A 72,089-nucleotide genomic window follows, 5' to 3' on the forward strand; every position below is an offset into this window, starting at 1 on the left:
CAAGTCCGACGAAATGCGATGCCCCAATTGTCGACAGAGTCACGAAGCTGCCCATGACTCCTGTCCAGTCCTCCGCCAAGAGAGGACCATCTACAAGTATAAAAGTTTGAACAAGGTTGAATACCAGGCAGCACGAGAATTTGTCATTAGTAGTGAAAGCTCCAAGCACCATTGCACCAAGATGGCCCAAAGATAGAAACGGGATGAACAACCGAAGGTGGCTGCAGTCGATGATTTCGCGGACTTCCCGCCTTTTCCGTCTCAGAGATCGGACAATAGTGGAGCCTCAATCGCCTCATCTGCTTCATGCGTGGATTTTGCTCCGCAGACTTCAACACCACTACGGTTGGCATGCAACGTTCCTCGCCGAACCCCAACAAACCTGCAGCACGAGCAGCCCCCTTATACCTCAACCTCCTGGCGGCAAGTGATTTTGAATGCTGTACAGTCTTTCATGGCTCCATTCCCGTCTCCAGTTGTGTGTGCTATCTAAAAATTATTTTATGTCGTTGCTCCTTTAATGCAGCAATGACATTGATCACTGGCACAACAGTGCGGCTACAAAATATCCAGAATCAGGCTACCATATCCTAATGCAACGCCTGTCGACTGAATTCACTACTATCTGATCTCTGGCAATTTGTCAACAAGCACCGTTTACCAATAGTTGCAATATCTGAATCTAACCAGTGCGCTCAGGTTCGGATTTCTGGCTGTTCGCTCCTTAAATCCGCGACTGGCAGGGGCCGAAGCAGAGTCCTGTTGGCGATTCGAAATGACCTGGCATTTTTTGTTCACAGTGTGCCCTGGTATTCTTCTAATGAGTATGTCGCGGCCACGGTGAAACACAATGACGTGAAATATACAGTGATTACAGGCTACATACTACCACGAAAGAACTTTGGCGCCAAGCGTGTGCACTTAATATTGCTTTACACCCCATCAGCGCATGTCCTTACGGGTGACTTCAATGCACATCACCCAGCTTGGGGCAGCAGGAGAACAACAACTTGGGGAAACAACCTTATAAACATCGCTAGCGATGCCGGATTACACATCCTGAACACGGGCAGCACCACATTAGTCCGTGGGAAAACATCGAGTGCTTTGGGTGTGACAATGGTATCTGTCTCCCTGGTGACATCCGCGTCATGGTTTGCTGATGTGGAAAACTTCGCCAGTGACCATCTTCCAACTTATAAAGTAATCGAGGGAAACGATGGTGGTCCGCAAAACTCATAGCGTGCAGCACGAATTGGGAGAAGTTTAGAGACATGCTGGAGGATGGCAGTGCCACTTTTGCCACGCATGAAAAGTTTGCTGACGCTGTTTCTAATGCGAGGGCTGCGTCCGAGTGACGCTGTTTGCTCCCCAACCTTTTGTTTGCGTTAACTTTTGTACATCTGTTGTTTTGTTTCACTTTTGTTTACCTTTTGTTTGTTAAGTTTTGTTGACCTTTTGTTTACTTTTATTTAAGGTTTGTTTAACCTTTGTTTTGCTTACCTTTTGTTTTGTTTACTTTGGTTTAACTCTAATTGCTGCTTTCCCAATCTCTCACATTCACTTCACTGCATTATAATCACACCCACTGTCCGTAGCCAGCACTGCCGCTAGCAGAGCAGACCTCTCCAGCCCACATTAAAGAGTTCTCACTCTCTCTCTCTCTTCTAATGTCGATAATATACGTTTTTCAAATGATGTGCGGTGAAAGTATTTAATGTTGCCTGCGGAATTGATGGAGGATGTCCTAAAACTTTTCCCGACGCTCGAAAGCTGTTTTTTTTTAATCACTGTGCCCAAAAGGCAAGAGATATAAGAAAAAAATGAAGAGATCGTAAAGACCGCGCGGAAAGAGCTGCCTCTGCAACGCAGCTGGCGCCACTCGCCGGCTGTCTCTCCCTCGATGTGTTTGTGACTCATGCCACCATTTGTTCTCCTGGTGCAATTGAGTTTGCAACCACTGCAGGTGGCAACGGCAAGAAGAAATTGGAAGACCATTTCTGCCTTCTCGGTTTCATAGTTAAAATCGGATTGAGTTTGAAGTACACGCTATGGCGTGTGGCTCCTTAAGGGCGCACGAATCACATAATACCAACGACCTGGCACCGCTTTTGCACACGCGTAAACCCTTGTCTCTGCTGCGGGAACTTCCATAAAACCAGGCACTTGCTGTTTTATTATCACCCGCTAGTGATAGCCGACGTTCAATACCATGTTTTATCCAAATTAGTAGTAATTACGAATGGTAACCTTCCAGTATAGTTACGAACTCTCTCGTGTGTCTTCCCATTACGCGAAGGGCATTTAAATGTGCTTATCGCAGCAACAAATGCTCGAACTTTGTGTTCTTTTATTCCAAAGTTCTTTTGGAAATTCACGCAAATGATCGACTTACAGCCCATGATACCTATGATGGAATATTAGGTTCAGACCCTAAGTATTATCTTTACAATAGCGATGCCTGCGAAACTCAACAAGTATTAAGCAGCTGTTGACGGACAGCACATTATTCAAAGTTGCTGCACTGAAAAAAGAAAACTTACTTAATATAAGTTTTGCATTGTTTGGCTTTGTTAAAGCAAAGCAACAAAAAAGAATTGCGCTTTACATATAATCCATGAAAAGTTAAAGTAAAAGTTAAAATAGCAAAGTTAGTTAGTTAGAAATTTTTTTCATTTGTTGTTTAGCAAACTAGTTTGAAAAAAAGAAACAAAAGGTCACAGATATACATTTGCAAGAAAAAACGCCGAAATTAAAACTGTCAAAATTTGACAATTTTTTTTTTATCTTAAGGGCTGATTATGGTAGTCGCGTTCTGCAGTCTCGTTTGTTCTAACGAGAGGGATTCACACTAAGGAAACAACATTTGTTGCACCAAACACAAACCTTGACTGCGCCAACAACTGAAAGAGCAAAGCTCTTTTTGGTGTTGGCTTCCACGGGCGAAATGTGGTCACGTGATAGCAGCGATGTTGAAAGGCCATAGCCTAGCGATGAGGATTGATTGATTGATTGTGGGGTTTAACGCGCCGACGCAACGCAGGCGATTAGGCGCGCCGTAGTGGAGGGCTCCGGATTAATTTTGACCACCTGAGGATCTTTAACGTGCGCCGAAATCTCGTACACACGGGCGTTTTTGCTTTTCGCCTCCATCAGAAAAGCGGCCGCCGCGGCCGGGAATCGAACCCGCGACCTCGTGCTCAGCAGCGCAACGCCTTAGCCACTGAGCCACTGCGGCGGGTCCTAGCGATGAGGAGAGCAAGCGACAAGCACAAGTGCAGCAAGTTGAAAGAATGCTTGAAAAAAACACTTGCACAGGAAAAGCTTTAAAATAAGGCGGCAATGATTTTACTTGTGAACATTGTTGATCAAAAAGAAAACACTCACAATATCTGCGCAAAGACATAAATATATGAGTGATATACACATTACTGCATTAATGTAAAAAAACATTGCTGCTGGATTTTTGCGGTAGCAACTAAAGAAATGCCGTAAGAAACCACATGCGCTTACGGCGCCGCCCTGTGGCTGTGTTCCAAGTTAAGAAGTAACAAAGCTTCTAGTAGGTGGCGCGACAAGTCGAACACAGTAAACATCAATTGGCGTGAATGCATATCGATCTGCTGGCGGTTGTTGTTGTTTCACGTCTTTATTTCACTTAAGTTGCCCCTGGGGGGCTGCTGTGAAATGGATGAGAAGTTCTAGGAATCTTAGCCCTGGGAATGGGGAACGCCAGGCAGCTTCGCTGTTCACTTCAGCTTTTGCGACGTTAATTCAGCGAAGATGGAATAACTATTTGCAATGTGCCATTGGTGGGGCGTTATTAGCGCAAATATATTTCCAGTGAAAACATAGAATCTCGGATTGGAACATTACAGAAAACCATATCGAGATCAACTAGGCAATCACACGGAATGGGCTGACAGTGCGGGGTTTATAGAAAGGCATGACTGCCCGCCCTTTTATAAAACTTTCAAAATACCACTTCACATCAGCAACACTATTTGGCTGAACCCATGGCAAATTACACAAAAGCTACAAGTAGGAAAAATGAAGCAATTTGAAGGGTAAAGTTGCGTCATTGAATGGCTATTTTAAGTTTCGTTTCGCTAAAGTAGTTCGCGTGGCTAACAGCCCTCAATTAGTGAGTGAATGTTCAGATATGAATGAAGTATGTTTTAATGCCTAAACGAGGGATACCAGCTCTACTACAAAATATCGCGGTTAACGGGACCTCTAGTAAAGATTTTCTTTCTAACTACTCTTTGAAAAACTTTGGTGCGTCACTTGTGACGTTTCTAGTAGCACAGATTAAAAAATGACGACAAATGAAATGGTGCAAGCATCGCTCGCACTAGTAAAGCTGGAGACAAAACACGAAACCAAAATTACGGACCTATCTCGTTTACCTGCGCAATATGTTTATCATTGTAACGCATTGCCTTCGCCAATTTAATCTCCTATCTCCCAGACAAAATCTTTTTGCCCAACTCAACACAACACAACTCCTTGGTGGTGCCAGCGACTTACCTCTCTTGCCCCAAGCTTACGACCACGCATTTCAGACAATGCATCATCTACTCACCTCGCCACCCGTACTTCGACACTTCTATCTTACAGCGCCTATTGAAGTTCACATTGACGCCAGTGGAGTTGGCCTTGGGGCTGTGCTTTGCCAACGAAGACCTGCTGTTGACGAATATGTCGTTGCTTATGCGAGCCGCACTTGGACAAAAGCTGAAGAGAAGTATTCGGTAACCGAAAAGAGTGTGGGGCTATTATCTGGGCGCTTGCTAAGTTTCGACCATATCTGTACGGCCGCCCATTTGATGTGGTCACTGACCACCACGCCCTTTGCTGGTTGGCGTCGTTAAAGGATTCGGCAGGTCGTCTTGGGCGATGGGTGCTTCGCCTACAAGAACACGACATACGCGCCATATACAGGTCCGGTCAGAAGCAGTCTGATGCCGACGCTCTCTCCCGTTCGCCAGTTCCTTCTGACCTTTCGAAGCAGTCGGCTGACCTGCGGTCCCTTTTGGTGACCGATATGGAAGCCGAGCAACGGAAGTATCCCCGGATCGCTTCCCTTATCAGCTGCCTATCCCATCCTTCCAGGGCCGCTACGACTCGGGCTCTGCGTAGGCAAGCATCACACTTTGCGGTACGCGATGGGCTGCTTTATACCCGCAACTACTACTCAGACGGCCGCAGATAGGTAACTTGTTGTCCCTCAACATTTGAGCTCCGATGTGGGCGCCTCTTTCCACTCTGATCCCACGTGCGGCCATTCCGGCTCAAAACCTATCAGCGTTTGCGCCTTCGTTAATTTTGGCGTGGGATTTACAGCTTTGTGCTTAAATACGTGCGGTCCTACCAAGACTGCTAATGACGAAAGTCGCCGGTGCCTCATCAGAGCGGTCGTTTGCAACCGCTGCCTTGCCCGGCCAAGCCATTTGAGCGTGTTGGCATTGACTTGTACGGCCCATTACCTTGCACGGCCGCAGGGAACCGTTGGGCTATAGTGGCCATTGACCACTTAACGCGGTATGCAGAGACCGCTGCTCTGGCGACTAGAACGGCACGTGACGTCACCTCGTTTCCCTTGCATCGATTTAGACTTCATTACGGTGCACCTAAAGAAAATTCTCAATGACCCCGGCCTCGTCTTCCTGTCTGATATCATTTCGGCGCTTCTTAACGAATGCCATGTCACCCATCGCATGGCCCGGCTGCTTACCACCCGCGCGCTGCCGGTCTAACAGAGCGCTTTAACCGTACCCTTCGAGGTGTCTTTTCTAAGTACGTGGGGTGCGATCATAGATAGTGAGACCAGGTACGTCCCTACGTGACATATGCCTATAACACCGCCATTATAACTACGACTGGGTTCTCTCCATTTTTCCTTTTATACGGGCCTGAGCCATCGTGTATGTTGGCCGCCATTCTCCTCTCCCGTATCGTCCCGATCCATCTGAGTGTGCTCCAGTCTCTGAGGCCACCACGCACGCAGAAGAATGCCAGCAACTTGCTCGTTCTTTTACCCCTGAAGAACAGTACCGCCAAAAATTTCACATTGATGGCAAGCCCGTGCCGAGCTGCGTTCCTGATTCTCATGTATGGCTTTGCGTACCCACTCGGACCCGTGGTCTCTCCTCGAAATTCCTTCAAACTATCATGGCCCTTACCGCACAATTGAACGGACTTCCCCAGTCAATTACGTTGTCGAGCCCTTAAAACCTTCTCAGGATCTCCGACGCGGTGGTCACGAAACAGTGCATGTTGCACGTCTCAAGCCCTATTACGATCCACTTGTTTTGGCAGAGCCTTGAGTCGCCAGGATGGCTACCCTTTTCGCCAGGGGATGATTGTAAAGCAGAAGATTGGCAACTTTCCTCAGAAGAGTCTGGACCATCTCGAATCCCTTGCGGGGGATGTGCTCCACCTTAACATCATCGGTAGCAGAAGCCGAATGTGGAAGCCGCACCGTCAACCGTCATCACCTAGAGCGACGGGCTTCGTTCGCATTGCCTTCTACTCCAAGCCTTGACAGTATGCTCGGACTGCGCCCTCCTGATCTTTCGCCTGCACAGCCTGCACAGCAACCTTTGCCAGTAAACCTCACCACAATATATATATATATATATATATATATATATATATATATATATATATATATATATATATATATATATATATAGCGAATCAGAACAGGAAATGAGGGGCTCGTAGAAATAACACAGAAATAAGGGTTGGCAGTCAAGAAAACCTCGGAAAGCAAAGCGGAGGTTGTGGTAGGTCATTGAAACAGATAAATAATTTGGTAAGAAAGAAAGAAAACACAGAAAAAATGCTCATCAGGTGGGATCCGAACCCACGACCTCCAGAATACCGGTCTGGTGCGATAAACACTACGCTACCGGCGGGGCGAGTTTCCCCCCCGCTTTCTGGGGTATTTATGTCAATATAATTTTTTCCTGTGCTTGGGGGTGGTCGCTAGCGCCACTCTGACTTCTCGGGTGAAGGGGACCTTCTTTATGATGATGATGGTTGGATGTTTATGGTGCAAGGCCAACTGGGGCAAAGAGCGCCGAAACAATAGTCATATATGAGGGGTGAAACGTTAAACACTAAGTAAAGTCAGTAAAAACAAAAGTGAAATCACAAAACGACAATGAGCATGGCTGGTGTATAGGGCCAGATTTCATGATGCGTGATAGGAAATGAGGTTTAAAAACTTGACGTCTGACAAATACTCAAACACACGTTTCGCAGAAACAATGGCATCGTCACCTAGAAAAAACAATGGATGTAGGAGAATATGTTGTCTGTAGAGTTCTCTTAAGTGTTTGTGTCGTGTTGTGTGAAGTGCCTTGCATGTGATTAGTATGTGCACTACGGATAGGGCCTATCCGCACCTGCTTCACTGGGGTCTACAAGATCCCGTCAGCAGATACGAGTGCGTCGCATGGGTGTGCCCTATCCGCAGCCTACCCGAGGCGACTTCCGTGTGTCTGTTGCGTGAGTCAGCTGTGTACCGTCCCAAGTGTGGCTTTATTACATGTAGTTTGTTGTCTGTCTGTTCGTCCCAGTGTGTTTGCCATGTTCTGCGCAGGTGTTGTCTTATGTGTGGCTTGAGGTCTGTGTAGGGTACGGCTGTTATGTCTACAGTGTTCCTGAGTGTAGCAGCAGCAGCCCTCTCGTCTGCCAACTCATTCCCAGCGACCCCAGCGTGTCCTGGAACCCAGCAGAGGAGCAGGTGATGCTTCTTTGCATACACAGACATGATATTGTTAAATACAAGATTAACTATGTGGATTTTGGGGGGTGTATGCGATGACAGTGCGCGAACAACACTCAAGGAATCTGTGTAGATGATAGACTTCGGAGGTTGATTTTCAAGTATGTGTCGTACAATCAGCAAAATACCATACGCTTCTGCGGAAAAAATTGTCGTGTGGACGCTCATGGTTCTGGCTGCACTGAAAGTCGGACCATGAGCAGCGCAGGAGACCATAATGGAGGTTTTAGACGCGTCACTGTAAAATTCTGCAAGTGGGTATTTGAACTGCAGAGACAGAAAGTTCTGCAGTATTGCAGCTCGCGGTACCCGATTTTTGTCAAGTTTCATAAAAGAAAGTTCGGAGGACACAGGACGAACTTTCCAAGGAGGTAAAATGTCTGAAAAGGTTGATCTGTACACATCTAAAAACGAAGCGCTCAGATCCGAGGCTCGCTCTCTCACTCTAAGTGAAAAGGGCAGAGGAACGGATGGGCGATTTACAAAAAGAACAGATGTGGATGTGTCGTTAAAAACAGGATAAAAAGGATGGTTATTCAGCGATGAAATTTTAAACGCATAAAGTAAGCCCATGTACGTCCGTTGGTTCTCAAGGCTCCACTTATTACACTCGACATACAGACTCTCGACAGGGCCAGTGCGAAAAGCACCCGACGCAAGCCGTAGCCCCAAGTGTAGCACTGGGTCAAGCTTTCGCAACGCTGTTTTAGACGCCGACCCATATACCACACTGCCATAGTCTAAACGAGACCCAACCAAAGCAGTATAGAGCCGTAGTAGGAGTTCTTTGTCGGAACCATACGATTGATGGGAGAGAACCTTAAGGATATTCATTGTTTTCAGACATTTATGTTTAAGTTCCTTGATGTGTGGAATGAATGTGAGTTTCTGGTCAAACACAACACCTAAGAACTTGTGCTCCTTGTTCACAGGAAGCGACACGCCATTAAGAGTAATGTCTGGATCCGGATGGACCCCGCGCTTCCTGGAGAACACAACGCAGGAGCTTTTTGCAGGATTCAATTTAAACCCATTCTTGTCTGCCCAGCCGGCAAGCTTCTTGACACTAAGCTGGACTTGACGTTCGCATATTGACATATTACATGATTTGAAAGATATTTGCACGTCGTCTACATACATAGAATAAGAGATTGTTGGTGGCAGTGCCTTTGCAAGAGAGTTCATCTTTACTATGAAGAGAGTGCAACTCAACACTCCACCTTGCGGCACGCCATTTTCTTGGACGTGAACCTTTGAAAGTGCACAACCAACTATTACTCTGAACGTTCTCTCTGACAAATAACTAACAAGGGTGTTCAACATAGTACCCGAAACGCCGAATGACCTGAGGTCACTAAGGATCCCATAACGCCAAGCGGTGTCGTAGGCCTTCTCGAGGTCGAAAAAGACAGTTAAACAGTACTGCTTGTGTACGAAGGCATCCTTGATGTATGAGTAAAGTGCAACCAGTTGATCGTTCGTGGATAGCCCCACCCTGAAGCCTGCCTGGCAGCTCTCGAGAAGACCGTTATACTCGAGGAAGTACACGAGCCTGCGATTGATCATCTTCTCGAAGAGCTTGCACAGGCAGCTCGTGAAGGCAATAGGATGGTAACTTGAGGGGGATGACGGGTCCTTTTCCTCCTTCAGGAAAGCTACAACTATAGCCTCCTTCCAAGAGTTTGGAATGTGCCCCGAAAGCCATATCTTGTTATATAGGTGTAAGAGTGTTAAGAGAGTGTCTGCGTGCAGGTGTTGTATCATTGTGTATGTGATGTTGTCTGGGCCTGGAGCTGAGGGTTTACACTTGCTCAAAGCAGCCCTCAGCTCATGCAGTGAATATTCTGAGTTATAAGAAGATGTTGACCTATTATTATCTAGTATAGGCTTCTTTTCGGCCATTTGTTTGTGTTTCATGAAAGTGTTTGTGTAGTCTGCTGAACTAGAAACGTGTTGGAAGTGTTGTGCGAGTGTGTGAGCCTGGTCGTCGAGTGTGTCCCCTGATGTGCTGACCAGAGGCAGGCTGTGTGTTTGTTGTCCTTTGAGTTTGCGTATTCTCGTCCATACTTTCCGTGTGTCTGTGTAGGAGTTTATGGATGTTATGAAGGAACCCCAACTCTCTCGTTTTGCCTCACGGCGCGCGCGTTTTCGTAACGCCTTGGGCCGTTTGAACAAAATGAGGTTCCCCGACGTGGGGTAGCGACGAAGGACACCCCACGCCTTGTTCTGGGCCTCTCGCGTCCGCCTACAGTCCTCATTCCACCACGGCCTCCGCTGGTTGCGCGGGGCACCAGAGGCATGGGGAATGGACTTTTCGGCGGCGGCGAGGATGTGCGCCGTGAGCAGTTGGGTAGCTTCTTCAACGTATAGGTGTCCTATGGATGTGTGGTATAGTTGGGATGTCTCTGTAAATGTATTCCAGTTAGCTCTTGCTTCATTAAACCTTTTATGGAAAGATGGACTGCTCGGGCCTGTACCTATATACGTTAATGAAGTGGGGAATCGGTCAGTACCATATGGGTCCAAGCCCACACCCTACTCAAGACATGGATAGAGAATTGCAGAAACAATAGCCAGGTCAAGATGTGAGTATGTGTTGTGACTTATGTTATGGTATGTAGGCTGTTTATTGTTGAAAAGGCATGCTCCAGATGATGTAAGAAATCTCTCTATCAGGGGACCTCGGGCATCCGTTCTGGAAGAGCCCCAAAGAGAGTTGTGAGCATTAAGGTCACCTGTAAGGATGTGTGGTTCGGGCAGCTGGTCAACCAGCGCCTCGAAGTCGGAGCTCGTAAGTGCAACATCAGGAGGAATGTATATGGAGCATACCGTTATCAACCTATTATTTATTATTGTGCGAACGGCTACAGCCTCAAGGACGGTGTTCAAGGTGACAGGATGGCATGCTAAGGATTTGCGGGCGATTATGGCCACACCACCAGAAGAGTGTGTGCAGCCATCTCTGTCTTTCCTGTATACCAGGTAACTATTCAAGAAGTTTGCGTGTTTGGAATTCAGATGTGTTTTCTGGACACACATTAAACTTGGCTGATTGGCATGCAGAATCTCATACACGACGTCAAGATTATTTGGAAGGCCTCTGCAGTTCCATTGAATGATATTTTCTCTTCCCATTATGATGTATTAGAGCTACTGGAGTGTGGCTATTTATGTAGGGTCTTTCGGCGCTTGGACTCTTGGACGGGTTTTCTTTACCTCCTCTGGAGGTTTAGATGGAGGGACCCGCTCCTTCCGCTGCAAAGCAGACAGGAAGGGTCCCACATCCACCTCATCATCTGATTTGGAAGGGGTACCCGGCGTACTGGACCCCCCGGACTTGGCACCCTTTGCGGTGCCCTCCGTTTTGGCCGCGACCGCCGAGGGCGTCAGGAGCGCCCCGGGTGGCACAGGCGGTGCGGCGGAGGTGGGAACTGCTGCGGTTTCCTCCGTCTTCATCTCCTCCGAGCCCTCGCGTGTGCTTTGGGCAGGTGGAGAGGACGAAAAAGAGTGTGCAGAATCCCCAACGGACGTGGATGCCACCACAGCAGCTGCTGGCCCAGCGAGCGGGGCGGAGGCAGGTTGGGCTGCCTGAGGCAACCCAGAGGGGGGCGGTGGCGGGACCAAGTCCGACTCGCGGTACTGGGTCCCCGCCGAAACAAGACGCCGCTCCGTCCCCCGGCGAGCTGCGTGGGCGTACCTCCCCGGAGTGAAAGAGGCGAACCTCTTGCGCGCCTCAGGGAAGGAGATGTTCTCGGTTACTTTCACGTGGATTATCTTCTTCTCCTGTTGAAACGTCTCACAGCTGCGGGACCACGCCGCATGCGGCTCCTGACAGTTTGCGCAGGTGAAGGTGGTGGAGTCACACTTTTCAGTGGGGTGGTCGTGTGTGGCGCATTTTGCGCAGGTCTGTTTACCGCGGCAAGAAGTCGTAGCGTGCCCGAACCGCTGGCACTTGTAGCAGCGGCGCGGGTTAGGTATGTACGGACGTACACCACACATAATGAAACCAGCATTGATGTGTTCAGGAAGTTTTGAACTGCTGAATGTTAAGATTACGTGCTTTGTTGGTATTTGTACATTGTCGCGACGGATGGTGATTCTCCTGACAGCTGTTACGCCCTGATCCTTCAGGCCTTCCAGAAGGTCGGTCTCTGTTTCACTTAGCTAATCTGTCTGAGATATCACCCTCTGTGAACTGTTGAGGCTGCGGTGGGGTGTGACAGTGATGTCCAGATCTGCTATGCGGGTTTGGGTCAGGAGATTTGTGGCTTGCTGCTGCGTCTTGACTTCAACCAACACTTCGCCTGTTCGTAGTTTTTTTGCCTCGAAAGATTTCCCAAATATTCCTTCAAGGAAGTAGGAGACGACGAATACAGATTCGGAGGAGACGGGTTTGGATTTGTCTATTGATTCAAGGACCAAAAAACGGGGATAGTTGTCATGTTTGGGAACGTTGATAGTTGGTAGGGGTGGCAAGGAAACTTCGGTGCGGCCCCTTTTCAGGGGCCGATCACGTCTGGGGGGGGTTTTGAAAATGCCATATGATACATTGGAAAGCAGGGAGACGGGGGTACTTTCTCCTTTGACCTTACCCTGGTAGTAAAAGAGGTCCCGGAGCTCCTTGCCTAGTAGACAGGCAGGGAGCCCATCGGCCGGAGCTTGACCAAGGCTCCGACGGCCACCGTTAGAGGTTTCTACACTTCACCTTAAAAACGCATCACCATGGTAGGTCACAGCTTATGTTGGGGGGCTCGGGGACCGCGGTACCGCCAGTACCGTCACCATGATTACTCATAGTGCCCCGTGCGGGGGGGGGGGGCACCTTATTTTTAATCCCCGCGCCGTGACTCGAGGGTCTACGACATGTCGAGAGTGGTCAACCAGCGTTGAACCCTCTTAAGCTCCCTATGGCACCAAACTGCCAGAACAGAGGCCCTCGCTATGCATGTAGCGAATCAGAATAGGAAATGAGGGACTCGTAGAAATAACCCAGAAATAAGGGTTGGCAGTAAAGAAAACCTCGGAAAGCAAAGGGGAGGTTGAGGTAGGTCATTGAAACAGATAAATAATTTGGAAAGAAAGAAAGCGGAGAAAAAATGCCCGCCAGGTGGGATCCGAATCCACGACCTCCAGAATACCGGTGTGGTGCGATAACCACTACGCTACAGGCGGGCATTTTTCCTCGGCTTTCTTCCTTTCTTTCCAAATTCTTTATCTGTTTCAATGACGTACCACAACCTCCCCTTTGTTTTCCGAGGTTTTCTTGACTGCCAACCCTTATTTCTGTGTTATTTCTACGAGCCCCTCATTTCCTATTCTGATTCGCTACATGCATAGCGAGGGCCTCTGTTCTGGCAGCCTTGGTGCCATAGGGATCTTAAGAGGGTTCAACGCTGGTTGACCACTCTCGACATGTCGTAGAAACTCGAGTCACGGCGCAGGGATTAAAAACAAGGTCCCCTTCACCCCGAGAAGTCAGAGGGGCGCTGGACACCACCCCCAAGCACAGAAAAAAATTACATTGACATAAATACCCCAGGAAGCGGGAGGGGGAAAATCGCCCCGCCGGTAGCGTAGTTGTTATCGCACCAGACCGGTATACTGGAGGTCGTGGGTTCGGATCCCACCTGGCTGGCATTTTTTCACCGCTTTCTTTCTTTCTTTTCAAACTCTTTATCTGTTTTAATGACCTACCACAAACTCCCCTTTCCTTTCCGAGGTTTTCTTGACTGCCAACCCCTATTTCTGTGTTATATATATATGTATATATAATATATAAATACCTTTCCTTTCCTTCCCTTCCCTTACCTTTCCTTACCCTTCCGAGAACTTCCACATCCTGCACGACGCCAGGGTTATCGCATAATATGAAGTCTATTTCATTTTTGTGCTCCCCATTCGGGCTCCTCCAGGTCCACTTCCGACTCTCCCGTTTACAGAAGAAGGTATTCATTATGCGTAGGTTATTCCGTTCTGCAAACTCAACTAGTAGGTCCCCCCTGCTGTTTCTACAGCCCAGACCATAGTTCCCAACTGCCTTGTCTCCAGCCTGATTCTTGCCTACTTTAGCATTGAAGTCCCCCATAACTACGGTATACTGTGTTTTTACTTTAGCCAAAAAAACACAGTATACCGTAGTTATGGGGGACTGGTGAGGATCAGATAACAGCAGACCTCTTGAAGGATGGCGGAGAAATTGTCCTTGAAAAACTGGCAAACCTGTATACGCAATGCCTAATGACCGCAATGGTACCGGAATCTTGGAAGAACGCGAACATCATCCTAATTCATAAGAAAGGCGACATGAAGGACTTGAAAAATTACCGGCCGATCAGCTTACTGTCAGTCGTCTACAAGGTATTTACCAAGGTAATCGCTAGCCGAATTTCTGCAACCTTAGATTTCAGTCAACCTAAAGAACAAGCAGGGTTCCGTAAGGGTTATTCAACAATTTACCATATTCACACGATCAATCAGGTGATAGAGAAGTGCGCTGAGTATACTGAACCCCTATATATAGCGTTCATAGATTATGAGAAAGCATTTGACTCGGTCTAAACCCTAGCAGTCATTCAGGCATTACGGAACCAGGGGGTAGATGAGCATTATGTAACAATACTAGAGGATATCTACAATGGGTCTACAGCTACGATCATCCTCCATAGGGAGAGCAGTAAAATACCTATAAGAAAGGGTGTCAGACAAGGAGACACAATCTCTCCAATGCTATTCACAGCATGTTTACAAGAAGCATTCAGAACGTTGGATTGGGAACAGGTGGGAGTAAGGGTTAATGGAGAATACCTCAGTAACCTCAGATTTGCTGATGACGTTGCCTTGCTAAGTAACTCGGGGGACGAATAGCAAAGCATGCTTTCCGCACTGGGCGAACAGAGTAGAACCGTGGGACTGAAAATTAATATGCAGAAAACTAAAGTTGATCAATAACCTCGGGACAGCACAGCGGTTTGACATAGGTGGCGAGGCAGTGGAAGTGGTAAGCGAATATATCTACTTAGGCCAAGTTGTGACCCCAGATCCAAACCATGAGGCAGAGATAATTAGAAGGATCAGAATGGGGTGGGGTGCATATGGCAGACATTCTCAGATAATGAATAGCAGCCTACCATTGTCGCTGAAGAAGAAAGTGTATGACAGCTGCATCTTACCGGTACTCACCTACGGGGCAGAAACTTGGAGGCTCACTAAGAGGGTTCAACTTAAATTGAGAACAACTCAGAGGGCAATGGAGCGGAAAATGATAGGTGTAACATTAAGGGACAGGAAGAGAGCGGAGTGGGTCAGGGAGCAAACTGGTGTTAAAGACATATTAGTAGAAATTAAGAAGAAGAAATGGACGTGGGCAGGACATGTAATACGAAGGCAAGATAACCGCTGGTCATTAAGGGTAACAGAGTGGATCTCTAGAGAAGGCAAGCGTTGCAGGGGGCGCCAGAAAGTTAGATGGGCAGATGAGATAAAGAAGTTTGCAGGGATAAATTGGTCACAGTTGGCACAGGACCGAGGCAATTGGAGAATAATGGGAGAGGCCTTTGCCCTGCAGTGGGCGTAGATAGGCTGGTGATGATGATGATGATGATGATATAATATATATATACAAACAAAAACTCACACAGAGCGCGACAAGATAACGTAAGTAGACACACAGAGACACACGAGAAAGACATTAAAAGAAAAAAGTTTACTGACGTTTCAGGAAGAGGACTTCCTTTTTTCAGAGTACAGAATAAGTTGGTTTCAGGGCTTCATATATATATATATATATATATATATATATTGGTAAGGCATTCGAGATCCTATCGAAAGGCGTGGGTTCGGTCCCCACTCTTGGCGCGTGTTTTTCTTTCTTTCTTTCTCACGTAATTAATAAAAAAAATAATGTAACGTCATTAACGGTAAAAAAAAACAAAAAACTCTAACCACTCCCCTATGCCTTCTTTGGCGTTGTAGACTGCCGGCGTTTCTTTCTGTATATATATATATATATATATATATATATATATATATATATACAGAAAGAAACGCCGGCATTCTACAACGCCAAAGAAGGCATAGGGGAGTGGTTAGAGTTTTTTTTTTTACCGTTAGTGATGTTACATTATTTTTTTATTATTAATTACGTGAGAAAGAAAGAAAGAAAAACACGCGCCCAGAGTGGGAACCGAACCCACGCCTTTCGATTGGATCTCGAATGCCTTACCAATTCGGCTATCTGGGCGACTGTGTTCTGTTTCACTTTCTGGGCTATTTATATTTACTACAACTGTATCTGACGCTTGAGGGTGGTAGCCAGCGCCACTCAGACTACACGGGGAGAAGGGGACCTTCTTTTTCAACCCCCGGGGCGTGACGCGAACGTCTACAGCCTGTCATGGGCGGTCAACTGGCGGGTAACCGTCTTATGCTACCTTGGCATCAAGGCTGCCAGAACCTAGGCCCTCGCTAAGCTTTCGCACGATAATAGGGTTTAGAAATGAGGGGCTCGTTAGGAAATACAGAAAGAAACGCCGGCAGTCTACAACGCCAAAGAAGGCATAGGGGAGTGGTTAGACTTTTTTTTTTTTACCGTTAGTGATGTTACATTATTTTTTTTTATTATTAATTACGTGAGAAAGAAAGAAAGAAAAACACGCCCCCAGAGTGGGGACCGAACCCACGCCTTTCGATTAGATCTCGAATGCCTTACCAATTCGGCTATCTGGGCGACTGTGTTCTGCTTCACTTTCTGGGCTATTTTACTACAACTGTATCTGACGCTTGAGGGTGGTAGCCAGCGCCACTCAGACTACACGGGGAAAAGGGGACCTTCTTTTTCAACCCCCAGGGCGTGACGCGAACGTCTACAGCCTGTCATGGGAGGTCAACTGGCGGGTAACCCTCTTATGCTACCTTGGCATCAAGGCTGCCAGAACCGAGGCCCTCACTAAGCTTTCGCACGATAATAGGGTTGAAATGAGGGGCTCGTTAGGAAATACAGAAAGAAACGCCGGCAGTCTGCAACGCCAACGAAGGCATAGGGGAGTGGTTAGACTTTTTTTTTACCGTTAGTGATGTTACATTATTTTTTTATTATTAATTACGTGAGAAAGAAAGAAAGAAAAACACGCGCCCAGAGTGGGGACCGAACCCACGCCTTTCGATTAAATCTCGAATGCCTTACCAATTCGGCTATCTGGGCGACTGTGTTCTGCTTCACTTTCTGGGCTATTTATATTTACTACAACTGTATCTGACGCTTGAGGGTGGTAGCCAGCGCCACTCAGACTACACGGGGAGAAGGGGACCTTCTTTTTCAACCCCCGGGGCGTGACGCGAACGTCTACAGCCTGTCATGGGCGGTCAACTGGCGGGTAACCCTCTTATGCTACCTTGGCATCAAGGCTGCCAGAACCGAGGCCATCGCTAAGCTTTCGCACGATAATAGGGTTTAGAAATGAGGGGCTCGTTAGGAAATACAGAAAGAAACGCCGGCAGTCTACAACGCCAAAGAAGGCATAGGGGAGTGGTTAGACTTTTTTTTTACCGTTAGTGATGTTACATTATTTTTTTTATTATTAATTACGTGAGAAAGGAAGAAAGAAAAACACGCGCCCAGAGTGGGGACCGAACCCACGCCTTTCGATTAGATCTCGAATGCCTTACCAATTCGGCTATCTGGGCGACTGTGTTCTGCTTCACTTTCTGGGCTATTTATATTTACTACATCTGTATCTGACGCTTGAGGGTGGTAGCCAGCGCCACTCAGACTACACGGGGAGAAGGGGACCTTCTTTTTCAACCCCCAGGGCGTGACGCGAACGTCTACAGCCTGTCATGGGCGGTCAACTGGCGGGTAACCCTCTTATGCTACCTTGGCATCAAGGCTGCCAGAACCGAGGCCCTCACTAAGCTTTCGCACGATAATAGGGTTGAAATGAGGGGCTCGTTAGGAAATACAGAAAGAAACGCCGGCAGTCTGCAACGCCAACGAAGGCATAGGGGAGTGGTTAGACTTTTTTTTTACCGTTAGTGATGTTACATTATTTTTTTTTATTATTAATTACGTGAGAAAGAAAGAAAGAAAAACACGCGCCCAGAGTGGGGACCGAACCCACGCCTTTCGATTAGATCTCGAATGCCTTACCAATTCGGCTATCTGGGCGACTGTGTTCTGCTTCACTTTCTGGGCTATTTATATTTACTACAACTGTATCTGACGCTTGAGGGTGGTAGCCAGCGCCACTCAGACTACACGGGGAGAAGGGGACCTTCTTTTTCAACCCCCGGGGCGTGACGCGAACGTCTACAGCCTGTCATGGGCGGTCAACTGGCGGGTAACCCTCTTATGTTACCTTGGCATCAAGGCTGCCAGAACCGAGGCCCTCGCTAAGCTGTCGCACGATAATAGGGTTTAGAAATGAGCGGCTCGTTAGGAAATACAGAAAGAAACGCCGGCAGTCTACAACGCCAAAGAAGGTATATATATTGTGGTAATCCGGCAATAGTGGCGGGGGACAATCCCACGGGATGGACATGTGCCAGCTGAGGATAAGGAGGTGGCGCGGGAGGAGCGGGGACAGGACATGGCGGACTCGGCTGGGCGACGTGTGTGCAGCCGGATCGGCTGAGCGGTGTACCTTGGCGTAGCGGGACTCCGAGTAAAGGTGTGATCGAGGGGGCTCAGTGCCCTTCTGGGGAACCGCGGCCGGGTGCAAGAACCCCGGTACCACAATATATATATATATATATATATATATATATATATATATATATATATATATATATATATATATATAATTTACAGAAAGTCTACAATGCCAAAGAAGGCATGGGGGAATGGTTAAACTATTTTTTTACCGTTAGTGACGTTACATTCCTTTTTTTTATTAACTACGTGAGAAAGAAAGAAAGAAAAACACGCACCCAGAGTGGGGGCGCACCCAGAGTGGGGGCGCGTGTTTTTCCCCACTCTGGGCACGTGTTTTTCTTTTCTTCTTTATCACGTAATTAATAAAAAAAAGTAATGTAACGTCACTAAGGGTAAAAAAGTAGTCTAACTATTCCTCATTTCCTCTATGCCTTCTTTGGCTTTGTAGCACGGCCGCTGGATGAAAGGCGCTCTGACGTGCGGCCTGCCGCGTGCCTCCAATGCGGCGTGAGTGCGCCTGGAGCCAAATACTGCCACCACGACGCCATCGGTTCGGGACTGGTTGCGGTGAGCGCGGGCCACGGGACGCCGGCTTTTGTGCCTCTTATTTCGAAGTGTGGTCTTATCATGGGCATTCCACGCTCCACATCAGGCATTTACCAGCACTAATGCTACGCCTGTTAAAAGACAAACACGATTAGCGGCGGCCGAGCTTAATTTGGTCAAGATGGAAGTTAAATTCCGTTCGCAGCAGCAGCATTACGCTTTCATAGTGTGCCTACAGTCTCGCATCGCTGTGTCGTTGTGTCTCACATCGCCCCGCATGCTCTTTGTGACCTCATGCCCGGCAGAGATTTACGTTTTGTCTGCAGGCTGCGACTGCAGAGAATATATTAAAATTCCGGACAAGCAGAAAAAATGTTTTTGTGCCGGCGCTTGTTATTTATGAGTGCCAACACTTCACAATGTTTAACTCATAACCGACTTTTATGTAGGTTTTTCCTCGTGCACAAAATAAAACACCACAATATTCGCATTATTCTCACGGTACATATGACTTGATTACACGTTGTTTAGTTATGAATACTAATATCATAGCTATGTCGGCCCTTTTTTATTTTGATAATATATATATTGTCACGAAGCCAAGAACGACACAGTTGTCTTGAAGGAGAAACATGTTTATTGGAGCGAACTTGTGCTCCCCTAACAACTCAAAAGAATACAGAGGCGGCGAAGCAGCGGTCAACAAAGTGACTTGCGTCGGCGAGCGTCGCAGAATCGAATGCCGAGGCGTCTGCTCTGCAGGCTTTTTATCTTTCGGCGCGAGTGTTTCTGGAACCGTCGATTCACATCCAGAACATTGTAGATCACAGGCGATTATTCTGGGCTAGCGACGTTAGGGCGAAACAGTTTGCTTATCTGAATGTGATAGCCCGTGCGGCATAAAAATAAAGAAAGGAAGACGCGCTTTGCTTGGAACGCAGATAACACAGCCGGGCGTGGCCCGGCACTAAAAACAAACAATAAATAAGCATGCCATACATGGTTCGCGGCAATGTATATATACAGTTGAATGAAAAGCGATTCGAGTTTCTACCTGATATTTTTACTTCTTCCCTGTAGCCTTGAAAAAAATTAAGGAGAGCAGATGGGAAGTCCGGGTCGACAAAAAATAATAAAAAAATATTTGGCGAGCTTGGCAAGCTAAATTGTTGCCCGGACACAAAAGAAAAAAGCGAAATTGTACAGAAATTCGAAAAATTGCCTAATAATGCGTAAGCATTCAAACACCGCTTTTCCACTTCACATTTTCTTCTTTTCTTTGTTATTTTAAACCAACAATGTACATTTGAATATAATAATTATTAGTTGTTCTAACTGCGTGAATTGCGCATTATTTGTGCAGATACAAGGCATTGCACTTGTTCTATTACGTAGAGATTATGCTTGGGTACTCAAAAAAGAAAGCTGACGCAATAACAACGTATGTGAAAATTTTCCTACGCTAAGAAAATTAATTCGAATTGAAGCGCAATATGTTCACAAAGCAAAACTACCGCAACATCTACGCCTTTAGAGCGCGCTAATTTGAGCGCAAACTGGTGCTGGTCCAGGAGACCGGCCGTTAGCTTCAGGGATAAATGCATGTGTGTTTAAATTGGCCATGAAATAACAGAGGAGATGTGCTTAGCGCTTGTTCTCATCGCAAAGTTTGAAAAATGCATAGCAGCTAGGAGAGTGGACCGTACGCACTGTTTCTTGAACACAGCACGTGCGGTGCATTTATTTTTCTTTCTATACAACCTCTGTAATCAAGTTTTCAGTAGCGCGTTTAAAGGCATTGTCGTGCCTGCGAAAATAAAACAACCCAAATCTCTATGCGCGGCAAGACATGATCGAGCCAGTATAAGAGTATCAAAAGACACGCATAGCAAAATGTCTAGTCTTTTCAAATTTTTTTCGACCATCCTATCGCGTGTCTTTGTTTTATGAGGTGCGCATTCCGCCCGGCCAACATGTTTTTGCTAGGAAGTGTCTTTAGGCAAGCTTTAATCCGTCGCCGGCAAATATTCGTCGCTCTCCCGTGTGTCGACACCGCGTTTCCCGAGAAAAGGTGACATTTTTGAAATTTCGGGCGAATAAAGTCCCACCAAATACCTGCCGCTTGAACTGTAACTAATCAACTTGCGGCTTTAAACTGTACAACGCGGTTTACTTTCTGTGTGTGAGACGCTTTTAGACAAAGCTAACCGGTGGTTATTATCTTTTTGTTGAATATGAACTTTTTTTAACAATGTTGTCGAATATGGACCATCTTTTTAGATTTGTTAGATTGAAAATGTATTGCCTATATCTCATTCAAGAATTATTTTGGCTTCTGGCTGCTTCTGTCACGGCCGGGCGGCTGGATCGAGCGACAGACTGGCAGACATACATACATACGGAAAGACAGTTTTCGTGGCTGAGTAGCCCAGAAAGGACAACCACATCTTTAAAACCCATGCGCTGGCTGTGTCTCTCAGTCGGCGCAAGCGCTCGCCTACGGGGACCGCCCCGCTCCGTCCCGAAACCAGTCCCCGAACGCTAGCGCCGTGAGGGAGTCAAGCGGCGGCAAACGTAAACATCGCCACTCACGACCTCGCCAGTTGAAATCCGCGCGATGCGGCAGGCCGCACCTTTCCTGCGCTCTCATCCAGCGGCCGTGGTTGTAGACTGCCGGCATTTCTTTCTGTATTTCCTAACGATCCCCTCATTTCCAAACTATATATATATATATATATATATATATATATATATATATATATATATATATATATATATATATATATATATATATATATATATATATGTATGTATCAAGGATCAAAGATGAGGGCAGGGCAAGGGAAGGGAGAGTTTGTAGAATGCGTTCGTAGTTGGTGCGCAGCGAAAAAATGAGAGAGGTGGAAGACGGGAAAAAAGATAACAAGAAATCACAGTCACGCGATGCGCACATGAGAAAAAACAACCAAAAAGGATAGAAACTTAACGAGAAAAAAACTTCTGACAAGGTAATTCCCCCTTTTTTCCTGAGGCAACAGAGGGGAAAGAGGGGTGAAAACAAGATATGCCCTCGCACCCATTTGGCATGGGCATTAAAAAAAGCAGCAAACAAATCACAGTCACCTGGTGCGAACATGAGAAGAAAGTACGAAGAAAAAAATTAACAAAGTAACTGGTATTTTCAGTGCCACGTGGCAACTGGGGGCAGAAGAGGGGTCCAAAGAAGATATGCCCATGCACACAAAAGGCGAACATCCGGCCATACACATCCTGTCTAAGAATCAGAGTCAGGTGATTTCAACACGAGAGTACTATACTTGGCTTCTGTTGGTGGGAGGGAAGGGTCGCGCCCAAAAGCAGTAAGACAGCCAGTTTCCACCGGAAATGAGTGTACAAACGTATGCAAAGAGCAGAAAGACCAGGACAGAAAGAAAGGGAGGGGAAAAAAACAGGCTCAAACAAGTCATGAAAAGAGAGATGAAGAAGGTAGGTGCACGCGCATGACGCGCACCTGGATGTACACGTCTGGACGGCACATGGTACCAGTTCAGGGAACACCGAGGGGGTCAGCAACGAATATTAGAAAACAGGATTACATAAAAAAGAAAGGGGAGAGTAAAGCAATCACACAGGCTCGCGTGCACAAATAGACTACAAGGAGAGAATATCAAAGCAAACAAAGGTACCACAGCCTTCTACCCAGAACATAATGTCCAGACTTGCTGGTCAAATTTGGTTTAGTGAAGCCACTGTGCTTTTTTTAAAAAAAACGTCGTGCTAGCACGAAACTAGCACGCTGTGCTAGCACGGAGAATATTATTGAGGAAAAGAAATGAATAGGCATAATAACACTATCCTGTGGAATGCAGAATTCCAACATATGAATAAAAAGGCTAGAGGGGAAGCAGGAGGCCGAAGCCGAAATTGTAGCCACAGGAAAGACACGTCAATTTCCCATAACTTTCATTGATGCCAAATGACGCTGACTTGAACTTATAGATGAGGTAGGGCTCACGAACATGGTGATAGTGGTGTGCTTTAAAACTAGATTCAAGAATTGTGGCCGTCAGCTGTTCAAAAGAATGACCACGAGTGTTAAAGGAGTACTGACACGAAATTTTTATGTTACGTTTTTTTCGCTGCTATGCGTGCCTACCAGCCCACTAATCATAGAATGACAGATTAGACGGTCGAGCGCAGCGTAAACATTCATTTACGGCGTCGTTTATTCGTGCCAGTTTCGGTTTCGACTGAAAAATGCCGAGCGGCCGCCATGACAGCATGTATAACATGACGTCACCATTCTTGCCGTATCGCTGCCTCTCTGGAAGCGCGCGCGAGCGAGCGCACGCGCGCGCCCAGACCGGCCGAGGTTTTCGCCGTCCCCACAGGCCCGGGCAGCATGACGTCAGTCCCAAAACCATGACGTGTACACACGCCCGAGCAGCGCGCGCCAACCACAGCCAGCGCGTCGGCTTCGTCACGGGAGCCCCGACGTCGGCAGTTTGGGGCACGTAGCAGATGATGTCACGTCGCCCCGCTCTGGGCTTTCTCGTGCGGGCGAAGATTAAAATGGATTTTAAATATGTTTCGCTGAACGGTTGCTGTTGAAACTTGCTGGGAGATATCTCCTGATAAAAAGGAAGCGTTTTACATAGTTATCTCAGCTTTGAAATTTCGTGTCAGTACTCCTTTAACATGCTTTGATAGAGGCAATGACGGGCACGTTTTTGCATGACAGCGGTGATTGTTAAACCTGAAACGAAAGGGTGTTTCAGTCTTGCCGAAATATTGTTTGCTGCAGAGGGTGCATTTCAGCAGGTATACAAGGTGTGCGGAATCACAGTTAAAGTTCCCTTTTACATTAACATCCTAGTTTGAAGCTGTGCTGGCGGGGCGCTGTTGGGTGGTCATTTTTTGGCATACCTTACGCCGCGGTTTGTTACAGGGCATGCAACCAGTAGTGATGGTCGGCTGATGCTGGATTTGGTGAGAACGTCACCCATAAGTTTTGCTGCGTCTATAAACAACGCGTGGTGGCTCGGGAAATATCCTTTTTAGGCGTTCACTTTGCACAAGGCAATTATGATGTTTCCTAGGGTCGGATGAAACTTTCGGAGGAGAGGCCGAATGGGAAAACGAGGTTTTTTTGTGGATTGGGTTTCGGAGTTTTTTTACGGAGAAATTCGGTGCGGTTCAACTGGTTAGCTTGTGTAATCGCGTCATCGATCACGTGCTGTGGGTATTTTTGATTGAAGAGCGTGGTTTGAAGTTCTGTGTGGTTAGAATCGAAGTCCGCTTAGCTAATGCAAATTCACCTAAAGCGGTGAGATTGGCTTTCATGTATTTCGGTCTTGCAGTGCCTGACATGGCTGCTGTGGAAGTGCAAATACTGGCTTTAAATATCTTTAAATTTCCTAGCAAAATGCTCGCGCGACTGCATTTTGCTGTCCTTACTGGATAGCACCACCATGTACGACTTCACGTTCTTTAAATGAAAAGGTAATGTTATGAAACGCCGGACACAGAACATCTATGTACATTTGAAGCTACGTACAGGCACTAATCATTGCATGTGCAATCATATTAACTATGCACAACCGCACAAACTTAATTGACCACACAGTACAATGCCATCTACCGCAACATACAACAAGAAAAGAGTGCAATACAGCGAAGTGCGGAAATGTACACTTGGTATGTAGCAAAAAGCTACTGTAAATTGGTGCTAACCTTCAAATTTACTGAACATGAGCAGCAAAACAAAAATGCAATTGCGTTAAATACATACTTTTTAAATTTGTTAGAATATACTGCACGTATATAAATGTATTAGTTATGTACTTCAAATTGGTACTTTAAAAACAAACAAACACTTACAAATAAAGAATAAAAAATTAAAGAACAGTATAACACACAGCAACCAGTAATTATTCGTATTTATATCGTCCAAAACTTACTACGGTAGTGATAGCTCCAGCTTTATAAGGCGCATACATAAAATATTTCGCAGCAGATTAAGAAACTCAATTTGTCACAAAAGATAGGGGTGCGCCTATAATTACAAGTGCTTGAATAGGCGTGTGTTGCAGCGTTCAAGGAAAGCGTTCTATGCCTACCTGATTGCGATGTATTACGCCAAGACGCACTGCAGCAAATCCACTTCTACACAATTCGTTTCCACGAAGGCAAATAAATCATGCCAGAGCTTCGTAGCATAGCTTCGTATAACCAATGCAATAAAACTGCCGCTGAATGTGAACGTCGCAATATCGCATTCGCGTCGCAGAGCATTTTTTTGGTTCGTCTGGCGGGCGTTCATTTTGTATATCGGCTGAGCTAAGGCGAACTTTGGCTTTGGTCTTTGACACTTCGGGCTTTAGACTGCGGCAGTGCGCATTTTTTACTTTGATTTGACTCAGTTTGCATCGAAAAGTTTCTCCTTGTAACGATCAAGCGCCTTCGATTTTCTACACCATGTATGTATGTATGGCTGAGACACAATAACTGAAATATTTTAGTGATTTAAGTTGAGTTAAATATCGTTTAGGGATGCGGAAAAACATTCTATCTTGTAAACTGCGCAAATAGTGCACAAACCCTTCGCAAAGGATGGACAATTCTTCAAGACAATTGCTGCCGCACTATGAAAACTCCTCCATGAACGGTGTAAATGTATAGCGATACGTTTTTATGAGAAAATGGTGTTACTGTACTCGACCGTCCTAATCAATAGGTGTATTGTCTTATCCAGAACAATTCCTTTTCCGGTTTTTTTAGTAACCGTTCTCACGAAAAAGAAACCTGGTTTTACCGACGCACCGCGTGTCCAAAGATCTTGCCACGGCTTTTCAATTGAGGAGCCCGTCAACAGAACCAACACTACATTTTTAGAGAACGAGATGGGTAGCACTAAAAAGCTTTTGCTTTGAAAGAAAACATATAGGTAGTGGAGGCTCTCCACTCGCTTTCTGGCTGTTTCTATTGTGGGCCTGCTCTCGCTCTCTACGGCTTGCCAAGAAACGAGGCACACTGGGGTTGAGTACAAGAAAACTCTTTACTCACATCACCTCGCTGTCGCCCGTCCGGGTACGCACACAGACACCACCCACAACCCCCGGCCTCCCGAGCCCGAGTCCCGCGCGCACTTCTCTCACCCCACCGCCCGCTCCTCCACATCGCTGCCCGCTGCTCCGTGTCCACCAGCGCCATCTCTCGGGCGCCGGCGTCTCCAAGTCTTGCGGCCCCGTGGCCGCCCGGCAGGCGAGGAGGGCGAGGGAAGGAAGCTCGGGCGAGGGGCTCCAAGCAACACCCTCCAGCCCAGAAAGTCTCGTGCCAAGGCGCTTCCCACACTATGTGACGACATAGAATTTTGTTTGCTCGATTGTCGGTAGGCGGCCTATGTCATCGCCGAAGAATATGGCAGCACAAATATTGTGCTGCCGTAGTTTTGTTTTACAATGTCACGTGAATGCTAACATGCAGCTAAAAGATTGCTGATTATGAATTAGTTTTGGCCGCACATATTACGGCTCTGAAGAGCGAAATTCGAAAGATTTTTAATGTGGAGTGTTTTCCTTAGAACATCTATCCTCCCTGGATTGAACCTGACTGAGTTCTAACTGCTAGTTCCTTAATAAAGTTGTGCCGTGACTTCTTGGGCGCTTTCAAACGTCTAATCTGATTTATGGTCCATTAGGTCGATAAACTATAGCCCGTCACCTATGACAAAGTGGTTAGTCTTTTATTCATAGCTTTCGCATGTAAAAGAAACAGTCCTACAGACACCAGAAATCCTATATTTGCAAGCACGTGCTTAATTCAAACAAGGAAATAGCAGTGCTCCAAAAAGTAGTTATGTATTGTAAACATCGTTTGGTAATGAACTCTTTTGCGTGTCTTGCAAACTCGTAATCATGCACGTTTATGAAAAGGCGCCATTGCATACTCCAGAGCATGAACTACGACGAATTGTTGTTGACTAGGATGAAGTTTATTAGGAATGGACACAAAACATTAAAATACAATCACGGCATACATATGCCCATCTAGAGGCGCTAAGTATGGTGGACACAGTCATGTTAACTAGTTACATTGAGCAGGCATATACTGCTACATGCCTATGCAGAAACTAAAACAATAGAGCAAACAATAAGTGCATGGCGTTACTGTCCATTTTACAAATTCATAGAGGTAGTAATGCGTATTGGAATAGAAAATACTTTAGGGACGCAAAAGCATTTACTACTGGCACATTCACAACCTAAATATTTTTAACGGTAACTTACAGCACCCAATTTAAAAATCTTTCGTTATGGGGACGTTAAAACAACTTTATTCTTGAACAAAAAACATCAAAAGATGACGAATGAATCAGGAAACACTGAATTTGAAACCACTGAGGGTGGTTGGATTTTCTAGGTCGTGCCAAATTATTAAGGGAGAAATCTTCTGCGCTCTATATTGCTCATGCGTAAAATGATTCTGATAAATTTGGGAATCGGACCAGTCACATGAAACGAGCGTACACGGTGACCACGCCAATCACGTCAACGATTATTTGTTTATGGCATCAGGTCTCTTCGTTACCAGCACAAACCATTTTATACCCGATGCACAGTAACGTAGTATTGCCATACTTTTTCAGAATAATATAACGTAAGTATTGACGGGGAAGAGTCTGTGCGAGATTTATGGAACGCTATGACGGTCAACTGCATATAAAACCTGATAATCCTACTGCATGCGAACTTTCGTTTACCCAAATTTTATCCAAGTAAGTAGTCTGGGCTTCTGAAATAACCCCACAAAAAAATTCCCGGGCATTTCCCCGAGGGGGAGAATGTGAAAGTGCGAATGCACGGTTGTCGGCCCGCTTGCGGCGCTTGCGCTCGGCCCCCGCAGCCCACCCCCTCGCCGCCTTCTCTTCCATCTCTTCCATCGGGTTTGTAGTATCACGTGTACACCACGCAGTTATCAAGCCGCTATAACGCCGCTGAGTCGCCAACGCACGCCGCTGACGACGTAGTTTGAATGCGTTAAAGATATAAGGCGCGTCTAACACTGATATCACCGTCGCGTCTGTGGCTTGGTCGGTAGCGCGTCGCGCTGCGGCCCGCAAAGTCCTCGGATCGAAACCTGGCGCCGGATGCTGTTTTTATTTCTTTAAACAGCACTGCGGACGCCAACGCCGCCGACGCCGCCGCCGCCGCCGCCGCCGGCGGTGGATGGTTTGGGGTCGCTTATAAAGAGCATTCGCTCTTAAAATCCTGAGCGTCGTACGCAAAGAGCATACAAACTGACTGCCATCGTAAGAAGCAGCTCTGTAGCAGACGTTTCACCTGGTTGAGAGTTCGCGCACGAATGTCCCACTGGCCTTTGACGAAGAACAGGAACATGCCCCGTTGAGCTCGCGCTTCTCTGGCGATTGGCACGGCGGACTGGCAGCTCCATTTGCTCTGTTTTTGCTTGGAAATATATGTCTGCCAAGGACCAGAACGACAAAGTATTCCTGAATTGCTCGGAGTGCGTACGAATAGTACAATATTTCGGGAATTTGGACACAACAGTAAAATGGAAATGGAAAGTCACTACGGAGGAAAAAGAGTTGTATTTGGTGCAAGATACTTTTCAAGACGTATTTTTTTTCCAGAAACTGATGTTGTCGCCGAGAATTCATATGAGGTAATCAGGAAATACTGGAGGGACATAACATGTTTATAAGTCGTATCTGGAACTATTCCGGAAAAGGGTGTCAAGTTTTAACAGCATAGCTCTTTTTACTGGACGTACCAAGAAAATACCGAGCCCTCGAGAGCGCATGCCTCTCGGCGACCGCCTAGCGTGCCTCACTAGCGCAGTGAATTTAGCACAACAAAAATGTATTAACAAACCTCACGCTAACTCGTAAAATGGGAAGGTACGAGGCTGTACGCAGGCTTCACGACCATCACGACGGTTCAAGTCAACGATTGCAGCCGATTTCCTTCTACTTTGCTGCACCAACGATCTTTACTGCGTCGCTGTTGATATCAGTGTGAGCTTACCTGATTTATGGGTAGGCACACTCACTGGATATCATCTTAGGAGGGACGCACGCTGGGACGTGCTTTTCTCGCTCCGAGCAACTGTTGCCCCTATTACGGCGACGGCTGAGTCTTTCTCATTCTGAGTAAGTGTTTCCACGAATACGGTGAACGCTGGATTCTCTTCTTATTTCGAGAACGTGTTTCCACAATTCCGACGCACGCTGGATTTTTTTTTTCGGCCAATATTAGCCAATATTACTACGTGGGCAGGATTGGCTTCACAAACATGTGCCGGAGACGCTGGGCGGTCGTACCGATGCACCACAAACAAGCGCATCAACATTGTCTGGGTTTTGTTAACTGCTGGGTCGTCGCCGCAAGGCCCAAGAAATTGCCGCGAGGCAATTTCTTGGTATTTTTAATTGCGAATACAAAAAATTCCAATTCGCTGAACAGCTTAACTGTTAAAAACTAAAAACGCCGATTAGCAATAAAATCACGAGCGCTCGCTTGCGCACGCCTCGTGGCGACCGCCAGGTCCCTGGCTCTGCCAATCGCTCTAGCAACAACAATAACAAAAAAACTTCAGGGCTGTCCTTAAGCGCTACCGCGCATGTACAACAAAATCCACCTCAAATTCTCAAGGTGAAGAGGCGCCATCCTTGGGGCATGTCATCGTGGTCGTAGCATTCCCTAGAAGCCATTATGGATAATTGGAGACATGGGTACGAGTGTATCAATCCTTCCCTAGACGACCAGCCGAACAGCCACCCCTGCCTCTAGTCGATGACGCAGGGCTGCGGAATTCTTCAATGCCGAGGGTGACTTTGCATCTACAACTCGCGACGGAGAAGACGACTGCCCCTTCGATGCATATGATAATGATTACTAGCAATGAAACTAAGGAATTGACAATATTACTGCAACCGAACTATCTGACTGCGATTGCTCACCTACAAGAGCTCCGCCATTCAAGTCTGGTGCGGGAGTAGAAACTTCCCTGAATTTTTTTAAAGCTCCACTAGATATGCACCCTCTTTTTATCGGCGCGAAGTATTTAAATGATATTGTGTTTCTATGTTTACAAGAACTGGCCCAGTTATTGAGTCTACTGAGAACGACCAGCATTTATTTGTTTATTTTCTCTTACCCTCCCTCACCATTCCTTTCCCCCTTCGTGACCAGTGGAAATCCTTTTCTATTAAAGGTTGTCTCTCTCTCTCTCTCTCTCTCTCTGTCACTGCTGCTGTTTCTTCTTTGACATCGCTACCTGATTTCTTGGGCATTTATTTTGAGTTTAAGAAGCCCCGTTTCAGAGTCAGCACTTTCCTAAAGTTGTTGGCTGTGACATTGTGCCCCCTTTCCTGCCGCATTCAAAATGAACAATTACAAACTTACTAAATATAATGGTTTAATTTTTTTTCCTTCCTGTGGTTGAGTGAAAACATGCCTTAATAAGGAACATGAAACTTCATTAGCGGAAATGTGATGCAGAAACACAGAAGAAAACGTTTCCGTTTGTTATCTATTCCAGGACGCCGCCATGACTACCAACTGAGCCAGACCAAAAGTGCCGTGTCCCCTGACATATCGTTGGTCGAGACTGATCCTGTGCGGACAGAAACAGGTAGAACCTCTTCGGAAATTCTTTGACGCATCTAACGGGCCGCTTCACATTTTGCGTTTGGTAGGTGGCTGACTCAACGCCGTCTGTTTATGGATCAGAACAGGCTCGTTTATGTAAATTCAATGAGTGAAAATTTGCGTGAAATGTCCAAACACGCACTAGTTACCGATGGGCTGTACTTTGAGGGCATTGTTTTATTTATTTGCGCGAATACCTACAGCACCCTATTTCATAAGTTACTGGAGGGGCGAGGAAACGATAGATCTCTAATTTTTAATCGTCTTTTGTCTCCATCTTTCATATAGGAGCAAGGTTTTCACTTTCTGAGTCGTCATGTATACTGTCCAGCGTCATCGATATTGGTGAAGGTGAATACTCGCAATTGCAGAAAAGGGCTGCGCTGTTGTTTACAATAGAATTAGGGAAGGGCATCTGTACCAGGACCCGCATTTAACTTGATTTTATGCAGTATAGCCTGTATTCCACGATCATGTATAAAAACACATCTTTTTATTCCTTTTTGAACATTCGCTAATTGGGGGGCCCGTCAGGAAGGCGAATTGAATCAGCCAAACGAAAAAACAGACCTAAAATAAAAAATCGATGTCTTGGGTATATCCTTCAACTGGTTCATTAGTTGTTACACTTTCCGTGGCTTTCTGTCCAATCCTAAGGCTATGTAAAATCCTCATGTCAAGGTTTTTTTTTAATAAATAACCGAAAGGGAGGCCGTTCCATAACGCTCGTTCAGTAGCTTTATTTTCATTTCCCACTTTATATGAATCCGCTTTCATATAGTATCGCAAAGGCCGTGTTACTTTGCGTTGGCTTTGAATGATTTGTTCGGGTAACGCCGGTACTTAACTCAAGAATTGTTGATGTCGTAGGCGCAGTCCTCGTGTAAGTTTTCAGCGATTAATTCAGTTTCCTTAACTGAAGTGATAATATATTACCAAAAAAGTTTTGAGCGCAGTACCGTTTCGCTGCATTACTTTCTGACTGCCGTAATAACAAACATTCGGTACCTTTTTTACAACATTATTATTGTATTTGTTAAAAATGTTATGTCTGTGGTTTAAAATGCAGTTATTTAAAATATTTCATAATACAAGTTCTTGTCAATTTGAAGTGGAAGCTTTGTTTTTACGTAAGTGAAAAACCGTTTAGAGTATATCTGTGTTTGTTTGGAAACTTTAAAAATATATAAATAAACACTCAGAAACAATTGTACTGTTTTTACAAATTCTTTTTGCCCTTGTTTAACACTCCCACATTCAAAGAAGCTTGGCATTCGATGAGCTGTGCAATTGATTGGTTCGATTATATGTGGTGTAACGGCGTGCTGCCTAATTTAAAGTGTTTGTTATGGAACATACGGTCTGGTTGTATATGCGAGCATTGTACGAAGATGTCCTGTCTTTCTAGCTGAGTGTTTTGTGTGGAAATGGAAATGAACTGTTCGATAAGAACAGGAAGTCGAAGCAATCAGTGTTGTGTAGTACGCACAGTTAAATGTACCTTCCGTTAACGTATACGCCTGCTGCGCTGGATTCTGCGGACATGTAGCAACCTCTTGCGCCGTGCAACCGCGAGGAGCAGAAGAGAAGGCGCCCCTCATATGTTCGCAATGACTACCAACCGGGTGGTCGAATTTTATTAATTTAGAACAGAATTAAACTGAGACTTTTAAAAAGTATCACAGTCATTAGAATATCTCGATACTCAGCTTCACTAGTCCCAAAAACTACGGATTTTTTTTTATAAACAGCACACAGAGTTCCCGCGCGCGCGAGTTGACCGGGGGTATAATGCACACTCGCTCGGTGCTTTCTAACCGCTCCTCCTTCCATGCATCTTTGCTGTCTTCCCTCTGGAGGTGCTTCGGCGGCGGACGATGCAACAAGCACAACTTAATAATACAGAAGTAATCCCTAAATCTTCGTAATCGTGCACTGCTGGCACTGTTAGCACCATTCACAAGAATGCCAGAATTATGCAATGAAGCTGCACTCACCTTGCTGCTTTCTGCACTTTATTTTAGCTTAGAGCAGCATGGTCCAAGTTCTCTTTCAGGGTCAGCGAAATTCGGCGCCCGTTTTCAAAAGAGCCGACGGGGACACCTGTACTACGACGTTCGCTTCTCTCATATCAGTTTTATGAGTGCCCACGATCTGCTTTCTCCAGAGCCGCACTCATCAGTGTACTAGCTTGTCCTTTCTCTTATAGCCGCACTCCGATTCACGCGGTCGAGTAAATTGCGAAGGAACAACAAATTCACAGGGAAATATTCCCGAATAGGAAACTTCATGGGGATTTATATGGACCAGTAGACCATGAGTCATAAAACTAAGTCTTTAGAGCGATGCATAGCAGCTTTAACTCACTGTATACATTAGGCATCAGTGGCTGTAAGAAAGCTTACAAATAGGCGCATTCTTTCTGGGCGCGCTGCCGAGCCTAAATAAATAAAAATACATCTAATATATGCTACCTACGGCGTTGTAATTAATACGGGTTTATACTGAGCCCTGAACAAGGAATTGAAAATGCCGGGAAGTATCAGCCTGCGGGGCAATACAGAGAGGGCAATATTATTTATAATTCAAGCTTGTGTGTATGCACCAATCGCCATAACTCTACTGGAGTTCTAAACCCGAGGATCAAACCAGATCTACGGATTTGTATTGTGGCACACAATTTTAGAGATTTGGAAATGCTGGATTTTGTTGTTGATGTTAGAGTTTGTTTCTGGTGGAACCTGGTACTAGTTTTAACGAGCCCTTGGAATGGTATCTGGGACCTGTCGCTGCTGTTGTTCATTGGTTAGCAGAAGAATATCCGCGCAGGGCCTACGCCTGTCACCACTTGCGAGGGTTATTGATGACACTCTGCGTATGTTATGCCACCATGAGGTGCACGAACTCAGAAGCGACCACCACAACGCAATTGTGTGTTAGGAGCAGGAATTAACCTTAAAAGCACTGAAAAGAACAAGCTTCTTGCCATATGGATATAGTATTGCCAATTCAGGGAAAATAAGTGCATTCAGGTTGGAGCCCAAACCCCAGCAAGTTGATTTTTTTTCTTAAAACATGCCTTTGTTTTGAGAGACCAAAGTGGCACTCTTCATGTGAATAGAAACTGGGCGACGTAAAATGGCTAAATGGAAGAAATGAAAGCAATACAACGATGCTAAACGGGCCTTCACATGACATCGCCTGTCACCTACTCGCGATTCACTCTCTGTCATTGTTAATTCACCAACAGTAAACACAGTCATCTCTAGTCATTATATACCACTAATCCACACGAAAAGAAAACCTAAGTTACTTCTGCTTCACATCGAGCTTTAAATCGCTGTTAACACTCAAAACCGAGCGACATCACAGAGTGTGCAGCCTGTGTGCTTAATGGATGCAGCATCCTTCGATTAGCGCTGCACAGAGCACTCAACACACGACTTTTGCTATAGCTAAGCGTACTCGCCTATTCGCCTTTTTTTATTTACGGTGAGGAATAGCAAGTGGTATGTCGTAAATCTCATTAGTTTAATGCAAAAACACTCTGCTCAAGCTGTGCTGGTATGATATGAGCACCGGTGCACTTGCGAGCGGGACGACTCCGTCACCCACATGTCAGCCGGAGAATTATTAGCAGAAATATAACACGTCCCTGCGACGGCCGGCCTCTTTTCAGAGTAGTTTAAAACTAGTATGCTTTTAGCAAAACGTTCATTTTTGGGAAACGCCGGGCATTACACAGTTCTGAAACGTTTTTGGAAGTTTTATTGGTATTCTGAACGGTTTCTGGCGGGCTTTCTTTTTTTATTCTTGGGTTTTGCGGGGAGATGGATACGAGGAATATTGTCGGATCTTAGATATTTTTTTAGAATAGTTTATTTTTCAATGTTTCTTTTTATTTTCGTATTTTAATTCTCTGCTACCAATCATCTGCATTTGTGATGTTTTAACGATTATTCGTGTTTTTTTGCCAAATCTGCTTTTTTTTTGTGGAATTGCACCACGAAACTATAGCTCGCCGTTTTCGCCATTTGTATTCGTATTTTTGACTTTTTTTTTCGGACTTACTTGTTATTATTGTGTTTCGGGAGGAGCCCAAGAAGCATAGGCCGATAGCCAATCATTGGACGCCCCTTGGCTTCCCTTTGGCTTCCGATAGCTTGGCCAGACGCCGGCCTGTACGCAAAAGCCATTCGTGGTCAACGCGCGCTATACGACCGGCCTTGAGGACACGCATTGGCCGGTGCGCAAAAAATCGCACTGGACAGCGCGCTCATTCAGACGTAATTTTTTATCATAAAATTTTATGAAGACTAGCAGCCTATATGCGACGCAGGTATTTATGAGTGCCTTTACACACGTCTTGGCATTTTCTTGTTAGTTGAATGACCACTTAAGTTCACTCAAAATATTACTGAAGTTTGCGTGTTTTTGAATTTGTTTTCACGCGCAGCGCACAACAAAAAAGTAGTTCCAAATCATTTTCAAGCTTGTGTCAAGTATCACATTTAAATAAAAGGTATTGGCAGGTGCAAATGCCCACAGCCTTACCTGTTGTTGCATACCGCTGCATGAAGTCTCACTGTAGAGCACTCGTGTGCGTTATTTTGCGTGTATACATGCGCACCCAGCGCGCAAGCAGCACCACTCGAGGGCAGCACTGCGGTCGTTGCCCGCGGCGGTTCCCCAACATGACGGATTACGGAGGTTAGAGCGCGGTCAACAGGCCAAAACGCAGCCAAACGTAGTTACCTAAAGAGCCACAGCACCGTGCCACGAAACAAAGCGTACTTAAAGGGGCACTGACACAAAATTTTGAAGGCGAGATAACGTCGGAGATAGATTGGTGGGAACACATATACATCATCTGCAAAATATCAGCGGCGAATACAGCCTAGAACATATTTAAAATCAATTTTGAAGTGTGCGAAACGCAACCGAGCAGCCAGCAGAGGACCACGCGCAATTGTAAATAAACAACATCCAAACACGTCACGAGTTTGTGTTTGCCGCTTCCGCACTACCGGCGTTTTACGCGGGCTCGCCCGCCTCGCCGCTCCAATCGGAGGGCCGGAGGGCGGAGCTTCTGCTCTCGAGAACGAACGACCCGATCGTTGGCGGCGGAGGCGTCGTGATTTCGTCAGCTAATCGGGCAGCTGGCCGCGACCAAAGTTCTACAGCGATTCCAGGCACTCTGTTTCTATTACTGCTTATTACCATTGGATGCGAAAACGCGCCGGAGGCACGAAAAGCCCCCTGAGCTAGCCGCACGGTCGCTGTGCAGGCGGCGGCCACGGCCGCGAAGTGGCCCAGGCCGGCGCAGGTAGCTCGAGTGATAGCTTCTTACCGCTGCACGAAATTGTCCCCAAGTCCCGACCATAGTGGCTTACATGAGAAAGGAGTTAATGATGCGATGGCGGGTTGCATTAAAAATTGTAATCTGCACCGCTTACGAGAGCGGCACTCGAATATCCGCCGCAGTGCTGAGCCGAACACATCTGTAGGCGGACCTGTAGGCAGACCGGCCGGCTGCTCCCAGCGCGCGTCTTGCCACCCACCGTCTCGAGCGTCGCGCGTCTTTCTTTAGCCGCGGTAGCATTTGCACTCGCAGCGCCTGCGTCACATCCACGGTCGCTTTTTAATTAAGCGCCTCACGAGATCAGTACGCGGGGGCATTCGCAGAAACTGCCGTCGATGCGGATTCGACAGTGCTACGGCGGCACTGCTCTGTGATATCCCTCCGACGGTCACGTGGTCAGCTTTGTTCACACAAAATCCACAAAATCCATCGTTTCGCGGCACTCGCTGAAACCGAAACTGCGACTGGCCGCATTGAAAATGCCTCTAATTAAACAACCGTCGCACGCTGAAGCAAATGAGGTTTCTACAGGTTATAAGTAGGTCACTAGCTACTTATCGCAACGAAAAAAACACGATGCTAAATTTTTGTGTCAGTGCCCCTTTAAACAAAAGTGCACCTTAATCAAAACAGCGTGAGAGAGAGTGCTAAACGTTCAGTAGTAATTGGTCATTTGTGTGTCGTAACACAACGGTGTCCGTCGAACTACTTGAGCGTTGTGCGTCTCCGCTTTCTTTTTCTCGGCGGTGGGGCCGTGGATGGCCGCAACGCCGCGGCGCTCGTCCGACGTTTTCGTCTCTCTTGTGGTATTGAAACCGCCGTAGTACTCCTGGGCGTGTCTGTGAGGTCCGTTTTGGTGTCGGTGGCTGTGTGAAGTATACCTGACTGGTGTAATAACATCGTTTGCCTGCTACGGCCGCCGCTGAAAATGTAGGTCACCATTTCATTTTTCCTTTCGCGGTGCGGGAGTGCTCGCGCTCGTTCCCGCCAAAACTTCAGCTGTCGTTTATAACTGGTGCTCGCGAGTGCTGCTTAGTGTTGTTGGTTCTTGGGAGAAAAAAAAGTGGTCACATACATGTGCTTCCAATTGTGTGACGCCAGTTCTAGCTATCCTTTTTCCGGCTTTGTGTTTTCCGAACAAGCAGCCGTGCTCCCACTGCAGGTTCACGACGTTCAGCATCCGTTGAAGCAAGACTCGTCTGCAGTATAAGAGTGGCGGATGTATTAAGCTGGCCTAATTAAACTCTAGCTATTAATGAAGATTTCATTTCATTATTTTCTTGAGCAACGTAAAGGTATTGTCAAGCGACAAAGTAATTTCACTACCCCTGGGCTTCTCCCTCGGTTCCGTTCGCGTCTTGCGCGTCTGACGGGGCAGAAGTGAGCGAAGGCAGAACAAAATTTCACGGAACCGCTGGCGTGTTGCTTTGTCTATTGGACTTTTTATATTACCTTGCGCGACTGCAATACGAGTGAAGCCCATTTTCGGTGAAATTCCGGACTGTTTTCTCAAGAACGAGCCAAGTAACTGCTACCGCAAAACGCAGTATTGAAAAATGAATAGTGCAGTACGTTTTATGTTTCATAGCGAGTGTTAACAAGCTAGAACTTCAGGCTGAATATTTTCACACGGACATGTGGTAAGGCTTGTATAGGTGCTGTATTTAGTAAGCAGCGTGAATTTCGCATTATAGTGAACTATTTTTTTTACTTATTACAGGCGCTACGACGCACAGGTGTTTCCCGTGGACAAGTGCCGGATGCAGCAGTGACAAGTTTTCCAAGCTCGGCTATCTACAATAGTGCTGTTCAACAACATATTGTGATCTTGGCACGTCGCGAATTACCGGTAATGATGATGATGATGATGGTTGGGTTTTTATGGCGCAAGGCCGACTAAGGGCAAAGAGCGCAAGAGAAAAGGTTATGTAATGAAGTGAATTGGTTACCACAAAAAGGTAGGTAAAAAAAACGTGTCAACCGAACATAGTAAAATCAGTTAAAGATAATGGTGATCGCTGGTCTATAGGGCCAGATTTGATTATGCGTGATAAGAAATGAGGTTTAAAAACTTAGTATCTGACAAATACTCAAATACAGGTTTCACGGAAACTATGGCATCGTCACCAAGAAACAGCGATGGATGTAGGGGGATATGTTGTCTGTAGAGTTCTCTGAAGTGTTTGTGTCGTGTTGTGTGAAGTGCCTTGCATGTTATTAGTATGTGCACTACGGATAGGGCCTCTCCGCACCTGCTGCACTGGGGTCTAGGAGATCCCGTCAGCAGATACGAGGGAGTTGCATGCGTGTGCCCTATCCGTAGCCTAGCCAAGACGACTTCTGCGTTTCTGTTGTGTGACTCAGCTGTGTACCGTCCCAAGTGTGGCTTTATTACATGTAGCTTGTTATCTTTCTGCTCATTCCAGTGTGTTTACCATGTTCTACGCAAGTGTTGCCTTATGTGTGGCTTGAGGTCTGTATATGGTACTGTTGTAATATCTACAGTGTTCCTGAGTGCAGCAGCAGCGGCCCTCTCGTCTGCCAACTCGTTCCCAGCGATCCCTGCGTGTCCTGGGACCCAGCAGAGGAGCAGCTGATGCTTTTGCGCTACACAGACATGAAAGTGTTGAATACAAGATTAACTATGTGGTTTTCGGGGGGTGTATGCGATGACAGTGCGCGAACAACACTCAAGGAATCTGTGTAGATGATAGACTTTGGAATACGATTTGCAAGAATGTGTCGTACAATCAGTAAAATCCCATACGCTTCTGCTGAAAAAATTGTTGTGTGCACGCTCATGGTTCTGGCTGCATTGAAATTTGGACCATGAGCAGCGCACGACACCATAGTGGAGGTTTTAGAAGCGTCACTGTAGAATTGTGCACGTGGGTATTTAAACTGCAAAGAAAGAAAGTGCTGCAGTATTGCAGCTCGCGGTACCCGATTTTTGTCAAGTTTTATAAAAAAAAGGTCACAGGACACAGGGCGAACTTGCCAAGGCGGTAAACTGTTTAGAAAGGACGACATGTACACATCTAAAAACGAAGCGCTGAGATCCGAGGCTCGCTCTCTCACTCGAAGTGAAAAGGGCAGAGGAGCGGACGGGCGATTTACAAACAGCACAGATGTGGATGTATCGCTAAAGACAGGATAAAAAGGATGGTTATTCAGCGAAGAAATTTTAAAAGCATAAAGTAAGTCCATGTACGTTCGCTGGTTCTCAAGGCTCCACTTATTACATTCGACATACAGACTCTGGACAGGGCTAGTGCGAAAAGCACCCGACGCAAGCCGTAGCCCCAAGTATAGCACTGGGTCAGGCATTCGCAACGCTGTTTTTATCGCCGACCAATATACCACACTGCCATAGTCTAAACGAGAACCAACCAAAGCAGTATAGAGCCGTAGTAGGAGTTCTTTGTCAGCCCCATAGGATTGGTAGGAGAGAACCTTAAGGATGCTCATTGTTTTCATACATTTATGCTTAAGTTTCTTGATATGTGGGATGACTGTGAGTTTGTGGTCAAACACAACACCTAAAAACTTGTGCTCCTTGTTCACAGGAAGCGACAAGCCATTAAGAGTAATGTCTGGGTCCATATGGACCCCGAGCTTCCTAGAGAACACAACGCGGGAGCTTTTTACAGGATTCAATTTAAAACCATTCTTGTCTGCCCAGATGGCAAGTTTCTTGACGCCGAGCTGGACTTGGCGTTCGCATATTGACATATTACATGATTTAGAAGATATCTGCACGTCATCTACATACATAGAGTAAGAAATTGTAGGCGGCAGTGCCTTCCCAAGGGAGTTGCTTTTTACTATGAAGAGAGTGCAGCTTAGAACTCCGCCTTGCGGCACGCCATTTTCTTGCACGTGTACCTTTGACAGTGCAGAACCAACTCTGACGCGAAACGTTCTCTCCGACAAATAACTAGCAAGGGTGTTAAACATATTACCGGAAACACCGAATGAATTCAGATCAGTAAGGATCCCTTAACGCCAAGCGGTGTCATAGGCCTTTTCTAGGTCGAAAAACACAGTTAAACAGAGCTGTTTGTGAATGAAGGCATCCTTAATATATGACTCTAGTGCCACAAGATGATCGTTTGTGGATCTCCCCGCCCTGAAGCCTGCCTGGCAGCTCTCGAGAACACCGTTGTACTCCAAAAAGTACACAAGCTTCCGGTTTATCATCTTCTCTAGAAGCTTGCAAAGGCAGCTCGTCAGGGCAATGGGTCAATAGCTAGCAGGAGAAGAAGGATCCTTCCCTTCTTTCAAGAATGCTACAACTATGGCATCCCTCCAAGACTTCAGAATGTGCCCCGAAAGCCATATCTTGTTGAAAAAGTGAAGAAGTGTTACAAGAGTGTCTGTGTGTAAGTTCTGTATCATTGTATATGTAATGTTGTCTGGGCCTGGAGCTGAGGGTTTACACGTGCTGAGAGCACCCCTCAGCTCATTAAGTGTGAACTCAGAGTTATAAGAAGTGGCTGACCTGTCATTGTGATGTAAATGCTTCTTTTCGGCCACGAGTTTGTGTTTAATGAAAGTGTTTGTGTAGTGTGCTGAACTGGAAACGTGTTGGAAGTGTTGTGCGAGTGTGTCAGCCTGGTCTTCGAGTGTATCCCCTGTTGTGCTGACCAGAGGCAGGCTGTGTGTTTCTTGTCCCTTGAGTTTCCGTATTCGTGTCCATACTTTCCGTGTGTCTGTATAGGAGTTAATTGATGTTATGTATGTACGCCAACTATCGCGTTTTGCTTCAGGGCGCACACGTTTCCAAACGCCTTGGCCCGTTTGAACAAGAGGAGGTTACTCGACGTGGGGTACCGACGAAGGATACCCCACGCCTTGTTCTGGGCCTCTCGCGCCCGCCTACAGTCCTCATTCCACCACGGCCTCCGCTGGTTGCGCGGGGCGACAGAGGCGTGGGGTATGGACTTTTCGGCGGCGTCGAGGATGTGCGCCGTGAATAGTTGGGTTGCCTGTTCAACGTGTAGTTGTGTTATCGACGTGTTGTGTAGTTTAGACGAACTGTAAATATATTCCAGTTTGCTCTTGCTTCATTAAACCTGTTCTGGGAAGATGGACTGCTCGGGTCCTTACCTATATGTGTTAGTGAGGTGGGGAAGTGGTCACTACCATATGGATCAGTGCCCACACCCCACTCAGGACATGGAAAAAGAACTGCAGATCCAATAGCCAAGTCAAGGTGTGAATAAGTGTTGTGTCCTATATTATAATATGTTGGCTTTTTTTGGTTGAAAAGGCATGCTCCCGACGATGTTAAGAATTTCTCAATTAGGCGACCTCGGGCATCGGTGCAAGCCGAGCCCCAGAGAGAGTTATGAGCGTTGAGGTCGCCTAAAAGAATGAAAGGTTCGGGTAACTGATCTACCAGACCCTCGAAATGTGTGCTCAATAGTTGGAAGGCAGGAGCGATGTAAAGAGAACATAGTGTTATAAGCCTATTAAAAATTAATCAAAAAACAAAATCAAGCCTATGGCATGATATTTTGTCTTCCCATTATTGAAGTTTAGAGCTACTGGAGTATGTGTGTGTTTATGTGTCGGCTTTCGGGGCTTGTACTCTTGGAAGGGGCTTTTTGATTCTCTCTACTGACCTGGACGCCAGAGCCCGTTCCTTCCGCTGTGGTGCATGCCGGAACGGCTCCACGTCCTGGTCGTCATCTGAAGGCAACGGAGTGCCCAGCGGACTGGGCCCCCTAGACTTGGGCTGGGCACCCTTTGCGGTGCCCTTCGTTTTGGCCGCGACCGCCGAGGGCGTCAGGAGCGCCCCGGGTGGCACAGGCGGTGCGGCGGACGTGGGAACTGCTGCGGTTTCCTCCAGCTCCATCTCCTCCGGGCCCTCGTATGTGCTTCGGGCCGATGGAGAGGAGGAGACAGTGGGTGCAGCAGCATCCCCACCAGACGTGGTTGCCACCACAGCCGCTGCTGGCTCAGCGAGCGGTGCGGAGGCGAGTTGGGCCGCTGAAGGCAACCGAGGAGGGGGGGGGCGGGGGCGGGACCAGGTCCGACTCGCGTTACTGGGTCCCCGCCGAAACTAGACGCCGCTCCGCCCCCCGGCGAGCTGAGTCGGCATACCTCCCCAGGGGGGAAGAGGCGAACCTCTTTCGCGCCTCCGGGAAGGTGTGTTTTCCGTGACTTTGACGTTGATGATTTTCTTTTCAATTTTGAAGGTCTCGCAGGCTCGCGAATACGAGCCGTGAGGTCCTTGGCAATTCACACAAAGCAATTGATTCGAGGGACAATTATCAGAGTGATGACCTTGTTGCGCGCACTCGGCGCTGCTTAGTTGGCCCCGACACGAGTTGGTACCATGCCCGAACCGCTGGCACTTGTAACAGCGCCGCGGATTCGGGATGTACGCTCGGACAGAGCAGCAGATGAATCCTGCATTGATATGGTCTGGAAGAGTTGAACGGTCGAATGTGAGAATGATGTGCCCGGTAGGTATTTCCTTATTATCTCGTCTTATGGATATCCCCTGACTGCCGTCACTCCCTGATTTCTCAGGCCTTCTAGAAGATCGGCTTCCGTCTCGTTTGCCAGATCTGACTCTGAGATCACGCCCTGCGAGCTGTTGAGGCTGCGGTGGGGCGTGACCTTGATGCCAAGATCGGCAATACGGGTCTGGCTCAGGAGGTGTGTAGCCTGTTGCTGGGTAGTGACTTCTACCAGCAACTCTCCAGTTCTTTGCTTTTTGGCTTTGTAGTATTTACCGATTATTCCTTCTATGAATTTTGTAATCAGAAACACGGACATTGAGGCAACTGGCTTGTCTTTTTCAACGGATTCGATAATCATGAATCGGGGATAATTATCAGGCTTCGAAAGAGTGAAAGTTGGAATGGGTGGCTACGTAACATCGGTGCGGCCCCTTTTCAGGGACCGATCGGGTTTACGGGGGGGTTTTGATTTATTCATGTGGCATTGGAAAAAAGTAGGGGACGGGGGTACTTTCTTCTCAAACCTTACCCTAATAGCTTGAGAGGTCCCGGAGCTCCCTGCCTGGTAAACAGGGAGCCCATCCGCCGGAGCTTGACCTGGGCTCCGACGGCCACCATTTGAGGTTTCTGCCCTTCACCTTAAAACTCGTTACCACGGTCGGTTACAGCGTGAGTATGGGGGCTCGGGGTCCGCGGTATCGCCAGTACCGTCACCATGAATACTCAAGGTGCCCCGTGCATGGTACCGGGAATGAGGGCCTGTTTTCATTTACCTGAATGCTTCTGTTTTGTAGGCATCTCAAGCAGTTAAACGAATGATAATCGGTTCGCGCTGCATGAGCAGCGCTTTTTAAAATTCTTTCTCGACTGTTGTATTTGTGTTTGCTTTCATGTTTGTGTTCGTATTCTTGCCACTGTTAAGCCACGTTTCTCGTATATTTGATGTGCATAATAAAAAAGCTACACAGAGAGACCCGGTGTGTTGTGTTGCTCAATTGTTTTGGGCAGGTTACGTATGTATAATTGCTTCGCAAAGTTGATTCAGTTTGCTTATTGTGCCTCGGGGTCCCATTTCTGTTTTATACATGCTATTGTACCGGAAATTATTTAACGAGTGCGCATTAAATAAATAATGCGCACTCGTTTAATAATTTCCTGTATACCAGCATGTATAAAGCAGAAATCGGGCCGCGATGCAACTCATAAAATAAGCATCGGTCATAAGGACTGGCCACAAAGCCAAAAATGTGCATGAAAATAGCGTGGGGTCCACCCATTGGCATTATCATGGCAAGATACTTTGCCAAGCGTTGTCCAATATTGGCCTTCCAGGGCTTGGCCAATTGTTGGCTTGTCACCTTTCCCAAACACCAGCCAATATTGGCGGCCGAGGTATTGCCAAGCTCGGACACATTGGCCACTGATGATTTGCCATGCTTGGGCTTGGCAATTTCTGCTGCTTGGGAGATGCGTAAGCGCCATATTTTTGATAATGAATAACACTCAGGGACAGGGAACGAGGTACATTGATACAGAATACCATAGAGTTGATGATATCATAGTTTAAATAAAGAAAAAGAATTGAACGTGGGCTGGCCATGTGGTGATACTAACCGGCGACCGGTGGAAAGTTATAACATAGTGGATAGCAAGAGATGGGTCTAGAAAAAGGGGAAGACAGTAACGTGATCGAGGGTTGAAATACGAACTTGGAGGGTAACACATTGGACTGGAGAAGACAAGAGCTGGACAAGAGGAGGACAAGAGCTGTTGGACGTCAATGGAGAGGCCTCCGTCCTGCAGTGGGCCTGAATAGGCTGATGGTGATGATGAAGATGAATTTGATATTGCTCTGGCCGTTTTATAATAACCTCACTTTTTTGCTTTTTAAAATGATGTTCCACCTATTATCTCCAATTACGCTACTATAGACTCTAAATTGTTTCACGTTAGCAACCGTGAGTGTCGACGATTCTTTTGCACGCTTAATGTTGAAAAATCACGCTTCCTCAGCATGACTCGCGGAGGCGTAACGCTTGCGTAGCGTGAGTAGACGATATTTTTTACACGCCTATTTTAGGGGCGGTGAATCAGCATGCTAAGCGCTCACGCTTGCCATCCATTACTGGCGAACTTCTTAACGCTTAGTGAAAGTGAAAAAGAGGATTTGTGCTTATGTGATGCGGCATTCTCCAGCTGTGTATAAGACGCCTCTGTGACCGTCAGAAATCGCTTAGAAAGAAAGCTGAAAGAGGACAATAGTTTCTGCGCCGTAATTATGGTAGCTTGTGGCACCCACCACGTATGGCAAAACATTCTTATTTCAGCTTTCTTTTTAAATGATTTCTGGCAGTCAGAGAAGCGTCTTGTGCACAGCTGGAGAATTCTGCACCAGGTAAGTACAAATCCTCTTTTTTACCTTCACTAAGTGTTTGAGAAGTCGCCAGTCACGGCTCGAGACGCCTCACGTTTGACTGCGGCGTTAATTTTCGTTAAACACTGCCCCTAAACTTAGTAGTGTTAGCAGAATTAGGGCGAATAGGATTGCGGCTAAATTTCGGTTGTGATACACCCAAGCGCTGTTGAAATCACTGCAAAACAAATGTTCAAAAAGCGCCTTGAACAAGTGCACCTAGCGGATGCCGTGCAATTAGGCCTGTGATGCGCATAATAAGGCCTGTGATGTGCATTCTTTCAGCACCTATAAAGTTTGTGAAGAAAATTTTATTAGGAAGTCTAGTAGGGATGGCTGCGAAGTTTAGATTTTTAATCAAAGTTGAGGAACAACACAGAACCTGAAATTTAAACAAATTTCAAACTTGAATAAAAATTTTTGTTCCCAATAACTTACAACAATGCTTCCAAACAGAGAAATCCGAGAAAAAAATACAGGAAGTATAAAAGAGGCTCCAGATGAACTCTTTATGCCGGTTTAGAGCAGCACGTGAACATTGCTATTCACTTAACTAAGACGAATTGTACTTTCATCAACAAATCGCGTAGGATTTTTAGCCGCCACGGAATTTCGTCGATGTCATCACGTGCAACTACTACGCGAACGAATCCTAGCAACTGCCGGAATGCAGTTGGATACGTAACGTCCTGTATGAAATGCACACATATACACAGCATCAAGGCTTTTTCCAGTGGCGTGTCCAGTTGCCACTTTACAAATTCTCTGGGTTCTCCTGCATACCACCTGCTTCACGGCGCCCCATAAAGTGCACCGACAGACGACGTCCACTGGTGAAACGTGGCTAAGATAAAAAGCGGCTGGAATATAATACTTTCAGACTGATGCCTTCGCACTCTCATAAAACACCCTAACTTCTGCCGCGATGTGTGGCACAAACGCGCACATTTTTATAGTGGCCTTATTGGCGGTGAGATGTTTGAGTGGCGCCCCCTGGCTCTGACATCGGCTTAAGGACTCGCGCTGCTGTCGTCTGCTACACCCGCGAAGCCAGATTCTGACACATCTGAATAATTTTAAGCTCCCGCACAAGTTTGCAGTAAACGAGGAGCGAGTGACCAAATTTCTCAGACCAGCGGTCAGATGATCGTGTGTAACTCGTCCTTTCTAGCTTGTTTGCAAGGTTCACTGCTCATAGCTCCCGATGAGTATTCGAAATGCGGAGTCTTCCCTACAGTATTTTTGAGGTAAACTTATGAATACTCTGCAGTCTAATGCTACGCGCCAAGCACCGGGCCCCGACACGGGCATCGCACGGCAGGAAATAAAATGGCTGTCTTCGATTTCCTTCATTGTAGTGGACTTGCATTGAATTAATGTTTTTTCTGTGCCCAACGCATTAATTATTCTGAAGTGTAACGAACGCCGTATTAGGAGGTTTGGGGGTGGTTGAGAGGCTCAAAAAGTTCGTGTGGATATTTTTTTCAGGCTGTAAGACATCAGTACTATCTTCACAAAGTGGCTTTCGTTATGGCTGCGTGCTAAAACGTGATATATATCCTCAGTGTGTGTTGTTTATTCAGATGCAAGTACAATGGGGAGATTGGTGCTACATCTCGCGAAACGGCGCAGACAACGTTGTTTACAGTACTCGAAGGCGGATTTTGAGACCCGAATTTCTATTGTAACCATCGTACAGTGTTGAAGGCTTGATATACTCGCTAACGAACGCAATAAATAGTATACGTTCCGGTTTTTAGTATAACGAGAATCGAAGGAGACAAATACGCCCAAGCAGCTTTTTATTGTTTTTCCACCTTTTCAAGCGTAAAGAACTGGCCTACTCGGTATGACGTTCGATGAATTGAAAAAAATTATTTTTACTCTTTTCTCTTGGACTCAGAAGCCCACTCAATAACCAGCTGGATTTTACGGTGAAAAAACGTTTTTTCGCTCCTCTCTCTCCTCTTCCTCTTGAGTGCAGTTTGACTATACATTTATTTGAACATTGGCAAGATATAGCTGTCAGACATGTATAGAAATACTCCTGCAGTTCTGTACAATCTTGTTACTCGTTTTGTTCGATAAACCCCCATATTGGTGAACACCAGCACTCGCCAACACACAGTAGGCTATTCGGAACTGAACGTACATTTTTGCGCCCCATAGAGCGTGTCGGCATATTTTCATGCCATGACAACCTAAAGTGATGCGATACAATACGTTCAAGCGTTCGGCAAGTTTGCAAAAACTGTTTGACCTTACTACGGTTACCGGTAATCGTAATACCTTCAGCCAACACCGACAGCCAGAAATGCATGGAATTTGTTATGGTCTTACACTTTCGCTGATGTCGGTTATTAGACTGTTTGCTTTTGTTCGAAAGATTGCTGAATACAGAAGCTGACGACTAGCTCCGAATACTCGCGCTCCGCACAGGACCGGCTTCGCCAGGAATGGGTGATGCCGGCAATGTTTCTTCCTTTGCGGTATCCATAACTATACTTTAAATCACGCCCTGAGCTAGTGTATGCGATTTTTATTGCGATAAAATGTTGCGCATACGCAAAATCTGGTCCGAACAAGCATCAAAGGTCAAACGAGCGCAAAGGAACATCTAAGAGAGCAAGCGCGAGAAGCCGGCGACAAATGCTAGAATCCCCAAGCCGACGTCACGGAGGCGCGCTTCGCAGCGCCACCCGTGGTAGCGCTCACCGCCAATAGCGGCAGTTCTGTAGAATAGGGCAAGACTTTTAACGCTTCGGAATGTGCACGTCGACTATGTGAATTTGCGGTATCCAATATTTTTCGTCGTTTTCGAAGTGCGCTGCGGAGGACGGAGCGAACATGCGGCTCCTTCACCGGCGGTGTGGCGCCTCCTCGCCTGAGAACGGACACCGACGCGAACTGCGAGCGCGGCCGCGAAATTTACCGCCAACGAGCCAAACGTGCCGAGCTCACGACACCGGGACCGGCAGAAGCTGGTCGGCGAAAGCGAGAAACGACTAACAGCACCGACAACGAGAAACGAACTCCTTCCTTCAGTCTCCTCATCTTTCCGGTCTACCGCATGACCCCTGTCGAACAGAAGCTACATGGAGAACAAAGCTTGACGCTCACGCGAAGTTTCGCGGTCAATAGAAAGAGTGATACAATACACTAAAATGTCGTTGTTCGGAAAATAGTTCTACAATATATAATGACCAACGACATAAGGAAATTAATTTGCTTGCCTGGATCTTCCAAGCAACAGTGTATGACAGCTGACTGCCCACTGTAAGAACGCCATCCGCACGGAAAAATGGAGTTCCTAGTGAACGGCGCCGTGTCGCGCCAGAATTCCCGGCAGTCAACACTCTTTTCTCTCTCACCAACCACGTAGCACCCCACACCGCCAAGTCAAGGCCAAATCACTCATGAGGTTGTTCCTCCTTCGCTGCTTTTTACCACAAGAAAGCGAACGCTCCGCACTGTACCGCACAGTACACACTTGAATGGCAAAAAGACATGACGCACAAAGCGCACGCTTCTCCCGATGCCTCCAACAGCTCTAACTCCTTTTTCCCGCCAAAATCGCTGCAGCAAGCGCCACCTTTCGATCCCTTGGCATGAAAAAACATAGAAAACAAGCACGAATTGCATCAACATGCAGCTCCACTGTAGATATATATATCAGGATATGTATATGCGTGATTAGGAATGGGGCGAGATTTTTCTTAGCGTGATTTCTATGGTGTACACGCACGCAATCTTGCATCACGCGTAAGAGAAAGCGAATCTGCGTTTTCCCTACTCGCTTCACGCTTCTATGCAAGAAGACCACGCGTAGTTTGAGTCACGTGGTGCTCAAAACGAAGTTTACGGCGCCAAGGCGCGTGTTTCTGGCTTACTATGGTTGAAAAAGTTCAGAGTGTAGCCATAAATGATGTTTTTTTTCGTCAAATGTGCATTTTGCTGGAAATGCGGTGCGTTGGAATGTTTTTCGCCATTCTCACCCGTTTTATTTTATTCCGAATGGTTTCTTGCCGACTTTTTTGTTTAATGATAGATTTGGCAGTGAGACGTATGTGATGCATGTTGATTTTTTCCCCCATTATTTTTCTTGAAAAGTTTATGTTTCTCTTAATCTTTTTTAATTTTGTTTGACCAATGATCTCTATTTATGCTATTACAATGATTACAGAGGTTACTTTCCCCTAACCTGCATGTTAGCGGAAACCCAGTGCGTTAAACCATCCTTGGGGGGGGGGATCTAAGCAAAGAATGCTACGCCATAAAGTCAATGCCACTTTCTTACGAGAAAGATGGTTAAAAAGCGAAGCCTTTTTTCTTACAGCCTAAGTCAAGGCCAGAAAAACTCCCCCACCTCCCCGAAGGGGATAGTGCGGAAATGCGAATGCATTGGGTGAACCGATTAGTGCGCTGCGGCAGGCAGTAACGGAGAGAGGCGTGCGCTCCACTGCATTTATATACATTTTCCGGGCGCAGCGAGCGGAGAGAAGGTACGTGGAGAGGAGAGAGGGACCCGCGCAACACGCCCGCCCCGCGCGCGAGCTCTCTCTCCCGCCGAGCTCCGCTATGCGAGCGCCCTCACACGCCCGAGCGCGCTCCTCCTCTCCACTCACTCTCCGCTACTCCGCCCGAGCTCCGCGATGCGAGCGCCCTCACACGCCCGAGCGCGCTCCTCCTCTCCCCTTGCCCTCCGCTACTCCCGCCCGAGCTACCACCTGCTAAGAAATGCATTCGCATTTAAAAAGACTGTAGCAGCGCTGGTCCGCCGCGCCGAGACGACGACGACGACGACGAAGGCAGAACTACGAGGCGCGCGCTCACGTGCGCTCGCGCTGGAGGAATGCAGGCGCACGCCGACGGAGCACGACAACCCCCGACTAAGAAATGCATTCGCATTTAAAAGAAAATACACTCCCCCGACAAACAAAATTTAAACCTAAAATTTTATATCCCGAGTTCAACCGTGCTTAGAGAACGTATTTTATCACCATTCTCGCTAATCGGGGTAGCTGCCAAACTACGCTTTGCGTGTTACGAGATTACCGTTAGGCGTGCAACGTCACTCGATAGTTATGCCATGCGGTGTACGATTCATGTACCTTTTGAGAAACCAATTGAGTGATGTTGGATTTTGGGCAGTGCGTAAGAACTTGGCTTTACAGCCGTGCGTTTTATTCGAACGTAAAAGCCATCAGAAGGTGCATGGAAAGCTCTGATTTTTCAATGCGTGTAAATCGGCCTGAAAGACTTTATACTATGAGCTATTCAACGTACACATTAAACTCTCAAGTTTATTAAACAACTTTTGAAACTCGCCTAGGTATCCCTCAGATTTCATGTTCTCTTTTATATTGTATTTAATTCCTAGTATCCTTTGCATAAAGGTCCTGAATTTCGACCACAAGGGGAGATTCGTAGTTGGACCGGCTTGCGGGCGACAATCACTCAGATCAGTCGTGGAGTGCAGGGAAGTTCAGAATAGTCAGACGCAGGTTGAAGTTGTTGGTTGACGCAGGTTTAATTCAGAATTTGTAAACCCAGCCGTTCGGTTGCTGCAACGTTCTCAAATATGGCCGCCAAGTGAGGTTCGCAAATAGAGCGGATTCTAAGCAGAAATGAGACTTCCCAGCCTTTAGCCGCAGTATTCATATTTAAGCAAATTTTTATATGGCTAGGGCCCAGCAGATCGTCGCCGTGAACGTAGACTAAGGATTTTCCTCGTCGGATGTATAACGTTTTATGTATAACATGCGTTATTCTGATAGAATGTAGTCTTATACTGATCAGCTCCGTGAAAAGATGCGGAACTAAACGTTGGACCACGTGCGGCACATTGGTTTGCTTGCAATAATTCTGGCCGTCACTTTGGGTGCTTCTTCTGTATTTATGATGAGTGACACAGCGGGTGCCGTTGGGACAGCCAGCGTCATCCACAAAACAGAGCAGTTGTAGACTTCAACGCACTAATTGAGTTGCTTCCGGATTCCTTTACAGTATGTGCAGACAATGGAAGAGGCCTCGCAAAAGGGATTTCGAATTTTTTTCTAAAGAAAAAATGTTTTCAGAATGCAGACGCCATCCGCATCTAGTACCAAGGAATGGTGTCACGGAGAACTTTAGTCAAAAATTTGTTCTACGCCCTTCAGATAGCTAGGAAACGTCATCAAAAGATTTTTGCTGTTTCCTTTCTTGGCCTTCTTTGCCGGCTTTCTTTCACTCTGAGCATAAACTAATCTGAGAAACATTTTAAATATACCTTGAAACAACATCCTTGGTGGTTGTTGCAATTATCAAATCAGAGTGCCATTTCTACCCGCCATCATGGTCCGAGTGTAAGGATACAATCACTTGGTTCCGTTGAAAACATTACGAGGTTATTCGGGACCCCGTTCTGTGTTTTTAATGAATATGAGGGAGAAACCTTTTACCACACTTGTAAGTGGGAAATTTTATTTTCTATCTTATTGGCTTTGAAGTTGAGTTATTTAGCAGGCCTTCCAAGCGAAATTTTGTTGGGTTTCAATCGAAGTTCGCCGTTCACGGCACCTGCAATATTTGAGAGGAACTCAAATACCCAGCAGTGTAGTCTTAAGAGAAAATGTGTGCTCACTGTAAGATATACGTCGCAAAAGAATGGCTTAATAATTACAAGGTAACTGCACGATGCACTAATCTAACTCCACCTCAGATGTTGGTTACAGTGGGGGCGTTATTTGCTTCATTTACAGCTTGACGTTTACAGTAAGAGACTCAAATAAGTAGTACGACAGCGCTTTTATCAAACCTGCCTCAAATTCCTCTTAAATCCCACCTAATAACGGCTGCACATAGGTGTGCTCATTTGAATATTTATATAAGTACGCTCATAGAAACAGCAAAATTTTTTCTTAAATTCCCAATGCATCGCTCCTCTGATAAAGTGTTGGAGCACTAACGTGCTTTTATCTTCTTAAGGCACCTCATCAATACAGTTATGCGTCGTGTTAACAACAAAAACCCGTTTCCTAGAAAGAGCGAGAAAATCATAATAAATACAATAAATTGGCGTGATATAAGGGGTGATTGCGTACATGCCTTAACGGGACTTCCCCGTAAACAGGTCGCTCAAACTTAGTCGTCCTCGATCAAGTCAGTGACTGGTGGTTCTCCTTCCAGATACCTACATTCAAATGATGGAGTTTCGAAGTATTTTTAATTTTGAAGCGTGATCGCTCAACGTTTGTACAAGGCCTCACAAGCCACTTGCCACAGGGCCGCAAAAACTGCTATCACACTACTGCGCTTCGAATATTTTCACACGAGAGCACTCCTCAAGTGTCAAACCCTATAGCGTACGGCGTCTGCATAATGTTGATGTCATTGCCTGCACTGCGCTGTTTCGTTAAGCTACTCTCATCAACTGAATCCCCCTTTGTCGGGGCTTCCTAATTTGCCACTACGCTTTTTAGTTTTTCTTCATTTGTTCCAAGTCGCCTTCAAGAAAGTGCTTGCTACGAAGGTGCACCGTATATTGGCCATGTGTCATTATTTGGGCCGTTCAGTGATTCCTTCGGGTCGCCGCTTTTCCAGGATGCTAATATCAACCTTACTGCCACGTCCATGCAATCAATGGAACGCTGAGGAACCAAACCACAGCCAACCCCGCCTGTATAAACATTACTTAAGGCGTGGGCGAAAAATGACTGAACCGCCACTCTCCTGTTGCTCTCTCCTACCATTTCCCGTTCCGTAGCCTTCCTGCATGCGTTCATGTCCATCAGCCGGCGCCGCCTCACGGAAACTACGCAAAACAGTTGGCAGTTGGTCTAGCATTTCCTAGTCGGCGCTCTTACGGCTTCTTTTTCACCATGGCCATCCGATTGGTCTGTCGCTGATTCAACCTCCGGCGCCACGGCGCACGCAAAACCACTTGTGCTGCCGCAGGCTGATACCGGCATTTCGACCTTACCTACTTGGATGATGGGCCCCGATATTTTCTGAGTTTTGCATCTCCCCTCTGTCCACTCCGCATTTCGGTCTTGTTTTGTCCACGCTGTTTGCACTCCTCGTAGGTATGTTATTATGTAAAAATAAAAAATGAAACTCTATAGAAAAATGAAATGGCATGTTTGCTTGCAGGCTCTCTTTTTTTTTCGTCTTGGTTTCCGTCGGCGTATAACACACCCCGAAAAATGTTTTAGCTACGCCACTGCTCCTGTTCCTCATTAAATGTGCTATTACTACTACTACCCATACCGCGGGAGAAAATCGCTTCATCTTGAAGCAAACGGTATCAAGCTGCAAGAATACGAATCCGTTCACGACAGCAGACAGCTCCGTCAGTTACCTTTTGAGAATGCAGTAGGTATGAAGAGAGGGGCACGTTGGACGAGATCACCAGTAGCCCCATAACTAACGCCCCATCGCTACTAAAATTAGAACGAAACGGCTCTCCAAACTGAACAGTCAAGCGGACAGACACGCGTCGCGGAGTGGGAGCAGCGTTCGTGACTCGCGAGCTTGACGGAAGGCGGGACGGGACGTCCGCCGGCGCGCGCCACATAACGGAGGAGTGGCTGAACTAAGTGGCCCTATGGTCATGGTCAGGCGGCGTTGCGACAGCATACCTCTCTTGTGTACGCGTTTCATGTTCACATAAAGAGCAAGAAACGAGGATGCGCGCTTCCAATGTGCCTTCGTACGGTAGCGCTGAGCGGAGCATTCACACTGACCATGTGACGATTCTGCCATCTATAGGTCGACCTCGCAGCGAATCATGGAGGAAAGAACAGCGAAAAGATGTTTGCTCAATTGAATATAACTTCTGTGCATTTCGTTCTTCTGGTTTTACCAGGTCGAGACGAGATTTTTTTTTAGTATTTACCTTTATCACGTCTCTCTTCGACGCAGTTCTACCGCATAGTAAGTTCATTTGGGATCATCTAAACAAACCAATTGGAATCCTTAGGAAAGAAAGCTGGCACTATCAACTATGCACTTTTATTTTACCTCAAATAGACCTGAGGTTTTTCTTCGGGAGGATAACTTGAACATGTTCAGGGAATGGGAGCATTTTTAGTATTTAAACTGGTCTTGCATGTATGTACATCGCGTGCAAGCGTTGTTTCATCTGTTCTTTCTTGGGGGGGGTGGGGGGTGTTGAATTGACCCGATGGGGTGACAGACAGACAGACAGACGGACGGATGGACGGACAGACTAATTGACGGACAAACAAAGACCAAAAGTTTCGGGTTGGAGTAACTTCAGCCAAAGACTATCGTATTTAAAGAGTTCTGATATACGACAAGCAGTGTTAGAATGCTTAGGCAGCAGGAACGAATTGTCAGAATATTCTCAAATGTCGCGTTACTTTATTGTACCAATGAAACAGAAAAATTGGAGGAAGAAAACCGCTCGTGAAGCGTACATTGTTTACTAGGCAGAGAAGAAAATGTGGAAGAAAAAGAAGCAGTAATTGCATGACCTGTGCCCTATATTGTTTCACTCCGGGCGCCAGAGACAGGGTACTGCATCCATGATGTGTGCTCTGCCCTTCTGAACCTAATGGAAAATTCCAATCGATTTCCGCAACCGTTCCCACTTGGAACATTTGGAATGTTTTAATTATTCCTAATTCTCTTTTTACCTATCTTGACTTTACCATTCAAACTCATTTTCGAACGCTCTACATTTTGGTACACAGGACATTTTTGTACACAGCGATGTACAACTCAGTTCGCATACAACTCCAACAGCTAACTAGAAACGACATGGAAGAACGCTGACGACATGCCCATACTGGTGAGCAACAAAGGGGGCCACCGGCAGCAAATTCCTCATACTAAAGGCGCGCAACAGTTCCCACGAAGATGGTAACATCGCTGATCATGGTTAGCTCGGTGAACCAGAGACGTACGAAAAACCTCGCAGAGCAAACTTCTGCAGCCGGAGGCCGAACGTCAATTTGGCGAGGACTTCTGACAAGATGTTTACGCATTCTCAAAAACCTAAACATTCACCTTCCAATAATTATGGGTGACTGCTTCGATCCTATGCAAATGATTAGAGTACAAAAACGGCGCGTTACCCCTCACTCCAGAACACTATATTCTATGGATGGTGTTTGTAGTACATTTATTTAGCGTACACTCTTAGGCAAAAGGCGCGAAATACGGACGAAAATACGACCGTTATTTTTCGCGGGTAACCGTTCAAATTTAAGTGGAGTAACTGAGGCCGAGTGTGTGCCGTGTGCCCAAATGCGGACTATATGTTCCTCCCCACCGATCTATAAGGAGTAAATTAAACCGAAACGCATTGATTTAGTCTCCTTGCTGCGCCGTTCAATGCCCTTAATTTTTCATCGTCGTTGCCATTTCCCGCATGTCTGTGGAACGTTTTTATAATTGCAATACACAATACATTGCCGTCAGTAGGTCCTTTACATATTGCAGTGGGAGAAAATCTTGATGCTAATTTTAAGAAAAGCGCCTAGGTTATTCGAGCAGGGGGTAATGGACAGGGGCGGCGAAGCGCGATGGACAAACACACCATGGTGAGGTTATATTAATCCATTGTGTTGCATACAATTCGCGTGAGCTAATGACGCCCAATGAAAGATTTCAAGCACGTCAGCAATAAGAGAAATATTAGTGACACCAGAAACGTCAACCCCAAAGCGTAATGAATATGTACATGTTTAACACACAGGAAAAACGCAAAAGTTGCTTATGTCAACCAATATAAATTAAAATGCTCGCTACAGCTAAGCGTCTTGAAGTTATCTTTTTACTCTCGTACATAATTTCCCTGTGCGCCACACATACGACAATGCTGCAACTGCTGTAAAAGCTGACTGCATTTCTAAATCCCGATATTCTGTCAACGCGAACTTGAAAAACACATGGCTAAGCAACAGCGAATTTGGTTTCGCCTAGGCAAGAAAATATCCTCTGTCTTCCTATTCTGGCCATCACACAGACGACCGCTTTAACGTGCGATACCAGTAGCACTTAGCATATGTAACGATCACTTAGAACGTACAGTTTGCGATAATTTGTGCAGAAACAATTCAGTCGTCCAATCACCCAGCCAGCTGTCTCAACTAGGTGACGAGCTGATTTTTGTACGAGAAAAACAATGGTAGTGAGGCTCTACTTAGAATCGAACTTAGCAATAGTCTTTACCGTTGCAATGCGCAAATCACAAAGCGCAAATCGCGGTTACGATCGCTTGCACAGATAAAAATAACGGGACCATTGACGGATGATTCTGTAGCATTGTGCACAGTACTGCACGCTGTGAACTTAAATATATTTTTTTAGAAACTACAGCCTGGCGCCGTGATTTATCGGTAGCGCGTTTGGTTCCTTGTAATTCTTGATGTAGCCGGTCCTTCGATCCCTGCTAGTGCTGTTTTTTTCTGTGACTCGCTTTCAGCAGTTCGTCATTGGGGAGTATTGGAACGGACCAACCGGGTGGGGTGTTGGACTAAACGTTCGCTACTGTCTTTAGTCCCAAAGGGAGTAATGATTTAGGCAAACGCCGTTAGTCTAGCAGAGCTTTCACTGATGTCTTTCCTAAAACTGCGTAAAGGTTATGAATCGTTCGATCAAATTTAATTTGCGGGGAACTATTTTAAGAAAACGGTAATACAATGAGAGAATGAGGTTGGAGGCGGTACAAGAGAATTTTTTTCCTGACAGACGTAAGGGTAAAACGTAATAGTAAAATGGCACCAAGTGACGATACGCCTACATTCTTTTATCGAATGCTTGTTCAACGTTGTAAATGGTGGTCGTAATCTAATGACCGAGCGTGTAAACATAACGACAATGCTGGTACATTAGGAAGAGTGCGTCTCACATTTTATTTCGAGTTTCGGCTTACAATAAATTGAATTAAGCCTCCCACGATAGGTTATGCTTCCTGCTGGGTACACAATTGAAGTCAGACAAATACACCAAGGCTGCTCCCTCAGCAACGTCATTCCATTTGTTCTGCAGCAGGCACTAGTTCAAAGTCACGCTAAGACTGCGGCTGTCATTTTCAGCCTTAAATAACCGCAAAATTGCAATCACATGTTTAAATAAACCCAAAAAAGTGCGTTCAGTAAATAAATATAGGAAATTCGAAATGTAAGTGATGGATCACAGCTGTCATGTTTGGATACTGAGTTTCTCGCGCGTCTTGTAATGCGTAAACATCGACGTCCACGTGAGATACACTTAACTGTGCTTACTGCGAAACACCAATTGCTCCGAGTTTGTGTATTTTCTAAAACAAATATTTGAATATAAAAAAATGTAGAACTGTATACAGACTCCGGACGCCCAACATCTATGTACATCTACAGAATGTGCAGCATTATCTATTGTTTGTGCAAGCATATTAATTGAACGCGATGATCAGTTATGTAATGCATACGTTTTTACATTCACGTATATGGCTGTATGCAAGAATGAAATAGATTGTAGTACTTGCACTTAAGTTGAGGAAATTTCCACGGTAAGGTGTGAAGTCATGGTAGGGAAGCAACAGTATCTAAATAGCAACATCCTTTCCCACAAAACATCTAATGCAGACGAACATGTACACAGCGGTTTATTCATCAACTTAAAAGATTAGCAGCAACATTATTCTATGGAGGGTTTATGTACAGTCGTATTACTTGTCCTATAAAGCAACTGAGTTTCATGCAATACCTAACAAGAATGAAGACATACAGAAAATGACTAAATGACACGGTATTGAATAGTAACAAATGTTTATTCGTTTTATTTTGGTCGGAAATTATTGTGGAAGTAATCGTCTTACCATTATGAAGTTAATATCTAAACAATTTCACAAAAAATTCAGAAAAGGAAATTCATCCCCAAAACAACGCTCTGGGACTGCGAAAATCGCCAGAAGATTTTTTTCAAGGCGGTATTAGACGCCGCTTATATTACGTAAGCTATTTAAATCCGAGACAATAACTCCGATGTTGGATTACTTTCTCTAAGAAAAGTCATATGTTGACAATGGCAAATATGGGAGTAGTGCGTGAACGTATTTGAACGCCGCGGTTCTGTCTTGTATATGAGCTTTCAAAAGGGCCATGCAGACAAAATACAAGTTTGTTTTATTCGAAAGATATTGTGTTTTCTAGGACTTCCTGCGCTTGCAGATCAACTAACAGTACCTTACTGTCAAATGTATGAATTTAGAGTAAGATTTTGATTCACCAGCCAAACCTTGTGTTTTCATGACGTGTGCCAAAAAGCAACAAGGGCAGGAAGTCAAACGAACTGCGGGTGCATCCTTTTGTCCCAGCACAGTTCCTTCCCGTCTGGCATACCAGGTGGATCTACGAATTACCGAGCCGCGAACCGGTGTCGGCCGTTGCATTGCTGTTGACCGTATTTGCAGTTGGCTTGTTTTTGTTACGGTAGAGAGTAATGGTTTCGCCAAACATGGGGTATGCCCAGCAAACAGGGTCACGTAAAGCAACGTCGCTTACTCTAATTGGCCATTTTTGTGTAAGACAACTGCAACCCAGCGGACTCCTGTGCGGCTAAAACGATCATATTGCACTCAGTAGCAACAGCAGTACGCACGGGCACATTTTTGTTTACCCGACCATTCTGCTGCTAGAAAAAATATTTGCCTTACATTTCAGCGCAAATAGCTCGTTTGGCAAGCTCGTAAGCTCCGCCTAATTTGCGTTTGCTTTTGCTGGCCTCAGCCAATGGCATAGCTTCGCATATGGCATCATAAGTTCTGTTTCGGCATCTGAGCTAGTGGGTCGCATCTGCATTCAATTTTTCCCAGTTATGTAGCTTATTTGAGAGAAGTGGGGGTTAAAACTGGGGTCAGTATGATTCGAAAGAGTCAATCTTTCGAATGAAATAAACTTGTATTTTGTCTGCATGGCCCCTTATAAGTCTCACATGCAGTTAGAGAGCAAAACCATTAGAGCAAAACCATTATTAAGAGAAAAAATGCCACCTTCTCCGAAATATCTTAATAATATACTTGCGCTAAGGGGGTTTTAAGGAAACGAAAATTTTTGTTTTACATCTAAATATTCAGAGGTCCTTAGAACACAGTGGAAAGCGCGAGTGCAGTGAGGTACTTTCGTAATTATGGTGACATTGCAATGGAGATGTCACGTCGAAGCGTCGCTCGCCAGCTGCGTCGGCCTCGGATGCGCTTGGACTTCTCCCACCGGTGGTACGGCTGGCAGGAGTAAGACTTCAGCGAGCACGAGTCGCAAGCACTCATGGAATGGCAATTACGGCGACGACCGGCCTATACTAATCTATAACTATATAATCAATGTTTTTTTAAAGGTTGTTTTGACTGCTTATGTTTCAAATTTAGAAATAACTATATGCTGGGCAACAGGTCACTCTGGGAGTCCTGGCATTGAGACCGCTGAACAAATGACTGGTGCTGCTGCTCTCATGACCACAGTTGACATAACAACAGTACCCTACACCGACCTAAGACACATATCATACGACAGCTTCGTAACACATGATAACTACACTGGAGTCAACAAACAGACAACAAAGTGCACGTGATAAAACCACAATTGGGACGCTACACAACTGACTCACACAACAGATACACTGAAGTCGCCTGGCTAGGCTACGCATATGCCACAGACATGTAACGCACTCCCACCTTCTCACAGGATCTTCGCGACCCCTGTGCAGCAGGTGTGGAAGGGACCTATCCGTAGTCCACATACTAATCACATGAAAGGCACTTGACACAACATGTCACAAACATTTCCTTGAATTATACAGACGACACATTCCACTGCACCCATCATACTTTTTAGCCGACGAACCAATGTTTTCTAGTCACCGTGTTTTTAAGTTTTTAGGTGAGGTAAAGTTTCTGCAGCTCTTGTCAAATGACTTGTTATCCTGGCCCTATACACCAGACATTTCCATTGCCTTTTGTTTTGCGTCACTTTTACTTATACTCACAGGTTTTAGTATTTAGAGTCTCATCAACAATTAAACAACTTCTTCTCTGGCGCTCTTTGCCCTTAGTCGGCCTTGCGTCATTAAACACCAAATATCATCATTATTGTATTCATAGCCATCCTGCAAATGTGTTGCTTTTGTTGCATCTATTTCTAACCCCGCATGTAACACCCCCCCCTAAGATGTACTTAAAGTAATAAAGTGTAGAGAAGTGAAATAAAGTGGCCATTTCTGGCGGCCGGACAGGGCGTAGTGTCGGAAGGGAAGCGGGCGTGAAAATATCATTGCGCTGAGAGCAGCCTCTAAATGCGCGTGGTATCGTAGCGCTTCTCAATGTAGCATACAATAACGTTGAATTATATGAGGTTCATAGATTTGGGCACCATACCGAAAATGTGCCGCTATCAATCGAATGAAGAAGTTCACCGGGACGTTATTTTTTTTATCAGAACACCTGCCGCAGTAGCAGGCCTTGAGATTGCGAGATGAAAAGCAGGCCCAGAGTAACATAGCTGTTCGCACGTACGATACTCAAACCCAGCTATGGTTAGCCAGCTGAGTGGCTACCAACGCAGTGTTTTTGCTTTTTTGAGTTGAATAATTGTCGCACGTGCGATGATCAATCATAAACTTTTGTCCTATGTATTTACGAGCAAACAGCCTTGCGAAAGTCCATACAGCAACTTCCTCCTAGCTGAACATCAATGATCAATCTGTAAATTTGGTTTCAAGGTAATATCAACTTACAAAGTAAATTATGCACTAATACACGAGTAAACGTATCTTTGTTGCATATGTCCGCCAAGTGTGTGTGCAGTCTATGGGATTTTACGTACCTGTAAACAAGACCAAACACGCCAGAAAATAAATACCTTATATCTCAGATAATTTCTTTCACGTTTTCAAAAGGAGCACTTTCGTTGATTTCGCAATTCGCGAACACGATGGCGGATCCTTGACCGGATATATTTGTGACCACGAGCAAGGCAGATTATATTCACTTGGAGAGGGAACAAAAGCGTAGCGCAATGTTTTTAACCTCGTGTGGTACCACTCTGGTTAAATTTTCAATCATTTGTAGACGTCAAATGTATGGAGGTGTTGCATTTGGACGAGCCGAAGTAGGTCAAAAACCGTACGCGGAAATGCAAGTATTGACGGATTTATCAACTATCCGTTTACTTGACATTTGCAATAGGAATGATAAATGACCAGTCAAGTGCGCGTGTCGTGCGATTTGTATGAGGAACAGCGCTTTCCCAGAGCAAAACTCCACATGCATCGCAAGCGCTCGCAAAGTTTCCGGGTTTCAAATATTCTTTTCTTGAATGTAATAAATTACGAATATGTCCACCCATGTGGTTCGTTTTGAGAGATATGATGGCGTCGACGGTACAGCGGTGCGCTGTTGCGGAGAATCGTCTTGCGAATGCTCCCCTGTTCCCGGCAGGGCGCCCGGCCAATCGCCGGAGAAGCGAGAGCTCCATGCGCAGGTAGCTGTTCTACGTCACAGGCCAGTGGGAACTTTGTTTGCAGGCTCATAACTGGGTGAAATATCGTCTGCTACCCAGCTGTTTCGGCCGACGTCAGTTTGTATGCTGTGTACGTTCGACGCTCACGATTTTACTGAAGTTATTTTACGTGCAGACACAACTCATTTGGATCAACGTTCTGCAAACACAAGTGTGAATTCAGAGGGCTGATGGGGTTTGTAAATTATAGTTGAAAGTCACAGTCGTTTCATAAAGCTCGCACAGGTTCTTCGCCGTAAAATGCTTACGCTACATATTTTTTTCTGAGTGGGGCAATATGCGGGTTATTGTGCATTGGATGTAAATTAGTGGCGGTGATAACGCAGAGGCCTGATGCCACAAACAAAGAATCGTTGATGTGTTTGGTGCAGTCGCCATGTATGTTTCTTGTTTGTCACCTATTCAGTTCCTGATTTTAACGTAAGATTTTACGCCTGGCCATTACAGAGCAAAGAAGACTAGCGCAGTGATAATTCGAAACGACCGAAAAAGACCAACAAACATTGCCTGCTTTTAGGTACAGTTGGATATATTTCATTCTTAATATGTTCATGTTTTTGTGTTGAGAAACAAAGTTTCAAGTGATATGTAATCAGATGTTCCCAAACCGGCCGCTGCTTACTAAACTTTATAATCTTTCAGCTCATATTGTTTCTGAAATAAAAAAACTTTTACGTCCCTAAAATATTCCGGACTCGGCTGTATCGTCAGAGAACAAAGCTGTGGCATGTAACCTCAGTTAACCCTCCACTCCTCTTCTAAGCAGCCATGTTTGCCGCTTTGAAGAAAAACAGCCGGAAAGTTTCTTGAACTACATTCCCCACCTCTATAAATTTAAATGTCACCTTCGAAAGCATACCGACATTCTATGGTAGACGAGCGTCCAAGTCGCCCCTGAGCGCCGCCTTCCTGACTGTGCTGTGTCGTCAAAGAAGAATGCTGACGTGTGTACCCTACTCTAATCGTTTCGCTTCCTGTTTTTAAGCAGCCCTGTTTGCCCGCCGCAAAACAGAAACAGAACGTGGAAGTGTCTGGGACCACGTAATCCTCCCTGTATGTTTAATTGTCCCCTCCGAAAGCAGAAAGCAAGCAATTGTAGACGGACGCGCAGGGTGCGTGTGAGTTCAAGCCGTTTTCCGGGCTACAACCGGAAGGCACCCGTGAGGTTCTGTTCAGCCACTAGCGGCTCCTTTCTTGCAGAGCGAAACAGCCGCATCTTGCGTTCCGAGTTTTCAAAAAGCCTGTCTTCAGCATCAGATGACCCTCCATAATACACTCGCCTGGTGTTGGTGACAACAGCCGAAGCCGCTCTATATTTGCTCAATCGCGCAGCTTTTCTTCGGCCCGACACCATGTAAGACACTATAAACTATAGCGACCAAACAACAACTACAACATATCTGCAATGGAAAATGTTTCTGTAGCCCCATTTGAGGTTTTAACGGGCCTTTTAGGAGCAGATTTATTATAAAAAACAGGTGTGACGGTACCCTTTGTTCTTTCTTTTCTCCTTTTTTGTTTTTCTTTCTTCTCGCGTTCACTTTTTTATCTTTTTTTCTATTTCGTCAGAATATCGCACGTATGGATTGCTGCCTGGTCGAGAAGTAAGCACCATTCCAGATACCTCGGAGGCTAAACTAGATAGGTGCAATTATGCTAGGAATCGTCTTTGGGACCCAAACACCACTCCCTCACCAGAGAATTTGGCAACCGTGGTGTAGTAGTTCTCCCTACCCCCTCATGTGGGACCAACCCAAAGCTGGGGCCTCAGTCCTAAAAAGCTCTAGAACACCTGGCCACGGCCAGGTATTAGCCGACGCGTATTAGGTCCCATCGACCTCTTACGTGTTGGTAGTGGCTTGTACGTCACCTAAGCGCGGTTTGGTGAATGATGAACTCTAGTTTAGGAACGTAGTGATGTAGACATGGCAGCGCTGTTAAGTTTGCTTGATGTGAATGACCGTAAAGTGTCACAGAATGTGCAGAGTGCAGTGCACGATAGTGTTTACTTTCCGACCAAGTACTGTTTATTTGAACTATGTGGTTTTGCGTCACTTCTAGCTGGTTTATTTCTGTTTCATCCGTTTTAGTGTGATTGTTGTGTCCGTTGGTCTGTATGTGGACAGAAAAGAGGGATTGATGCAGCAACTAATTTTGCATAGTTCCGGAACTCGCTGTAATTACATGGTTAGTGTACTGTATTGCATGCTTTTTTGTGTGTTCCCATTTCATAACACCCATCAACTGTTTTCGCATCTTCACTTCCATATTGTTAGATTTTAAAAATTATCTCTGATGTATATAATTAGTTTAGGGTGGATGTAGACAGTAGCGCCTTTGGAGGTGGAGTGAGATTTTTTAAAAAAATGTTTGTCAACATTGAATCGGTTTCTTTTTCTAAAAATATTTTTGGCCTAGTGGCTATTTTAGTTATTTTTTATTATTTTACACCGGCTATAGCTTTCTTGGTGCGGTATTTGTCCCCCAATTTTGTTTTTATGTTTTTAGTGTGTACGTTCGAGGACAGGAATTGCATGGGATTAAATGGCCACGGCGGTGGTCAGCCCGGTCATACAGCAGAGGGTGCTATGAATCTCTGGGTCCGGACAGGCCCCTTCTTGGAATGAATTTCCAACGTTTTATGCACGCACCCTCTCCAGCGAGGATAGCTTAGCGGAGGGAGGACCTCTCAGACTACTAGTAGAGGACCTCTCAGAAGTGCGATAATATTGGCCTAACCGAAGTGTGAAGAACCGGAGAACCGGAGAAAGCTTCAGAGAACTGAATAGCGGGCATATTCCGGGCTCACTGGGACCTCACGAATAGAAAGAGCATGGGATAAGATTTTTGATCCACAGGCAGATAGCAGGGAACGTGAAACAGTTATGCGGTATGAATGAAATGGTTGGAGTAGGAGTGATCAAACATAACAAGCGGTACAGCTTAAAGATAATACAAGCCTATGCACTACCAGCTAGCTACGAGGAAGAGACCGTAGGTAATTTTTATGAAGATGATGCTGATGGTTAAGATTTTTATGGCACAAGGCCGACTAAGGGCAAAGAGCGCCAATAAAAAATGTCTTATAAGGACGAAGTGATAGTAAACGTAAAACATTTAACTAAAATATATGTGAAATGACATAAAATACCATGTAGATGGCTGGTGTAAAGGGCCAGGGTTTCAACATGCAGGGTAAGTGATGAGGTGTAAAACTGGACATCACTCAGAAACTTAAAAGTATGCGTGTGAATAATTATGGGGTCGTCCCCTAAAAAGTAGGATGGGTGTAGCGGAATGTGTTGTCGGTATAGTTGTGCGAAGTGTGTGTGTCGGGTTGTTTCTAGTCCCTTGCTTTGTATGAGGATGTGGATCATGGACAGGTTCTCTTCGAAATCCAGTGAGCAAGTGCGAGTGCGTTGCGTGTGTGTGCCCTATCCGTAATCTAGCCAAGGCGACTTCTGTATATTTATTGCGTGTGTATGTTGTGTATGGTCCCAAGTGTGTTTTTATTACGTGTAACGTGTTGTCTGTTTGTTCACTCCAGTGCGTTTGACATGTTTTGGGAGGTTTTAGTCTGATGTGTGGGTTCACGTCGGTGTAGTGTAATGTGGTTATGTCTACTGTATTCGAGAGTGTAGCAGCAGCGGCCATTCGATCCCCGGCTTCGTTACCGGCAATACCACAGTGGCCAGAGACCCAGCAAAGAACCGGTTCAAATTTGTGGACATACACATACATAATACCCTTAACGATCAGATTTTCAACGTGGTTTTTGGAACACTTTGTTGACGACAATGCCCGCTGAACACTGAGGGAATCTGAATAGATAATGGAATGCGGAATGTAGTTTTCAATTATATGAATGACAATACACTGAATATAAATGGGAATGTGTGAATGTGTGAATGTGAATATGAATATGAATGTGATTATGAATGTGAATGTGAATAGGAATATGAATATGAATATGAATATCAATAACAATATGAATAACAATACACTATGGGCCTCTGCCGTAAAGATACTAGTATTAGTATTCACATTTTAAGTGATATCAAGGCCGGGTCGATGCGCTGAGCAGACACGAAAGGGGCAGTTTTAGAGGCGTCCGTATAAAATTTAGAACAATGATACTTCTGCTGCAAATACAAGAAGTGCGGCAGAATTGCACATCTGGGAGCTCGGTTCTTATATATATATGTGAAAGATGTCTCGCATGATACAGGGCGGAGATGCCATGCTGCAATAAAATCTGTTACAGAAGTTTGGATGGTATCTAAAAACGTGACAGGAAGATCTTACGCTTCCTCTCTAACTCTGTCAGAGAAGGGCGCAGAGACTCATGGTCGATTTAGCATGAGTTCAGTCTTAAATGCATCATACAAAACTGCTTTAAAAGGATGGTGAGGCATGAATGAAAGTTTAAAAGCATAAAGGATGTCTGTGTACGCTCGCTGACGTTGTAGGTTTCATTTATTACACTCCACAAAGAGGCTTTCGACAGAGATATTGCGGAAGGCGCCGCATGCCAGGCGAAGCCCCAGATGAAGCACTGGGTCCAGCATTTTGAGGAATGTTTTACTTGCTGACCCATAAACAACACTTCCATACTCCAATCTCGAACTATCAGGCTGGTTAAAACACGTATCAGAAGTTGTTTGTCAGCCCCATATCAAGAGTGTGAGAGAACCTTGTGTATAGTCTTAGCCTTTAAGCATTTATGTTTAAGTTGTTTTATATGTGTATAAATGTGAGCGTTTCGTCAAGGACTACACCTAAAGTCTTGTGTTGATTTCTTACTGGAATTGAGACACCATTGAGTTTGATGTCTTGATCCGGTCGAATGCCACGCCTTGTCGAAAACAAAACACAAGTACACTTTACTGGATTAAATTTAAAATCGTTGCTATCTGACTAGACAGCTAGCTTGTTAACAACAAGCTGGACTCGTGCTCGCAGCTTGACAGGTTACCAGACTCAAAGGATAATTTTAGGTCGCCTACATAGTTGAGCAGGAAAATGATGGTGGCAATGCCTTTCTGAGTGAATTCATTTTTACAATAAGCAGAGTGCAACTGAAAACTCCGCCTTGCGGCACCACATTTTCCTCCGGCACATGAACCCTAGAGAGTGCACTACCAACACTTACACGAAAGGTTCTTTCAGACATGTAACCGGCAAGCGTGTTCATCATGTTACCCGGCATGCCAAAGGACTTTAAACCGCCGAGGATACAATACCGCCCAGCAGTGTCATACGCCTTTTCAAGTTCAAAGAATACTGTCATACGGTACTGCTTGTGGAGTAAGCCATCTTTTATATATGCCTTCAATAGGGCGAGTTAATCGTTGGTAGATCGCCCCGCCCTGAAGCCTGCCTGGCAGCCATCAAGATTATTGTACTCTAAGGAGTACACGAGTCTCCTTTTGCTCGTCTTCTCCAAAAGCTTACATAGAACTTGTCCGGGCAATGGGACGATAACTCGCAGGAGAGGAAGGGGGCTTCCCTTTCTTCAGGACCGAACTACTATGGTCTCTCTCCAAGAGCGTGGAATGTGCCCCGAAAGCCATATTCTGTTGTATAGGTGTAGGAGTGTTTGAAGAGTGTCTGGCTGTAGGTGTTGTATCATGGTGTATGTAATCGTATCTCCACCTGGAGCTGAAAGTTTATATGTGCTCAGGCCAGCCTTCAATGCGTACAGTGTAAATTCAGAATTCTAATGGCATTTGTAATTCTTATTCTCACGGTGGGACTTCTTTTCACAAGTGGTTTTGTGTTTCAGGAAAGTGTTTGTGTAGTGTGCTCAATTGGAAACGTGTTAGACGTGTTTTGCGAGTGTGTTACCGTTACCTTCGCGCGTGTTCCCTGTTCTGCTGACCAGGAGCAGGCTGTGCGTATGTTGTCCTTTAAGTTTGCGTATTCTTGTCCTTACCTTGTGTCTGTCTGTGTATGAGTTAATGGATGTAAGGAAGTTGCGCCAACTCTCTCGTTTTTCCTCACGGCGCACACGCTTACCAAAGTGTTCGCCCTTTTAAATGATACAATGTTATTGCATGTGGGGTACCGACGGCGGATACCCGACGCCTTATTCTGGGCCTCCCGCGCTCGCCTATAGTCCTCATTTTACCACGGCCTCCTCTTGCTGCAAGGGGCACCGGAAGCGTGGGGAATGGACTTTTCGGCGTCGTCGAGGATGTACGTAGTGATGAGTTGGGCTGCTTCCTTCATGTGTAGATGTTTTAGGGAGGTGTGGTGCAGTTTAGAATATTCCTGTGAATGTACTCGAATTTGCTTTTGATTCATTAAACCTGTTATGGGAAGATGGACTGCTTAGCCCTTTACCTATATATCTTAGTGAAATCGGAAAGTCGTCAGTACAATACTGATTAGTGCCCACGCCCTACTCTAGACAGGGAAAGCGAACTGCGGAACCAATCGCCAAGTCAATGGTATGTAGGTAATGTATGTAGATGTGAGTATGTATGTAGATGTGAGTATGTATGTAAGTTATGGTATGTAGGGTGTTTTTTGTTGAAAAGCGATGCTCCAGAGGATGTAAGAAACTTCTCTATCAGGCGACCTTGGGCATTCGTTCTGGATGAGCCCCGAAAAGAGTTGTCGCATTAAGCTCGTCCTGAGCATGTAGGGTTCGGGTAGCTGGTCAACCACTGCCTCGAAATCTGTGCTAGGAAGTGCAAAATCAGGAGAGATGTAAGCGGGGCGTACCGTTATCAACCTAATAAATATTATCGTACGGAATACTACAGCCTCAAGGACAGTGTTTAAAGAGATGGTGGCATCCTAATGATTTCCGGGCGACAATGAACACACCCCCTGAAGAGTGTGTGCAGCCAACCTTGCCTTTTCTGAATACCATGCACCTATTTACCATTTTTTTAAAATTGAGGTGGGTTTCGCGGAGACACATGCATCTTGGCTGATTGGCATGCAGCATCTCATATACATCGTCAAGGTTTTTAGGTAGGCCTCTGCAGTTCCATTGGATGATGTTTTCTGTCCCCATTATTTACATTTAAGGATGATTGGAGTGTGTGTGTGTGTGTGTGTGTGTGTGTGTGTGTGTGTGTGTGTGTGTGTGTGTGTGTGTGTGTGTGTGTGTGTGTGTGTGTGTGTGTGTGTGTGTGTGTGTGTGTGTGTGTGTGTGTGTGTGTGTGTGTGTGTGTGTGTGTGTGTGTGTGTGTGTGTGTGTGTGTGTGTGTGTGTGTGTGTGTGCGTGTGCGTTCAGGTGTTGTCTTTCCGGGATTTTACTCTGGGGTGGGCTTTTTGGGCCCTTCTGTAGGCTTGGAAGTCGGAGGCCGCTACTTGCGCTCAGTTGCAGGCAAGAACAGCCCGACGTCCATCTCGTCGTCAGATGTCCTGGGGATGCCCGACGACACTGGTCCCCTGGATCTGGCCCTGTTTCGGTGACCCTTCGTTTGAACCGCCACCGCTGCAGACGACGGGGGCGCCAGAAGAGGCACGGGCGGTGCGGTGGCGGTGGGGGCAGATGCGTGGCCCCCGGTGTCCATCCCAACGGCACCCAACAACGCACTGTAGGACGGGGGGCAGTGGCGGGAGCGGCATCGGTTCCGTCAGAGACGGCTGGTGCCACAACCGCTGCTGCTTCAGCAAGCGGCATGGTGACGAGTTGGGCTGCCTGATGCAGCTCAGTGGGGGGCGGGGTTGGGACCAGGTCAGACTAGCTGAACGAAGTCCCCGTGGAAACCAGACGCCGCTCCGCCCCCCGGTGACCTGCGTTGTCATACATCCCCAGGGGGAAAGGGGCGAACCTCTTTCGCGCCTCTGGAAAGCTGATGTTCTCTGGGACCTTCAAGTTGCTTATTAGGTTTTCCTGCTTGAACTTCTCGCAAGCCCGGAAAAAGGCTGCATGAGGTCCTGGAAGTTTACACAAAAGAAGGTTGTGGAGTTGCAGTTCTCTGTCGGGTGGTCTTTGTGCTGCGTATTTATTCCATGTCAGTCTGCCGCGGCAGGAGTTTGTGACCTGCCCGAACCGGTGACACTTGAAGGAGCGGTGTGGGTTCGGTATGTAGGTTTGGACTGGACATCTCATGAAGTCTGCATTGACTGACTCGGAAAGCGCTGAGCGGTCAAATGTCAAAATTATGTGTTTTGTCGGTATTACTTGGTCGTTTCGACGTATGGTGATCCGCCTCACGGCCGTCACACCATGGTCACGAAGGCCTTCCAGCAGATCGGTTTTATTCTCACTTATTAGATCAAGTTCAGATATAACACCCTGGCAGCTATTAATACAGCGACGGGGCGTAATCTTGATGTCAACAATGACCATGCGCGTTTGTGCGAGAAGGTTTGCGGACTGCTGATTGTTGTTTACCTAAATGAGCAGTTCTCCCGTTTTCAGGTTCCTAGCCTCGTACGACTTGCCGGGAAGGCTTTAAAGATACTTTGATATTTGAAAGACGGACTGAAAGGTGATTGTTTTAGTCTTATCAAGAGATTCCATGATCAAAAAACGCGAGAAATTATCGCGCTTTGGGAGCGAGATTGATTGCAAAGGAGGAAAAGAAACTTCGGTGCGGCCCCTTTTGAGGAACCGATCACGTTTTGAGGGGGGTTTAAGAAAATACCATAAGCTATAGTATAAAAGTAAAGGACGGGGGTACTTTCTTCGCTCTGGTTACCCTGATATCGAGAGAGGTCCCGGAGCTCCCTTCATGGTAAACAGAAACGGAGCTCACCCCCCAGAGCTTGACCTGGGCTCCGACGGCCGCAGTTGGAGGTTTCTACTCTTCACCTTAAAACTCATTACCAGGGTCGGTTACAGCGTGAGCATGGGGGTCAGGGTCCACGGTGTCGCCAGTACAGTCACCGAGATTGCTCAAGGTACCCCTTGGGGGAGGTGTTATGAAGACATCAAGTCACTAATGACTGTGGGAACCACGCTGTTCACAATTCTAATTGGAGACGAACGCAAAAGTAGGTGCGAAGTGAATAAGGGGAACATATGAGAGAAATTTTGCAACAGGATCTCCAAACTGTCGAGGTTATACACGGGTTGGTTTTGAAGAGAGAAAATACCTCAAACGACAGCCCACATTCTTCGGTATACGCAGTAGGAGAGAACATAAAAAAACTGCTGACGAGATCAAAAAAGCGAGATTGACATCATTTTCCGTGACAAACCAGGTACTGTACAACACGTGGAGGTAATAAGCAAGATTCGGTGCAGTGATCACAGGATGGCTATGTGCAATTTAAGGCTACATCTTAAATAGAAAGGAGGAAGCTTGTAAAAAGAAAAAAATCCGAGCATTATTTCGCTGAGAAATAGGATACGGGTGTTTAAAAACACCCTTGAGAACAGGTTCGCGCTTTTACACGATCAGAACTGGGACAGTGTTTACACGCTAAATGAAAACTTAACCACAGCAATCACTGAGTCAGTAGCGTGCAATGATGAAACAGCATCTAGGAAACGTGCTGTAACACTAACTCCGCAGAGACAGGAGCTTATTTCCACAACAGAAGATAAAGTTAATGAACACGGTGAATGAAAATGAATTAGGGGACTTGTCCAAATTTATAAACAGAAGCACAACAAATGACTTTTTGCGTACAACATGGCGATCAGGGAGGAAACGTTGGAAAAAGAAAAATGCTTGAAGGCAACAAGGAGGAAGCTGGCTATTGGCAGAGACAGAATTGAAGTACTTAGAGATGAACAGGGTGACATTATGCTCAATATGGACCAGGTAATAAAAATCGAACCACAATTCTACGCCAGGCTATATTCCAGGGACGTTGGACCGGGGAAAACCACCAAGCCTTCAAGCTTTGCTTTCGATGTTCCACCAGTACCACAAGAGGGAGTATAAAGGGCACTTAGGTGTACGAAATGAGGCAAAGGTGCAGGCAACGACGCCGTGACAATATATACTCTAAAAGAGGTTGGAGATATAATACTAGACTCCTATAGTTAGTTTTTATGAACAGTATTCGTATGTAAAATAAATGAGCCTACAGCCACCTGTATTCGTATAATTGCAAGTTCTGGTTTAATTCAGACAATGAATCAACAATGCTCTGCAAAGTGGGCATGTATTGCATACTTTGTGTAGTAATGGACTCTCTCGCGTGCCTTGGAGTCTGGTACACATGCACGTTTCGGCAAAGGCACCATTGCTTACACCTGGACACGTACTACGCCGAGTACAAATAAAGAGCGGCCAGAGCTGTTGTCGGCGAAAAAAAATAGCCATGCATGAAACGCTTTGATACGGTAATCACTATGTGGTGCTTTGGTTTAGTGTACCAAAAGCCTGGAGAAATGCCACCAAAACTAATACACAAGCTGAGAAATAAGAAAGATCTTAACAACTAGAGAGCAATCAGCCTTCTCTCAGCTGTATACGAGCTGTTTACCAATACCGACTTTCAACAGCTCAGTGAACAGGCTGGATTCAGAAAAGGATACTCTACAGTGGAATACACCAATGTCATAAACCACGTAAGAGAAAAATTCCGCTACTTACTACCCTTTCCTACATTTACCTTTCTATGACACCAATAGTTATTGACGTCTCTGGTATCGCTTGGCTTAATAAATAAATAAAGGGGTCCTGAAATAGCTTCCGCCGATGCATGGATGTGCATGTAACCAGATAAAGCAATGTATTAGCAATCTCTT

The 72,089-nt window shown here is 45.9% G+C and overlaps 2 non-coding genes across 2 annotated transcripts; both read right to left on the reverse strand.

Annotated features, from left to right (window-relative positions):
* Positions 1-15,965: 15,965 nt before the first annotated feature.
* Positions 15,966-16,037, reverse strand: Trnag-ucc (transfer RNA glycine (anticodon UCC)). Its single transcript has one exon. It is a non-coding gene; the product is annotated as a tRNA-Gly (tRNA).
* An 888-nt stretch (positions 16,038-16,925) lies between these two features.
* On the reverse strand, positions 16,926-16,997 carry Trnak-uuu (transfer RNA lysine (anticodon UUU)). Its single transcript has one exon. It is a non-coding gene; the product is annotated as a tRNA-Lys (tRNA).
* Positions 16,998-72,089: the final 55,092 nt, after the last annotated feature.

Source organism: Haemaphysalis longicornis, unplaced genomic scaffold, assembly GCF_048455015.1.
Source record: "Haemaphysalis longicornis isolate Haplotype H1 unplaced genomic scaffold, Haemaphysalis longicornis Haplotype H1 scaffold_8, whole genome shotgun sequence".
Lineage (NCBI taxonomy): Eukaryota > Metazoa > Arthropoda > Arachnida > Ixodida > Ixodidae > Haemaphysalis > Haemaphysalis longicornis.